Source organism: Erythrolamprus reginae, chromosome 1 (assembly GCF_031021105.1).
Source record: "Erythrolamprus reginae isolate rEryReg1 chromosome 1, rEryReg1.hap1, whole genome shotgun sequence".
Classification (NCBI taxonomy): Eukaryota; Metazoa; Chordata; class Lepidosauria; order Squamata; family Dipsadidae; genus Erythrolamprus; species Erythrolamprus reginae.
This window is the reverse complement of record NC_091950.1, coordinates 253,061,906-253,133,994: the sequence shown is the minus strand read 5'-3', so window position 1 is coordinate 253,133,994 and position 72,089 is coordinate 253,061,906. Positions and strand designations below refer to the sequence as shown.

At 39.9% G+C, this 72,089-nt stretch overlaps 1 protein-coding gene across 2 annotated transcripts; it reads right to left on the bottom strand.

The window, feature by feature from the left end:
- Positions 1–15,578: 15,578 nt before the first annotated feature.
- WDR35 (WD repeat domain 35) lies at positions 15,579–54,790 on the bottom strand. Of its 2 annotated transcripts, XM_070732847.1 has the most exons (28): positions 54,668–54,777; positions 51,898–52,015; positions 50,211–50,282; positions 44,260–44,352; positions 43,502–43,630; positions 42,490–42,620; positions 41,710–41,875; positions 40,730–40,875; positions 39,671–39,796; positions 39,119–39,304; positions 38,622–38,654; positions 36,695–36,755; positions 34,339–34,483; positions 33,814–33,883; positions 33,533–33,586; positions 32,788–32,897; positions 32,253–32,463; positions 31,438–31,518; positions 31,204–31,340; positions 29,681–29,884; positions 28,673–28,819; positions 28,186–28,318; positions 27,171–27,281; positions 24,356–24,520; positions 23,078–23,218; positions 21,942–22,098; positions 20,125–20,365; positions 15,579–17,271 (listed from the first exon to the last, which is right to left on the bottom strand). In XM_070732847.1, exons 1-28 carry the CDS (start codon positions 54,689–54,691, stop codon positions 17,121–17,123), a joined length of 3,543 nt encoding a protein of 1,180 aa, XP_070588948.1. In that variant the 5' UTR covers positions 54,692–54,777; the 3' UTR covers positions 15,579–17,120. The 2 variants fall into 2 exon arrangements, with proteins under 2 accessions (XP_070588948.1, XP_070588947.1); XM_070732846.1 differs by lacking the exon at positions 38,622–38,654 and having other exon boundaries at positions 54,668–54,790.
- Positions 54,791–72,089: the final 17,299 nt, after the last annotated feature.

Here is a 72,089-nt window from a genome sequence, read left to right as displayed (position 1 = left end):
TTCAGACAAATGACAAAGTAGCAACAATGGTTGCATGTGTGCTCCCATTCCTGTAGCAAAGGTAAGCAAAACCAGTAAGTGAATGGGAATGTGTGTGTGCAACGCTTTTGCACATGCGCAGAATGTCTGTGATGACGTCCAAGTGAGTGGGTGGAGTCGCCACTACTATTGGTTCATTCGAACTGGGCCAAACTAGTAGAAACCCACCGTTGAATAAAACATGGGGCATGGGGGACTTGAGATATACCTTCTCCCTAGACCTATACAATTTATGCATGGTATGTTTGTGTGTATGTTTGGTTTTTAATAAGGGTTTTTAGTAATTTAAATATTAGATTTGTTATATGCTGTTTTTATTATTGTTGTCAGCTGCCCCGAGTCTACGGAGAGGGGCGGCATAAAAATCAAACAAACAAACAAACAAACAAACAAACAAATAAATAAATAAATAAATAAATAAATAAATAAATAAAAATAATGGTTATAATAAGCCAATTAACATTAGATATCAATGCAAACCCTATTTATCCTTTTTTTTTAAAAAAAAAATGGGACACATTCTTTCTCTCTTAGATACAATTTTCTTTTAATGATAGCAATGTATCTGTGGCTATTATATTACTAGCTCTGTTTTTAAGATATATCTAAATATTTCAAAACAATGGACCTCGTGCTATAAATATCGACACTCATCAGAATAGTATTGCATTATTCATGTATTTTTCCTTTTTTTACCCTATCTCTTCCATAGCCTCAAAATGACTCAGAAGACATGTGAAGAGAGTTTTTCGTCTATGCAGTGCAAAATGTTCAGTAGTGTTGATATGAAAAGGGAGGGAAGGCTAGAGAAAGAGACGAATTATTTATATGGAACGACATAATGTAAGACTCATCTTCAAATCTCAGTCATGGTGCAAAGATCCCTCTAATGGGTTTTAAAGGATTTGCGCCTTAGTGTTCTCCTTTGACGTGTCTCCAGTCCGCTAAGGAGGCAACCTACTCTCAAGTTTAGTTACTCCATGTTTGAGTAGTGTTCTCCCTCTTCTGACCCAATTCTTGCTGTATGAATGATCTAGCATAACCTTCTTAACCATGTAGTTAGGATTAGGATCTGCCAAGCTCCAAATATGTTGCTACTACAGCTTGTTGAGCTCAAGACCCATGTGGGCACAGTTCTCCACAATCACTTGATGTTGGGCTTGCAGGAGAGGTGGGTTATCTGGTTTCTGCAGAGGCTTCAGCCTAGGCAAGACTTGACAGTGCTTTCTAAGGGATTACTGGACCTCTCCAGCAGCCTCATCGGCTTGTTGTCTTTTGAAAACGTCCTGCACTTATTGGGGAAAAAATAGTATTGTTTTGAAAGAACAGCAGACCTCTGCTTAAAAAAGCAACTGCTGAGTCAAGTATTGAAGGAATGTATGTTAATATAACTGAAAGAGCTCATATAAGTGATGTTATCAAATAGAGTTCATCAGAGCAAATTCCTTCTGGAAGTTGTCTTGACACTGAAACTCCAGGAATAAAATATATTTTGCCCATTTCCCCATAATATTTCAAAGGATTTGTGAATAAAAACAAATTCTTTTCTTTTCTTCTTTTCTTCTTTTCTTTCTTTCTTTCTTTCTTTCTTTCTTTCTTTCTCTCTCTCTCTCTCCCTCCCTCTCCCTCCCTCCCTCTTTCCTTCCTGCCTTCCTTCCTGCCTGCCTTCCTGCCTTCCTTCTTTCCTTCTTTCCTTCTTTCCTTCCTTCCTTCTTTCTCTCTCTCTCTCTCCCTCTTTCCCTCCCTCCCTCCCTCTTTCTTTCTTTTTTCTTTCTTTCTTTCTCCTCCCTCCCTTCCTCTTTTCCTTCTTTTCTTTTCATATAACTAATCAGATAAACTAATATCTGTTATTTATAACTATACCTATATACTTAGCTCTCCTCTCTCCACCCAATCCACCCTACTCTCTCTCATATAATGCAAAAGCTGAGAGAAACATTTTTTTTTCTGCTTCATTTCTCATCAGTTCCTCTAAGGAAGTTCTCTGCTTGAAATTATTTGAGTAAGGGTGGTACTAAAATCGATGGTTTACAATCTAAGTAATGGGAAGCACTGATTTAGTTCCATAATGTATATACTGAATCAGCAGCAACTAAGCAAACCTATGTGACCATAAAAGGATAGATAAAAATATACCATAACTCAGAGAGAGAGAGAGAAAAGACAGAGAAAATATGGAACAGAAACCTAAAGAAATGTACATCAAGTTATCCTAGTCTTGTAAAGGGGCAGAGCAAACAGCCTTGAAGAAGAGGAAGAAGAGCTTCTACTTCACATAACAGGTACTTGAGCCCAGGCAGAGAAACCAATTTGAGTAAACGTCTCAGACAGGCCCCTCTCTATTTCCCATGGAAGATAACATAAGGAATGGGCAGTGAAAGTCTACCAAATTTTTACTACTACATTGTGGGCATGGCTTATGCAGGATGCCCTGCATTTTCTTTCAACATCTTTCAGTGCAAATTGGAGCTCTATTTTCGCTACCCTACTGTGTGTCCCCCCCCCATCTGAACAGCAGCCCACCCCTGGGAATGGGGAAACACATTCAGATTTGCCAGTTTGTTTACTATAGTTATAGCAAGAAAGTAGTCCTGACCTACATACTTTGGTCTATTTAGTTGGTCTGAGAGATCCTCAGATTATCTGTTTACCGGAACATTAAGATAACAAAGTGCTCAGAATTATGAAATTAAGCACAATGCTGAATTCCGATATTGAAGTCTCTTGGCATGAAGGTCTCAGTTGATGCCTCTTTTTGGGTGGGAAAAAAGTGACCTATGCCCATTTTTCACACTTACAACTGTTGCAGCACATCCACATGGTCATGTGATCAAAATCCAAATGCTTGGCAACTGACTGATATTTAGGATGGCTGCAGTATCCCGGGATCATGTGATCATCTTTTGCGATCTTTCGACAAGCAAAGTCAATGGGGAAGCCAGATTTGCTTAACAACTGTGTTACTAACTAATAATTGCAGTGATTCACTTAAACAACTGTTGCAGGAATGGTGGTAAAACGGGGCAAAACTCACTTAACAAATGTCTCACTTAGCAACAAATTTTGGAAGACTACGTGTAGCCATTTTTGACACACTTCTTTTAACTTCATTGGACTTTTACTGATAAGACTAGTCTCATTCTCTTGTTGTTGCAAAGAAGCATAAGGGTTGAACTTTGGTGAGTGAAATATTCATAGGATGTTTATTTTATTTATTTATTTTATTTGTCAAACATGTACAAGATAACAGGTGTAAGTGTAAATGTGGACATGAGCACATGAAATGAGTACAAATAAATGGGGACAGTAGGACAGGGATGGTAGGCACACTGGTGTGCTTATGCACGCCCTTTACAGACTTGTTAGCATGTTAGCTTTGCATGAAGCCTCCTTGAAATATTTTCATTCCTTTGAATATTATTATTATTATTATTATTATTATTATTATTATTAATTAGATTTGTATGCCGCTCCTCTCCGAAGACTCGGAGTGGCTCACAACAATAAAGCACAGTACAAATCCAATTATTAAAAACAATTTAAAACCCTTAATATAAAAACAATCATACATCCCAGACATACCATACATAAAACAAAAATGGTCCAGTGGAATCAATTTTCCCATACCTGACGGCAGAGGTGGGTTTTAAGGCGTTTGCGAAAGGCAAGGAGGGTGGGGGCAATCCTGATCTCCGGGGGGAGTTGATTCCAGAGGGTCGGGGCCACCACAGAGAAGGCTCTTCCCCTGGGTCCCACCAGATGACATTGTTTCGTCGATGGGATCTGGAGAAGGTCAACTCTGTGGGACCTAATCGGTCGCTGGGATTCATGCGGCAGAAGGCGGTCCTGAAGATATTCTGGTCCGATGCCATGAAGGGCTTTATAGGTCATAATATTAAAATGTTCTTCCTTAAAGGATGAGTCCCATACCCCAGAAGGCTCGGCGCTTCCTTGGCTTTCCTTATTTGTACGTGTGTCCAAGAAAAGTGACAGGTTTAATGGTTCCAGCAGGAGTAAGCAAGCAAACACATCAGAACAGCATCCGAAGAAACCAGCTTGAAAATTATCTCCTGATTGACTTCCAACAGAGTCTCACACTCAATCCTCACCCAAATGCCTTCTAAATGGCATGTGAGGCAGTGATGGGTTCTGAATCCCATTGCTACCAGTTTGTGCATGTGTGTGTGTTTGAGACGCTTCTGCGCATGTGCAAAAGTGTCTGGGGTGGGTGGGCGGAGCCTCCCATCTCCACCGCTACCAGTTCATAGAACTGTACCATGCTGGTAGCAACACACCACTGCTGTAATGGTGGAGAAAACAAAACAAAACAAAGGAAGATGAGTTGTCAACATTGATACACATACATTAGGATGTGGCATCTCCACAAATGGAAAGAAAACAGGGAGTGAAAAAAACAAAAAATGATTGAAACCACGATATTGTACATTTTCAACCAGGAGCAAAAAAGTGAAATCAAGTGGAAATGCAGTATACAGAGAATAGAGCAGTTATACGAAAAGGATGGAAGAATTAATAGAAATGAAATAGAGAGGTGCCTTGGACAACAAAATTGGTTACAAATCAATGCAATAAACACACACTTAAGTAAAAGGGAAAATAAAGAAATATTTATTAGACAAGAAACAAATTTAGAGAAGATATTAAGGGAAAAGAGTAAGAATATAAAAGCACAAACAGGTAATATATATAGAGAATTATTAAAAGCAGAAGAACAAGTAGCAAAAGGATTGACGAGATATTGGCAGGATGAATTAGAAATTGATGAATGAGATATGGAAGGCATAATTGAAAATATTAAAAGAATTAAAAACACAAGAATAGGAGAGATGAAAAGAAAAATACTACATAAATGGTATTATACACCAGTACAATTAGCACGTTTTCAAACAACGAAGAAAGGAAATTGTTAGCATGGGTGTAAGGAAAAAGGGGTATTTATGCATATGTTTTGGGAATGTAATAAAGTTCAAAAATTTTGGAAACAAATACAAATGGAAGTGAATAAAATTACAAATGGTAATTGGAAAATAACTAAGGAAGCAGCATTATTGATAAAAAATAGTGAGGTAAAAGAATATGAAGAAATCAAAATTGCAGCGATAGAAAGTGCCCAGGCAACAATAGTGCTTGGGTGGAAAGATGACAATAAATGGAGGATAAAAAATTGGTGCAGATACATGGTGGACCACATTCACTATGAAATTATGGAAATTAGACTACATAATTACAATGAAGAGAAATTAGCAGCAACAATTGAGGCGGTGGGAGAAGGTCAAAAATTATATATTAACAACATCAGTAAGCGATGCAAATGTAAGAAATAAAATCCAATCACTTTATAAAGAATGAACAATGTAACCCAGAGATGAAGCAAATGAAGGATACAAAATTGAATCTTCCCTGGTGAAGGGAATTTTTCTTTTTCTTTTTGGTGATGGCACATTTATGCTTATGTTTTGTCTTTTGTAAAATTCTTAAAAAATCAATAAAATTATATATATATTTTTTTAAAAGTGGAAATGCAGTGGTTTTATGTGTGCCTGCAATGACACATTAAAAAGGGCTGTCATGGAAAAGCATCCCAAATGTTTCTGAAGGTGCAGAGACACCATGTAATGAATTTTTATGAATGCAGGGATTTCTTCGGAGGGGAAAATGATGGCGGAAGAATGCAACCAGCGGGGCACTCACTGGCAGAATCAAAGAGTCACTTGGAAAGCCGCCATGATTTCGTTATTGGATTTGGCAAGAAGAATATGTCTTTGGCAATATGTCTTTTTACTCTCTGTTGTCAATAGTTTAGAAGCATCCCATTTCTTGTCCCAGTTTTGCAGTTGTGGACAACATTTTAAAAGGAAGTTGAGAAACAATATAATATTATGATATCTCATTCCGTTTTCTCTAGCAAGCCATTAGAGCTTGCATTTTATGCCAGGGTAAAGGTATTGTATAAATGTCTGGCTGATATACAACAGTAAGATAACATGGGCAATTGATCAAAATCCACCTCAGCAGGAATCAGCATCGTCCTGATCTTGGCTGATCTAGCAATTCCAAAGCTGTTGACTAAACTAAGAAATGTACCATATTTCTCAGAGTATAAGATGCATCTTAGATTTGAGGGAGGAAAATAGGGGGGGAAATCTATCTACCAGGTATTCATCTGGTTAACGTTCTTAGTCTGTTCAGCTTCAGTACATTATTTTATCCCTGGTCAGGGCTGAAAAGCCTTTTTCAGAGGGAGTAGCAATGAAAACAAGGCTGCAAAGTATAAGGGCTGGAAAATACCTTCTTTGGAGGGAGCATGAATAAAAAAATCCTGCAAGCTGGGAAGCAAGCATCTTATTAGGGCTAAAAAACCCTTTTTCAGAATGAGTAGCAATGAAAATGAGCCTACAAGCTGGGAAGATGGTTAGCACCTTGTTAGGGCTGGAATAAAAAGTTTAGAAAAAGCTACCTTAGGAGTATACGACGCTCCCAAATTTTCAGCCTATTTTAAGGGTGAAAAAGATGTGTCCTGAACTCTGTAAAATATAGTAGTTTAATACAAGCCAAACTGTTTTTGAAATGCTATCAAGAAAATGGCTGGATTAGATGTTGATCTTGATTTAAAGGTTTTTTTGCCTTTATCTTTTACCAGATGAAAATTGGGATGAGGAAACTAATCCCACATGAAAATAATGTAGAAGACATCATCTCCAGCAATGTCAGCTGGGAAGACCATCAAAGGGGAGCAAGAATGAAGAAAATACTGTTGTTCCATCACACACTCAGTAAGGGAGGTATGCTTTTGTACACGATGTCACATGGATGATACAGCGGAGGAGCAGCTTGGAGATGCAATGGTGTGTTGCAGCCTTTAACATTTGGATGAAAAAAGTGAGAACCTGTGGAAGCTGATGGCTGTATCCTACCAAATGCTATAGTACTTCTACCGGTAGTTTAAGAAAGGCAAATGTTATTCTCTTTTCCTATTAAAAGGAGCACTAAAAAACCCAAAAACATCAACAACAGTAAGGAAAACTGGACCAGAAAGAAAATCCTTATTGCAGACTACAAGCATCAGATATGGATTCACACCATTGGAGTGGGGCAATCAGCTGGAGAATTAACCAGAATTAACCAGAATTATTGTTGTGAGCCGCCCCGAGTCTTCGGAGAGGGGCGGCATACAAATCTAATTATTGTTGTTGTTGTTGTTATTATTATTATTATTATTATTATTATTATTATTATTATTATTAATAACCTCTTTTAATCTCAGTGCAGTTTTAAGACAACACTTGTCACTGCTTGGACAACAGGTAGTAAATCCACTGCAGTTTAATCAAGTTTTTGTGACTCATGTCCTGATAACGTCAGGACTGTTGTAATATCCTGTTTGTAGAATGACCTTCCAAAATTCCATATAATCTCTGTGTCGAATTTCACTTGTTCCTGGTTTGCTTTGAAGCCCACTTTAAAGGGCACACAATAGTGTGTGTAATAGTGTGTACACACAATAGGATATAAACTTTAGGATCAAGTTAGTTGCAGCTGCCGTGCAGTCTGTCCTGTATTCTTAGAATCAAGCAGGCATGTTTTACAAGCCTCACCAAGGATATTTGATATCTCTTAATTCTGTCTTTCCTGCGGTGGGGATCATAGCTTGTTGTTGTCATTGTATTCCTGTAAATTGCCATAAGTCATTAATGGAGCTGCATACAAATACAGAGCTTTTTTTTAGCTATTCATGATTTGACAATGTGGATATACTGATTTTATTGACATGCTGCTTAGATAGTATTACAGAATTTCAGAAACTTCATATTTGACCCCTCACATATTTAGAGATACCTAAAGACGTTTTTCTCAATTCCAGTTAGTGATGCATTATTTCCCTTTAATTGGATTTAAAATGCTTTCCAAGTTATTTTCATTTTATTGGGTTATACTTATGCAAAGCACTGAAAACAAACTGAGATAACTGATATAAATAATGAAGTTATTATTGACATATGTGCTTTAATGATTTCATTATTGATTTGTCTGCTTTATATTTTTAAAAGTATTTGGTTGCATTGAGTTCATTATGTAGCTGTTTGGACCTTTTGGGATAATACAGTTTTTGATTATATATTATTTCTGTAATGAATTCAGATATTAACCAGAGATAGTAAAATACTCAGGCAATAACAAAAACAATAAAATCTTCCAGATGGCAGGGATGTTCTTTCTGTTATTAAGTCTTTGACTTAAGAAAACTCAAGAAAGCTAGGTTTGTGTGAACAAAACACCATTCCTTTTTAAATGTGTGGGAATTTTTGATAGCATTGCAAATGCTTTTGATGTGTTCAGGAGTTATACATTTATTATACCAGATTCCTCAATCATGTTTGACTTTGGTGGTCAACCAAATATTTAGTCACCTGCTCTTCCCCAAATGATATTGACCTTGGGCATGAGTTGTGTTATGAATAAACCATGACTCAAGAGATGAAGCTTTTTTGAGTTGATACTAAATCTGTGAGCTAAGTGGTTTGGCAACATTTCTGGGGGACAGAGAGGTGGGGAGAGGGAGAGAGAAAGAGGGAGGGAAAGAGAAAGATGGAGAGAGGGAGAGAGACAGAGAGAAAGAGGAAGGGAAAGAAAGAAAGAAAGAAAGGGCAAAATGGAGAGAGAAGGAGGGAGGAAGAGAGAGGGAGGGGGGAGGGAGGGAGGGAGAGAGGGAGGGAGAGACTTCTTATATTTTAGAGATAGACACATTCAGTACTGTTCACATTTTCCCACAGGAAGCATTTTTATTTTCCCCAGAGAGATGAAATATTTGCCTTCAACGATATATTCTCTAGTGCAATTCAAACTTTGATTTCAGATAGATTAAAAATAATGTGCAATTTCTAAGTTAATCTTTGTCTCATTGCAGAAATGGAATTGTAACTAGGCCAAGTGCTTTGTTGATTGTTTGGCAAGATCTCTGAATTTTGGAGTGCGCAGCCAAATTACACCTAGATGCAGCACTTTCCACATTTCCAGAAATATCTGCTGCAACTCTAGCGAGAGAAAATTAGCTTTCTGAAAAGCTGACTTTCATCCCCCTCCGGTGAAGCAGGAATGGAACCCCTCCCCTTTAATTCCTATTGCTAAATTAGAATCTACTTCCATCAGACTGAAAATCAACTTCATAAGGAGCGGCAGTTACCTTTTCCTTCAAATTTCTACGTTTCTCATCACTGGCTCAAGGTTGACTCAGCCTTCTATCCTTCCGAGGTGGGTAAAATGGGGACCCAGATTGCGGGGGAAATATGCTGGCTCTGTTAAAAAGTGCTATTGCTAACATGTTGTAAGCCGCCCTGAGTCTAAGGAGAAGGGCGGCATAAAAATTGAATGAATGAATGAATGAATGGATGGATGGCTGAATGAATGAATGAATAAATGAATAAATGAATGAATGAATGAATGAATAAATAAATAGATAAATAACATTTAATACATTCTAGTTGACTTGAACATGATGCAGTATTGCATAGATTATAGGCAGTTACTTTTAAAGGATGGTTTCACTGGTTTTCCCAAACATTTGACGTGTTGTATGATCCTTGTTCCTTTCCCCATTCTTTGATTCATTGAAGTCTACTACAGTGTCCTTATAGCAAGGATAAGACTACGGAAGACTGTTGGGGATTGTATGGCTGGGCAGATAGGGCCCAAGGACAGTGGAGTTGGAGCCATGATAAAAACTGTGAATTGCTGGTCCTTCTCACTCTGATTTTTTCCATCCCTTCTTTCCATTCATTCCTCCTCACTGCCTCAGAGTTCCTCTTTTTTTTTTAAGCATTAAAGTTTTGGATTTTTTTATTCCCCTTACCTCACCTTCTTCCTTTGGCAGCGACTGTCCTCCTCCTCCTCCTCTTCTTCCTCCTCCTCCCACCCAAACTCCGAGCTTTTTTTCCTTTCCTAATGGGTTTGCACACATTATTTGCTTTTACATTGATTCCTATGGGGAAAATTGCTTCTACTTACAAACTTTTCTATTTAAGAACCTGGTCACGGAACAAATTAAGTTCTTAAGTAGAGGTACCACTATCAGTGTTCCCTCTAACTTTTTTTGGGGGTGGGTGGAAAAATATAGTGTCTGAGCGGTAGTCCCTTCGGGACTGGGCGGCACAGAAATAATAAATAAACAAACAAACAAACAAACAACTTAACAAACAAATAAAAAACCCACCCTGTTTTGCCTCAGAGAATTTCAAAATAAAATACTGTACTGTGTGTCTATAACAGTGAGCTCATAATAGGGCAACTCTATCAATATCAAAATGCCACTTAAATAGTTGAGCTAGTTTCAAACTAGATTTTGATTTTCTTTCTCTCTTCCTTACTCCCATTCTTTTTCTTTCTCTTTTCCTTCCTCTCTTTTTTCTATCTGTTTCTCTCTCTTCCTCTCTCCTTCTCTCTCTCCTTCCCTCTCACTCTTTCCCTCTCGGCTTCTGGGCAGGTTTGGAAAACTCTGAGTTGATGATGATTTTTAAGTGAGCGATTGCTCACTGCTCAGCTTAGAGGGAACTACCGTGTTTCCCCGAAAGTAAGACAGTGTCTTACTTTCTTTTTATCCCCAAAAGCCCCACTATGTCTTACTTTCGGGGTATGTCTTATATTGGGAAAAAAATCGTCAAATTTTTTGTTTTAACCATAAAATTAACATTTATTTACAACCTGAACAGTATTGTATTCACCACAAAACAGCAGATGATACCCCAGTATGCCAGTGTGTATGTTTTACTGATGTATGATTAATACTGTGTGCATTACTGTATTTTAAGCAGGAGGCGGCAGTGACAAGTGCAGGGGACGGCGCGGTGACGTATGGAGAGGGGGACGGCGCGGTGATGTATGGAGAGGGGGGCGGCGCGGAAGTGGGCAGGAGGTGGCGCTCATTAAGATCAGAGGGAGGTGGCAGACGCGGCGACGTATGGAGAGGGGGACGGTGCGGATGTGGGCAGGAGGCGGCGCGCAGCTAGATGAGAGGGAGGCGGCAATATCCCCGTGTTTCCCCGAAAGTAAGACATATGTCTTACTTTCGGGGTATGGCTTATATTAGCCGACCCCCCTGAAACCCCCGATACGTCTTACAATCGGGGGTGTCTTACTATCGGGGAAACAGGGTATGACCACTATATTCCGTATTTTCCCTTCCTGACTTATTCCCTTTACTCATGGAACCTAGGATTGCTCTTGCAAATAAAAAATGTGATATCCATCTGATACTCAGAGAAGAGACCGCCATTGATATTCTTTTCATGCTGGCATTGAAATTGAATGAAACCATAAATCCAGTTGCCTTTGTAAAAGGAAATGAGAAGGGGGTATATTTTCTCTGTTCATTTTGGTTGTTTGTGTAAACAACCGCTTTTCTCCATAGGTAGCCGTAACCCAGACTCAACATTACCCTGGCTCCACAGTTATGTATGTTCTATATCAGGTTGCTTTTGTGCTGATTCCATTATCAAAACTCTTAGCATCTCAAAGCGGTAACATAATACTACACAAATCATATTGATCATATTTAGTAAATAATAGCGTAATGAAATCATAATCACATGAATGCACCGATTTAGTTTACACAATTTCTTCTAAAAGGAAACATCAGGAAGAGGAATAATGATGTAAAATAGCTTTCTGGTTGATCAAATGCTCATTGTGAAGATCAAATTTGCTCCATAAATTGTTTGCATTGAGCTACTGCTATTTCAACACTGGGAGACTCAATCTAAGTGGATATCCAATAGTTCACAGTCCATTTACAATAAAATCATTATATAGTAACAATTGAAGTGAGATTTTATATTGTTTATTGGCAGGTTTGTTTAAAATTCCTGACACAGATGTGTTGACTGTAAACTGAATATTGGAGAACTACATATTTAATAAAGTGGCCTTAGGTCATTGCTTTAAGTTAGCAGAGACAGTCCAATTAATAAGCTCCAAATCTATGTATCCTTTCTGGGTTTTGGATGCATGATATAAGTTCTTAAACTAAAGTCGAATTCAACTTCTGTTAAGGATAATAATCTATTAAGGATTCAATATTTAACAAGTGCCTGTAATGGTGTGTGGGAAAGGGCTGAGATGGGGCAAATGGGTGCTGCGTAGGGCAGCGATTTTCAACTTTTTTTGAGCCACAGGACATTTTTTACATTTACAAAATCCTGGGGCACACCACCAACCAAAATGACGCAAAATGACACTCTAAGACTCTCTCGTCTCTTTTTCCATCCCTGTCTCATCCCCCCCTTGTGTGTGTGTGTGTGTATACACATTCTTGAACCATTTCCAAAAACAGGTGAGGGTTGGGATTTTTAAAATTTTTTATTATTATTATTTTTTTAATTATTCGGGTGCTTTTTACCATATGCTTTAAATCTTCGGAGTCTTCGGAGAGGGGCGGCATACAAATCTAAATAAACTAAACTAAACTAAATCAAGAGTCACTTCTCTCTCTCTTTTGTTTCTCCCTCTTTCCTCTCATTCTCTGCCTCATTTTCTAGTTTCTTTTTTCTCTCCCCTTTTTGCTCTCATTTCTCTCTTGCTTTATTTCTCTTTCTGTTTCTCTCTTTCTTTCTTTCTCTCTCTTACTTTCTCTCTCTCTCTTGCTTTCTCTCTCTCTCTCTCTCTTTGTGTGTCTCACTCTTTCTCTCTCTCTCTCTTGGTCTTTATCTCTTGCTATCTCTCTTTCTCTCTAGTACACCACGCCGGCAACAGCGACATCGGGCAGTAGCCGCGGGGCGGCAGTGGGGCAGTCGCTGTGAGCGGGAGCTCCAGGGCGGGGGCACTGATGGCGGCGGCTGGACGTGTTGCTGGATGCCGTACATGCTGGTGCTGCACTGGGTATGGGCGTGGGGCTGGCACCTCTGCCCTGGCCCAGCAAGCGGACCAGTGCCAGCCCCACAGCACCAGCATGTACTGCGTCCAGCAACATGTCCAGCCGCCGCCGCCGATGCCTCCGCCCGGGAGCTCCCGCTCGCAGCTGACCGCCCTGCTGCCACCCCACGGCTACTGCCCGATGCCACTGTTGCCAGCATGGTGTACGCTGTTGCCGACCACTCACAGCCTCTGCCTTGCGGCTACTGCCTAGTGCCGCTGCTGTCGGCACCCTCCCACTCCTGCAGCCAGCGCCCTCCCATCGGGTTCCAAAGCTCACCTGCCGCTGCCGCCAGGGAAGCTCCAGCCGGGCGGGGTGCTGCAGCTGCCGGAAAATTTGGAAGGCACGAAGAAGGAAGCCCAGCTTCTGGTCTCATAAATTTTTGCTCTTCGCGTCCTCAGCAAAAAGTTGCAAGACTGGAACCTGAGCTTCCTTCTTTGCGGCACATTTGACCATGTCTCGCGGCACACTAGTGTGCCGTGGCACACTGGTTGAAAAACACTGGCCTAGGGAATGGTCAGAGAAGAGACAGCATAGCCTGCAGCTGTATAATGGACAAATTGGAGGTGCAAGAGGGACCATCCCAAATTTCTTGGATTCTAAGGGTAAAGGTGGGAAAACGTACAGACTTGTAAGTTCCTGTTAACGTAACTTACAATACAGTAGAGTTAGCTTTTGTGGTCCCAGTTCCTATGTGCTCTCTCTGTAAGGGTGATAGTGGCTATATTTTGGCTGCTTATTTCTGTGTGCATCTGTGCATCTGCATATATTTAGCTGTTTCCCTGCGAGCCAACCAGTAACATCTTAATTTTAGGAAGCAAGCCAATTTGAAGATAGCATATGACAAAATGATGCCATAAATTTAGTTGTTTCTCTTCTGTCATGAACTAGAAGAAAAACAAATTAAGAGACAGAGGTTGTCAGTATCTTATTTCCTGCTGATGCAGCCTTTTAATTGGTAAGTTACTGACCTCTGAGAAATGGAAGTATGTAATGAAATACGGACACTGTAAATTAAGTGTGTTGCTTAGGTAGTGTGGATTGTAATTATGGGGACATAAATATTCTTCAGCCATTCCTTTGCAAGAGTAGATGCAAGCCACCTGAAACCATTGTATGTCATGGAATTAACTACTGAGGAGTGACATATGCTTGAATTTTGGTTGTTTTAACACTATGTATTTGCCAAGTTATCAAAGGTAAATGCTGCCTTCATTTATTTCCTTGACAAAAAAAGAAAACATGTTCGTTAATGCTCCTATTTAAATTATATGTTTATATCAATTTTAAAAATCCACACTTGAAAAATATAGGTAGAGTGCGGTCCTTCTTAAGTATTCCAATTTTCTCTTATGTCTTGAGTACTATTGAGTAACAAGGGCTTTGAAGCTTCTAACTTCTATCATCAGTCCCAATATTGTCCTTCTGCTGTTATGATCAGAGAAAAAGACATCTAGACTGGATCCCCTCTACGAGATCACTCTCCAGTGATTGATAGATCTTTTGATCCACCATAAAGTGTCTAATATATGATCCCAATTACCAAAGGCCTGCAGCAGCTTATTTATCAAATATTAAAACTAGTACAATACAGTGGTCATGACTTGTATAAAAATATCATTGTTCTTTCATCTTCTTCTCTCTACAATCCCATTTTAGGTTCCTAAGCTTTCCATTCAGCTTTGAAGGACCTTGCTCATCTTAAAAGTTAACCACTAATGCACAGTAGCTAAATTGATTTCTTTTTGGTTTTCATTAAAAGAAATTCCCAATCGTTGAGTAATTTCTGTCCCCAGCATCAGGAGCTTATTCCTACCATGTCTGCAGTACAGTGCTGCGTTGTAAATCCCATCGCTTCTGCTTTGCATGCAGAAGCTTCCGGGGCAGGTGGGCGGAGCCTCACACCACTGCTGCTACTTGTTCGTACAACTGTACCATACCGGTAGTAACCCATCGCTGCTACAATATAGAAACATAGAAGATTGATGGCAGAAAAAGACCTCATGGTCCATCTAGTCTGCCCTTGTACTATTTCCTGTATTTTATCTTAGCATGGATATGTTTATCCCAGGCATGTTTAAATTCAGTTACTGTGGATTTACCAACCACGTCTGCTGGAAGTTTGTTCCAAGCATCTACTACTCTTTTAGTAAAATAATATTTTCTCATGTTGCTTTTAATCTTTCCCCCAACTAACCTGATTGTGTCCCCTTGTTCTTGTGTTCACTTTCTTATTAAAAACACTTCCCTCCTGAACCTTATTTAACCCTTTAACATATTTAAATGTTTTGATCATGTCCCCACTTTCCCTTCTGTCCTCCAGACTATACAGATTGAGTTCATTAAGTCTTTCCTGATAAGATGAGAGAGGTCTGTAATTGACATCATACAGGATGTACCTAACTATGTATTTCCACAAAGTTTATACCACAAACACTAATGTTATTAATGTAGAAATTATGCTAGGACTGCTGTAGACTATTAGAAAGTTGGGTTTGAATAGTAATTGATTTTCAGTGGTTATATATTGCTCAACAATGTGTAATCTGGAGTAATTTATATAGTGGAAGACACACACAGGAATTCTTATCTTCCATTAATACATTCACTGATTGTATTGATGATTGATTTATGTTTAATTTATTGAAAAAATGAACTTGAAATGAACAAGAACCATAAAATGAACATACAAACAGAATAGGAAATTCAGAATATATATGGAAATTATTTTAATGATTAAATAAATTATTTCCTGGATAATATATGAAATATATTTTATGTAATAAACTATATATTCGGCCATACCACTTTTTATTTTTATTTATGCATTTTATTATTTAGTTTTCTACATTTACAGTTGTTTTTTCTTCATGGAAAAATATATTGATTTCTTTGAAGAGTATATTTCAATAATATTACAGAAAAGTAAGGTAGGTTATATAAACATTGCTTAAAAAGAGAATCAATCTTTTCTCATATAATGCAATAAACATGAACAAAATTCTGAAGCAAGTGGTTATGTACAAATGTATCATCTTTTCCATGTAAGAAATGTGTTTCTATTAAACATTCGAGTTATCAAGAATTTAAGCCAGCTTTTATACAACACTTCTGTTAGCTTCACTTTTTTACTCCAGTAGTTAATGTTGCAAAATTCTTTGCTGCTTTTGGAGATAACCTTATGAAAAAATTGCAAAGTGTTGAAGGAAGGTCAGGGCAGGAAAAAGAGAGCAAAGGGGCTAATAGGCTTTAAATATTCTAAATCAAGCATTTCCTCTTGTTACAGATCTATCCCAGCCTTTTCCCAGCAGGGGCTATGCCTTGAATTTGACCGAGAACCCTGTATGTAAAATGTAAGCAATTTCAGAGGGCTTGGACTTCTGCCATCAATGCCTAAACAACTGATCAGAGACTTTAATATTTGATAGTGCTTCAAGCATTGGCAATAACCAACCCATGCATTTTATTTGGGTCACATACCCATATTTAAAAATTGTAGACTAAATTGTGATATCTTTTTAGTGAAGAGCTGAAGAAGTAGCAGATCTATATTTATTTTATACACATATTATTTTGCATTTCAGTGAAAAAATTGATCATGACTTTTGCTGTTCAGTCAAGACTATTAACGGTAGTCCTTCCCCACTAAAATTCGTCTCTACCTTTCCCGCAATCTTTAAAAAAAGTGCTCCACTTATAGAATATGACTCATGCAAAGAAAGATTGCAAAGGCAAAGCCTTGCAAAGAATAAATCAAGAAAGCAAATATTTGTTTACAGTATATCAAATTCTTATTTTCACTTTAAAAAAACCAACCTTCCCTGGTTGGCTATTTTAAAGCTGGATTCAATCTAGTTTTTTTATAAGAATAGATGGGTTTAATTGCTCTTTGTGGATGATTCTTCTTCTTTGTAACTCCTTTCAGCATTTCAGACCACGTATATTACTAATTAATTCATAAAGACATATCAGGATCCATTTCTTTTTCCTTCTTCCTTTCTCCCTGTAGTTGTCTCTTTGCTTCCCAAAGTTTAGGTCACCTGGGACAACTTTTGAGGATGTAACAAAAGCTATTCTGAGGGGAATCTCTCCATTCCAGTCCCACCAAGAGCAAATACTTGTATTAATGGACACAGATAGTTGCTTTCACCTGCATAATTTAATAGGCCACCGAACTGTGGCAGAGTGGGCAGAAGTTATAGTTGCTGATTTCTTGAGCTTGGACACAGTGCTTGCATTTATTGCACATCCAAAACTGATATTCTGTGATGGTCCTTCCTGTAGCAACACATGTTGGAAACTTTCCTTCTCTATAAAATACAAGGAAGAAAAACAGTATTACAAGATGTCAATGTTAATAGAATAATTTATTTATTTATTTGATTTGTATGCTGCTCCTCCATTCAAATTTAAGATTTACAAGCATGGATTACAAACATTTCGTCAGTATATAACACATATGACTGGTTTAAACAGATATGACTGGTTTTAAAAAAAGCTTGAATTGCAATACAATGATTTTTAAAATAATTGCAATGTCAAGGTAAGACTAATGCCCTCAAAATGAGTATTATTCATAGATTAATTTATCTTCTGAGAAGAATTCCCATTTATATATGTGACAAGTATTTCCAGGAAACAAATTCCTTGTTTAGAAAATCACTATGGAGTTCTTTGATTCTGAGAATATCTTTACACAAAGTGCAATTACCAATGAATAAGGATTTGGTTTTCCAAATCTGGAGCTGTATCATATGTTTACCTACCATCAAGCATTAAATAATGGAAGGGAACAATTAGTGTTAGTTTTCTGAATAGGGCAATGTACATAACCCTTTTTTTGGATGTTTTGGGGGAAATTAGTGGACTGTATAAATGTGATTGTGGGACAAAAGCTAAAATTTTCAGATGATGATGTTTTTTTGAACTGCATAGCTAGTACTTGAAATTTAACAACTGGACAACTTAAATGGACTCTCCATGCCCTTACAATGGCCAGATGGCCAACATTACAGTTTTGGAAAAGTAAATATATGACAACAAAATGGTGGATGAAATTACCCAAATGGCAGTAAAGGGAGATATTGTGGTTATGGGTGATTTCAACATGCCTGATATTGACTGGAATATTCCCAGTGCCCTTACATGCAAAAGTAAGAATATAGTAGAGGCCTTTACAGGAGCAGCTCTGGCACAGCTGGTTAAGACACCGACTAGAGGGGAGAATATTCTAGATTTAGTCTTTACGACTGGGAATTGGGTTTCAGAGGTTAAGGTGGGAGAAAATTTAGGTTGCAGTGACCATCTATGTTTGTGGTTTGATGTAAAAACTGATTGTGAGCAATCCTATACTGCAACCAAAGTATTGGATTTCAGAAAAACAAATTTTAAGGCAATGGGGGAATATTTAAATAATGAATTAAAGGGGAGGGATAAAATGGCAGGAGCGAGCACCCAGTGGACTGTATTAAAAAAGGCATCTTAAAAGCCACTGGACTGTATGTAAAGCAAATAACTAAAGGTAAAAGGAAGAAGAAACCGCTATGGTTTAGCAATGACGTAAGGGCTATAGTCAATGAAAAAAAGGCTGCCTATAGGAGGTATAAAGAGTCTGGAAGTATAGCTGATAGAGAGGTGTATAAAATGAGACAGAAGGAGGTGAAACAGATAATATATGCTGCTAAAGCCTCAAAAGAGGAATAAATTGCCAAATCTGTAAAGAAGGGGGATAAAACCTTCTTCAGATATATTAGTGATAGGAAGAAGAAAAACTGCAGCATCACGAAGCTTAGTACCGGGAATAATAGATGCATTGATGGGAATAAGGAGATTGCTGACCATTTCAATAGCTACTTCTGTTCAGTTTTCTCAAAAGACACCTTGCAATATAATACTATAGATGGATATAGCATTGCTTCCAGCTGTACGGATTCAGCTCCAGTGATCTTAGAAGCCGATGTCTTAGAAGAACTTGAACGATTAAAGATAAGAACTCAGATTTGTCATTGCTACTCCCCTGACTGATTTGTTTAACCAATCTCTGTTAACAGGAGATGTTCATGAGGATTGGAGAATGGTCAGTGTTGTGCCTATCCACAAGAAGGGCAGTAGAGAAGTAGCTGGTAACTACAGGCCAGTTAGCTTGACATCAGTTATAGTTAAAATTATGGAGACTCTACTCAAAAAGAGGATAAATCAGCACCTAAAAAACCATAACTTATTGGACCCAAATCAGCATGGCTTTACTGAAGGCAAAGCGATTACTAAGGGAAACCCCAACTGTGAAGGTTGTAAATGCAAGGCCTGGGTCTCAAAGTTACTTTTTCATCCATGTCATAACTGTGAATGGTCGTTAAATGAGGACCAACCTTACTGAGTACAGTAAGACTTGCCAATTATCTCTTGGACTTCAGCCAGCTGTTAAGATAGTGTATTAACAGTTGGGGGTTTGAACAGAATAACATCTGCCTTTCTTTTGCTTTTTATGCTCCTAAGAAGTTATTAGGAGACTTTGCGTTAATTACTAAATAAAACAAATAAATAAAAATAAATAAATAACCGATTAGGTCCCACAGAGTGGGCCTTCTCCGGGTCCCGTCAACTAAACAATGTCGGTTGGCGGGCCCCAGGGGAAGAGCCTTCTCTGTGGCGGCCCCGGCCCTCTGGAACCAACTCCCCCTGGAGATTAGAACTGCCCCTACTCACCTTGCCTTTCGTAAGCTCCTTAAGACCCACCTGTGTCGTCAGGCATGGGGGAACTGAGACATTTCCTCCGGGCATATACAATTTATGCATGGTATGTGTGTATGTATGTGTGTTTAGAAAATGGGTTTTTTAAAATGTTTTTAGTAGAAATTTAGATTTCTTGTAAATTGTTTTTTCACTTTGTTGTGAGCCGTCCCGAGTCTGCGGAGAGGGGTGGCATACAAATCTAAATAAATAAATAAAATAAATAAATAAATAAATAAATAAATAAATTCTGGGGCAGAACATCTCCTTTCTCCTATGTTTTCCTCCCTTAATCCAATAGACTTTGGGAACAGATAGAACTGCTGCGGGAAAGGGAATAAGTATCACCTACAATATTTTTTTCTGCTGCACCAATGATTTCCATCAAACTCAGGATATTGTATTGTAATTATAAGAAAGAGCACAATACTTACTCTTCAATAAGACCATCCACGTCTGACTTTTTGCTATCTTTAGGATAGTGTTTTGTGAATATTTGCAGGGCAAGTTCTTCATATTGCTGCTTCTGGTCTGAATTAAGATTTTCTAAAGATTCCAGTTTAACAAAGGCTTTTGAACAGGTACCGAATGCTCTGTTAGCACACGCACAAAGAGCCAATAGGGAATAGATTTCTACTGCAGGAATAATGTCTTCGTAATCCCGCAAGTGAAGAGCTGTAAATGTAGAAAGCAGTAGATTCAGAACATATCCCCCTATTAAATTAAATAAGCAGTTTTTTTACATAAGTAATCCTAAATTAATGTATTGAAATCATTAGTTGACAGGCAACTTGTGATCCACAGTATGAAGTGGCTTAAGACAAGCAACAGGAAGATCTGCATAGAAGAGAATTCTTAAGATCTATACTAAATCCCCAAACTGGAAGTAATATGTTCAAAATGCGGAATACAATAGTTGACTACTTAAGTAAGTGTTGGTATTCTGTCTGGGTCACTCCAGAAGCCAATACCAACCCAAAAAGAGAAGCCAAACACACTGGTAAAAGGCAAAGGCAGTTTATATAATTCAAGGAAAACACAGGTAACAGAAAATGTCCTTACAAACAGGGAAAACACTGGAACTTCAAAAATATACACGAAGGCAATAGTCCATGAAGCAATACCAGATTCTTGCTGCCAAGACGAAGCTGTAGATAGCAAACATACGCCTCCCACGAGTCTTCCAGACTGCTAGGCCACAAGCCAAGATCAGAGACGGTGAGAATCAAAACAATTGATAACACTCCACATGGCTTCAAGGCCTTGCCTGCCTTTTAAACCCTGCTGATGAGGACCACACCCAAACCCAGCTGTTTCTAATTCAATGGTGATAATATTTCTTTAACTGCTCCTTTTGTTGCTCTGAACATCTCTGTCTCATGTTAATGACAGCTTGTGCGTCATCACCTAATGACTCCAAGCTACTGGCTGGGGAGAGCCCCCCCCCCGGGGCTCTCATGCTGTTCTCCTTCATCCCATTCCTGACTCTCCTCTCCCCCGTCCGACTGTTCAGCCCCCTCCTCTGCGCTGTCATCCTCCTCCGGGCATGGAGCCAGCAGAGACGCAGCCGGTCCCTGAGCAGCCTCAGGCTGAACCACAACAGTTGGTGAACCTTTTTTTGCTTAGGTGCCAAAAGGCCGCATGCCCATGCCCACACCCATAATGCAATGCCCTCCTCCTGTGCATACATGCACAAACCCCCCCCACTGCCCCTCCCCCCACATGCCCAAAGGGCTCACTGAAGCCTCCAGAGCCTGTAGGGGGGAAAACTGGATTCCAGCTGATTTTCGGCAGTGGGGAGGTCATTTTCACTTTCCCCAGGCTTCAGGAAAGCCTCCTGGGGAGGCCACCAGGGGAGGATGAAAAACAGCCCAATTGGAAGTTTGTTTCTGAACTTCCGGTAGGCCCGGTGGGTCTTTTTTTTTTGCCATCCGCATGCTTTGGAGCCTTTCCTGAAGGCTGGGGAAGGTAATACAACTTCCCCCTCCCCTCTGTAAGGCCGAAAATCAGCTGGCTAGTGCGCACATACATGGTGGAGCTGACATAGGACAATGCCTCATGTACCCTCAGATATGGTTCCAATACCCATAAAAGATTCAGGCTAGGAGGTTTAGATTTTTAGTGATTTTAGTAGGGTTTCTTTTGAGGAAAGAATTTCTCAATAGGGATATTGAAAACATTTGTTTAAAGATTGGCTATGTAATGCAAAAATTGCCCCGTGAATATGAAATGAAAAAAGGCAGCATCCTACCTGTTCTCATTGCTGTATCCACATAACCTTCATATAGCTGCCTTTGGGCAAGTATGAAAAAATGGTAAGCCTCAGCTCCTCGCCAAGCATTATCGATCAGGCGACTATCTGTGGAAAGAACATCTTCTTCTAGCAAGCCAGCTAGGGCTGAAGTAGCCTGGCATAAGATATAATAAAAGAAAGTAAACAAGTGATAGCATGCCTATTATTTACATTATGTTAGTGTGCATTTCATGCACTGTTATAATGCAATTCATGATATATAAAAAAGTTAAGTTGTATGGCAGTGAAGTGTAAACAGGAAAAGCTTTTAAAGGGAAGTAAGCCCATGTTTACTTCTTAAATTATTAAAAACCAAATATAGTTAGCAAAATCAATAGCATTTAGACTTATATACCACTTCACAGTGCTTTATAGCTCTCTCTAAGCAGTTTACAGAGTCAGCATATTGCTCCCAACAAGCTGGGTCCTCATTTTACCGACCTGGGAAGGATGGAAGGCTAAGTCAACTTTGAGCCTGGTGAGAATCAAACTGTCAAACTGCTAGCAGTCAGCAGAAGTAACCTGCACTGTAACTACTGTACCACCTCAGCTCTTTACTTGGATAATGGTCCAATGCACAGAATGTATTCATTTTAGAAGCAGGAGACCACTATATATACAATCAAATGTCAATAAAAGGGACCAACAAGCTGTTTCATCCGAGATTTTCCTCCTACTAATTAAATTTTTTCTTAAGGGAGAAGTGTCATTGGAAATTCCGTGATTATCTTTTCTTTTATGGAAGATGTAAATGAAGGAAGTGGCTTCTGCAAAATGGTGAGCATGCAGTAAGTGTTTTGATTATGCATCAATTATCACAAGCATGCAAAAAAGAAACAGAGCATGATCTATAATGTTATGTCCACCATCTTGCAGATGCTAAATTCTCACTCCAAAATGCTTAGGGTGAGGAATCTATCCTATTTTGAATTAATGCAGTTGTAAAACCATTTTTCCAAAGGGTGTTTTAAATATCTTTGGATAATATTGATAGGAAATATAAGTTGTCATGTATTGGAAATACTTTGCAATTCTATTCTGATAGGCCTTCCTTGCAGTCACACCCAAGATGTTGAAGCCTTCTGAGATTTTACCTCTGAAGTTTTTCCTTTGACTTTTTCTTTCTGTGAATTTTTTATTTGTTCATGGTATTGTTCAACAAGCAAAGCCGACATGACATATAGCTTTTTAACCCGTAAAGGTTTGGTTCTCTTTTTAGTCTCTTCATCTGCAATCTTGAAAAAGGCAAACATGACAAGTTAATTTTTTTTTCTAATTACAGTGCAATATACACAACTAAGACCATAAAACTATTTTGCACAATAAATACATACATATCTTACTCAGACATTTGTGAAAAAATGAGAGTATGAAAAGCTGTTTTCCCCTTAACAATTTTCTCTCGTCTGGAAGCAAAGGATATCTTAATAAAAGTCTTTTATTTTGCATTCTTCTTAAATTGAATATGGCCCATAACAAACACTGTGGCAGAATGGAAAAATAGGCATAATACGGATCTTTTTGGAGGGAGTGAAAAATATCTGCACTTTTTTTTAAAGTTAGGAACCAAATATTACTTTGTATGTGAAAAGTAAATTGAAACATAGACATTAACCTTAAAGGTATCTTCATAAGCCTTCATCCAAAAACTATTATAAAACCCCACACATGGTTAGTCTTTATGCTCATGGCTTGGAATCTCAGAAGAATATAGGAAAAAACAAGCTGTAAAAGCAGGTCAGATCCTGAAGATGAAACTCAAATACTTTGGCCACCTAATGAGAAGGAAGGACTCATGGGAGATGAGCCTAATGCTGGAAACAATTGAGGGCAAAAGAAGAAGGAGATGGCAACGAATGAGGTGTCTGGATGGAGTCATTGAAGCAGTTGGCAGGAGTTTAAATGGACTCCAGGGAATGGTACAGAACAGGAAGGCCTGGAGGAACGTTATCCATGGGGTCATGATGGGTCAGATACAACTTCGCAACTAACTACAAAAAAGCAGCTTCTAGTTCAATACAACTATTGCTGAACAAAATTATAGATACTAATGATGTGCACCAAACCTCCTTTAAGCCTGTAAAGTCTTTAATAGATAAAATACGTAGTATGATAAGAGAAATGTGTATATTTACTGTATTACTAGTAATAGAAACATCATTGGCAAAATGAAAAATCTACCATGAATAAAAATGATCAATTTCTTAAATAGTTAGCATTAAGCTATGCTCCGTAATACACCACTAGATTTTGGATCTGTCAAAACCTGCCCTAAACCTTCTGCAGCAGAAAAAAAGAATCTATTCCAACAGGTAAACATCAGTTTACTCCATCTCTCCTTTTTTTGTCCAGATATCTCTCAATGAAGGTACCTTGAACATAAGTTTTGCAGAATCAAAGAAATAATTGGCTTTACGATATAGTTCAACGGCATCAAGAGGTTTATTCTTTTCCAATAACTGAGACGCATATCTAGCAAGAAGAGAACCAATCTCTTTCATGTTGTGTTCCTTAGCTAGTTCAACAGCTTTACTCCACTAGAAGAAAAAAAGCAACAACCATTAATCAATTCAAATCTAAATTTAGGTACAAGTCTTAAATAAATGCACTCTCTTGTCAGAGAAAGTAATCTAGGGGACTTTAAGATTACTAGGCCATGGGTACATTTCATTTTGTAGAGATATATTGGGGCTGCAACTTTGTGGAACAGTTCTCAAGAGTTGTGGGAAAGTAGGGCTAAATAAACATAGTATTATGTTTAAATGTTAAAGTAGAAAATCTATAGTAATAGTGCTTAGAATTATATTAACAGTACTGTACAGCCTTCTCTAAACAGTTTACAGTCAGCCTATTGCCCCCAACAATCTGGATCCTCATTTTACCCACCTCAGAAAACTAGAAGGCTGAGTCAACTTATAAGATTTAAAAGTTATCGTTACGTCCTTTTACATGGCTTCTTAAGATAACTAGATATTATGGAATTACAAGATTTACTAAACAGTATTTTAAATGGAAAATTTGCCTTTTGTGATAAAGTGATAGTTTAAGTAGGTAATCCTCAATTTAACAACCATTGGGAGTTATATCAGCCCTAAAAAGGGTGTTTTGCAGATTGTAAAGCATTTCCTGCCATCATAAAATGTCTGACAGACACACAGTCACATCATCACATTTTGGGTATTTGGCAGCTGGCTCACATTTATGATTGGAGTCCCATAGTCACATGACTATAAAGATTTTTGCTGGTTTCTGATGAAAAAATGCCCAACTGAGAGAATGGATTCAGACTGAATGCGTGATTTGCTTAACAACATAGAAACATAAAAGATTGATGGCAGAAAAAGACCTCATGGTCCATCTAGTCTGCCCTTATACTATTTCTTGTATTTTATCTTAGGATGGATATATGTTTATCCCAGGCATGTTTAAATTCATTTACTGTGGATGCTGCGGCAACCAAAACTCTGAAGACTAGTAAATCCCCCTAGTTCAGCACCATCATGATTTTGAACAATCGCTGAGTGAATGGCCATAACCCAAGGATCACTTGCACATGAATTAATTTGTGTATCTTAACAGAACATTTAGTAAATGCTGGTAGAAGGAAAGTGTTATCAGAAAGAGGGTAAAAGGTCATGTATAACAGCAGCCTGCTTCTCTCCCTTGTGTTATGTGAGAATCAGAATTTGGCAAGCTAGGAAAAACATAGCTGTAAGATAAAAGCAGCGACTGTGAGCTGAATCACAATAAAACAAGAGGAGAACAGTGGGTATACTAAACTTAAGGAAAACAAACCCAGAACGAAAGTGTGCACATTGTGTGTGTCTCTGTGTGTGAGTGACCAGTACAAAAGAAATACATTAAAATGGTCTAGGCATATAGCGGGAATGAATGAAGATTGAATTGCAAAATAAATATACAGAGGAGAGAATGACTTGAAAGGAAATGAAAAACCAACAAGGCTACGGTTGGATAAAGTAATTGAGATTCTTAAAAGGAGAGAAATGAGCTGCTTGAAGAAAATAAGTTTAATAATAATAAAATGCCCACGAGAATCAATATATACTTGTGTTGCTACTGCATTAATCTGTTTCCTAACTCACAATGTAATTCCAGCTCCAGCTGTAATCTCCATTTAAAAAAACATTTCTCTATTCATCTACCATTATAGTACTTGCTGTAGTACCTACTTTTGAAGGTAGTAGTTTGTCATACAGGGAAGCAGGGATATAGATGATACAATGATTAAATTTCAACTGCTCTGTCATTTAGTGAGAGTTTTTAGGAGGTGAAATTGGTTCTTTAAATATATTGCCCCTTAGCATTCCCCACCAAATTGGGGAGGGGGGAGAGCCCACGTTTAGGGTTATTTAGACAGAAAAATGGGTCCTTTTTCCTTTATATTCTTCCAACCTCCACATTGGTGGATTAAATATTTTGTTCCTATTGATTCAAAATGCGTTTTTGAGGCTGCAAATGGGATGGAGGCAGGAGGTTGCATATCCATGGATTACCTCCCATAGTTCAGCACCATCGTGATTTTGAACAATCGCTGAGTGAATGGCCATAACCCAAAGATCACTTGTACATGAATTAATTTAATAGAACATTTAGTAAATGCTGGAAGAAAAAATGTGTCATCAGAAAGAGAGGAAAAGGTCATGCATAACAACAGCCTGCTGCAGTATTCTGCCCCCCACCCCGCCCTCAAAAACATATTTTAAACAAGCAGCCAAACTGTGTGAGACAGGAGATACCTAGATTGGATCTCCTTTATGCTTCTAAAATTAATTGTGCAAGAGCTTTTGAATGGAACCATGAAAGAAGATAATTTTCTCCCAGTGTTAAGTGTTTGAAAAATAGATGGAGTGTATGTTTGATATTTGGGGATTCGCCCATGAAAAGAATCTTAAAAGCTTCACAAACTGGTCCCTGTGTCCCCCCAAACATGCTTTTAGACAGTAAGAGAATGATTATATATTTCTCATGTCATTTCTGATTTGGCCATTAGAGACTCAGAATATGAAGAGTCATAAATACATAGGTTGTTATATTATCTTATACAGTATTTGCAATCTCTTATCTGCCAGTTGAAGCTGCAAGAGAAGCTATATTGAAATCAACCATTAAATTAATATGGACATGCTCCCCCAAACAATGTCTCCTATATTATGCTTATATTTTTACCTGGTTGAGATTTACACAGACATCTACTGCATCCTTTGGTCTGTTACATTTCAGAAAGGAAGCTACAGCTTGTTCACACATTCCCACAGTAACAAACTTATGGCTTATATCCTAAAAGATATGGAATAGTATTATTACATTCTAGAAGAGAAGCAGCATGATATCAAAACTCCTTAATTTCTAACAAAGTGAATGTGGCAGGTGCCAGCAACTCATTTGGGATGAGAGGTATAAAAAATGTGGTATTTTAGTAATCAAGATTATTTAGGGGAATTATTACCGTAGTTTATTCTTTATTTTTTTATATACTTATAGAAGTATATTAAGTTAACGTAAAATATCAAGTTTTATAAATTGAAAGTGTAACCTGTGCTGCTTTTGCTTTATTAAGTAAAGATAATCATTTCACAATCACAACCCCTTTAGCTAATTAGATCTTAAAAATGTGTTAAGAGTATGACTGATGTTATTTTTGTTCTAGAGGTCATATATGAAAAAAATCATTTTTAAGTTTTATTGGCTGGCATTGTATTTTTTATTAGATTTCCCTTTCAACATGAGGGACAACCTAGTTTTTAAACTTTCCATTTATGTCTTCAGTATTGTTCCCCTAAGTAGAATCAGGTCACTGGTAGTAGAAGTAAGGATTTATTTTTTCAGATAAAAACTTGCTCAAATCAATAAAATACAAAATAGTCATAAGCATGTGTAACTAGAAACAAGTCTCCTAAAACTTAGCAATAGCACTGAGACTTATATACCGCTTTACAGACCTCGCTAAACAGTTTAAGAGTCAGTATATTTGCCCCAACAATCTGAGTCTTCATTTTATCAACCTTGGAATGGTGAAAGGCTGAGCCAACCTTGAGGTGCTCAGGATCGAACTCCTGGTTGTGGGCAGAATTAGCGTGCAATACTGAATTCTAACCACTGAGCCATTATGGCTCTTAATCGATTTTAATCAAGATAAGCAGCTTAATGTAACTAATCCGAAGAAGCTGATTTTTATACTCACTGGGAGCAACTTGTTGTTTTCTGGAAGGGAGTTAGCCAAATTTTCTAGTGCTTGATAGTCTTCCAACATATAATAACATTCAGCTAAACGCTCATGGTTTCTGCCTTGTACAAAGTAGGGAACTGCATTTGCCCTACAATGGTGGAAAAAATGGGAAATAGCTGATGATTTGTGAATATTGTTAAAAATGTAATGAATATTCAGGGTGTAATCAAGCAAAGGCATGATTGAGGGGGGGAAATGTTCAGTTATTTATAATTCTTTAACAGAATTTTAACAGATTTTTGTATTAGTATCATTTTATACTTCAGTTTCTCAAAATAATATTTCTCTATTTTCCTGCAAACAATTTCTTTAATTAAAATTACAATCAGAGAAATACATAGTACTGTTCCATTTTCATCCTTTACTCTGAAAAATCAAAAAAAATGCTCTATCAAAGTCAGTCACAATCATAATTGGTTACAATTGGAAGTTACAAGCATACCATTTCTGTCTATCTGCGAAGTACTCTCCAATTTCATTGTGTGCCTGTTCAAGAAGGCTGTCGTCTCCATGGCCTGAGCCTGTTTGCAACAGCTGCACTACTCGAAACCCATTGCCTAGTTTCATTCGCAGGTCAACTGCAAGATCTCTGTAAATGTGACAAATAGGCAACTTTAGCCAAACAAAAACAATGCTATGTATGCTTAGTTGTAGAAGTTAGGGCATCAGACTAGAAACCAGGAAACCATGAATTCTAGTCCCACCTTAGGCACAAAGCTTGTTGGGTGACCTTGGGCCAGTCACTTTCTCTCAGCCCTAGGAAGGAGGCAAGGGCAAACAACTTCTGAAAAACCTTGGCGAGAAAATTTCAGCGATTTGTCTAGGCAGTTTCCAAAGATCAGACATGACTGAATGGGGAAAATAGGGTAGCAAATGAAGACAGTATTGTTTCAATGGACAATCAAGATCTCATCTCCTTGGATTTGGCATCATTTGCACTGACAGTAAATCAGCTTTAGAAATGATTGGATTATGGTTAGAAATGCTCTGTATTTTGTAAAGCTATGTCAAAGTTATACAAAATATTCAGCTTTCAGCAACAAATATGATAATCAATTTAGGGATGGGGCAAATGACAAAGGCAGTGTTTGTGTTGTTGTAGCACAACCCCACCTGTTCTGTACATGAGTCAAAATGTCACATACATGTACAAAAGAGCTGAAGGGAGAAACTACACGAAGTTGCTTTTGTTATTCAGACATTTCTGGACACCTCTGAAAACAATTTTATGTCAAGCAAAAAATTTGAATACTGCAAATTTAAATTGGCCACTTTGACCTGCTTCATGTCCTTGTTAGTCTTTCTAAGGAGTCCAGGTTGGGAAATCTAATTTATGTATGCACTCACACTTTAAAATTAGTCAGTTTAAAAACATGTCTTCCCTTCATCAAATGCTATTATATACTTGCAATTTTTTTTGTTCTTAATTAAATTTATCTAGGGCAATTACCTTCTATCCATGTCCAAATACATTCTTTCAGCTTCTTCAAATTTTCCAAAATAAACTGCCACTTCAGCTTGCCTAAGTGCTTCACTCTGGAGATTGTGAAGGCGTTTTACAAACTTAATACCCTGGTAATTTTTATAACGTACAAAAGCTTGCTCAGCAGTGTGAAGATCAAGTTTCTGGAGAGCTGTTTCAGCCAGTAGACGCCTGTATAAAGTACACATATTTTATATCTATAAAGATATCATCTTTATTTGGAATACAGATAGTCCTTGACTTATGAGCATATCTTCAGTGACTGTTCAAAGTTATGAAGGTGCCGAACAAAAAGATGTATGAACCGGTTCCCAAGCTTATGGCCATTACAATGCTCCATTGTCATGTGATTAATATCAGGGCAGTTGGCAATGCAGTCACACTTACAACCATTTGGTAAATGCCCCGTTGGTCATCTTTTGCAGTCTTCTCTGTTGGCTTCCACGGGAAGTCAATAAAAAAGCTGACAGGAAAGAGTACAAGCTGTTGCCACTTTCTAAAAGGATCCCTCCTATCTTTAGGGACGAGCTGAAAAAGCTCTGTGCTGAAATCCAAGAGGATTTTGGCATCAGGCATTTCACCCAGCCTTCTGAATCAAGAGTACTGAAAACCAAGAAGGATTTTCAGCCATGGAGGATTTTCAATCCCAGATACAGCGGCTTCAGAAGTGACTGGCATGGTGGCTTACTGATGAAGATTCTGAGCCTCCCACTTGGGAGATTGAGCTCAATCCTAGGTAGTGAAGGATGTTCTTCTAGGGGGTGAAAACATATCTGCTGTGAACTCCACATAGGCATCAGGAAGGGCATTTTTAGTCCCAATTTTCACTTCTGCACTTTGTACCCTTTCTTTTGTTTGTTCTCTTTTTCTTTTTAAGTAGGATAATTTAAATTACTGGGGAGAAAAACTCTTCCTGACCATTATAGAATAATGGATAGTTATTATAAAATTATAAAATAACTATCCATGGTTTCAGGGGTGGGTTCTTACTTAACTCGCTGCTGGTTTGCTTCCTCCCATGCCGCGGGGGTGCACCTTGTTGCTGTGCGCATGCACACGCAGTGCCCCCCTCCAAATTAAATAAATCTTTTTTAAAAGCCAAAAACAAGATGGCAACTGCATGCACAGTGCCAGAAACTCAGTTTCTGCATATGCTCAAAAGAAAAAGAATTTTTTTTAAAAAATTAACAAAATGGCAGCGCACATAGACTGGCATCAACCAAACTGGGTTGGTGACATTATTATGATGTCACCAGCGTGTCGCTACCATTTTGGGCGAACCAATCCGAACCAGAGGAACCCACCCCTGAATGGTTTAAGGAGGAATAAAAAACCCTGAAAAATTTTCCATAATTTCTCTATGTCCAATATTCTCTGCCAGTAATGTTTATTCATGGAATGTAATAGGAATTACTGCAAGCTACTATTATGAATCATTATTCTAATAATACGTAAACACTGTAGGGAAAAAAATGGAAATAGATTTTTACCAAAGCCTTGGATGTGAATTTTCTTCAATGAACTGAGAAGATTCTGCAATCCCTGCCTCTTTAACAATTGCCTGAGCATCTCGTAGCGATCTAATATCAAAATGTATTACGCAGTCCTTATTAGGGTGTTCAGGATTCTATTTAAATAGAAAAAAAAATCTCTTACTCATTTCCAATCAAGCTATTTTTTGCATGTGGCATTTTCTTTGATTAAAATATATATTTTTTACTTACCTTTAATATTTCATCCAATAAGACAGATTTTATTTCTAAATCTTCAAAGTTGCAAATATACCCAGAAGTTTGAATGGGCTCCTTGGAATATATAAAGGTAATTAATGTTATAAGAAAAACTTAAATGCATTTTGGAAGTGCTACACAGTCTCTTTGAATCCTGCTTAAAATATTTTTACTTATACAATTATAGTTTCTACACCTGCAATTAGAATGCTCAAGGGGTTGAACACCATAGATTCAACCCCTTTCCCAAAATATTTGAAACTTTCAAATCAGTGACTAAGGAAGAACTATGAGAATAAAAAGTATCGATTAAAATAAATATGACTGTAATTGTTCTGAAGGGTAAACAAATATGACTTCAAAGATAATTCAAACAATTGGAAGATATTCAATTGGCGATATGCAAAAGATGTGAAGACAAGTTAATTATTTCTTATCACATGGTTAGGGTAAAAAAAAAACCTCAGAGAAATAACTTTTATACTTTACTTGTAACTTTCTAAAATGATAACTGACCTTTAAAGATAAACCCTGCTAAACCAAATACTGCTATTGTTCAGTACTTTTATGCTCAATAAATGAATGTTTAATTCATTTATCACTTTATAAATGGTCAGATGGAGGGGCAAGGAAGGCGTGATAGTGGCAAAACTCAAAAGCAGAACAACTTCTTGAAAATGATTATTCAGGGAACTTTTAGTCCATTGAAATGACATTCATCATTTATTTTATTTCTTAAATTCAAAAATGCAGTGATGATAGCAATCACACTTAAATTAATATTTTTTCATTATTGTTAGTTACTCTACCTCAGGATCCAGGTTTCTAAACACATACATCCTTGTTTTCTCCATCATGGCAAACAAATCTGGATTATCTTTGGCCCATTTCATATCCCAGACATCTCTGCGTTCCAATTTGAGTTGTTCACCAACTCCTTGGCATCCTGAACCATCTGTTACTCGTGTATCCAAGTCAAAGAAAGTCAGCAATCCTAACATGTCTATGATAGCTAGACGACTACAAACATGACAAAGCAGAGGAGAAAAAAATACTTTTGATTAATATATCAGTGTTAAATTAAAAACAAACATTTTCTCTGTACACCTCTTCAACAAAAAAAAAATTAAACTGAAGGTTGTTCTGTAATACAAATATAGAGAATAGGAATATTTGCTTAAACACAATTTGACATTCCCATCATAGTTGTTCTTTACCTGTTTTAAAATCTTGTTTATAGTATAGTACCTTATATATAATCCTTCAAGACCTGTTTAGCCAGTTTATAAGAACTGTAACTAAAAAATTGAGAATCAGTTTAATAACTAACCTTTCTTTTCTTACCTAGACTTGCAATTCAAAGACATTTGGTAGGGTCGACAGTTTAGGATATATTTTCGAATTAAACCAACATTGGGCAGCCTGTAACTCTGAATGACGCCAGATTCTCTTCCCTAGGCAAAAATAAATAGTGAGACACTATGAAGCAAAATGGTTCCCCATTAAAGACACTTATCATGTAATTCAATAAACCTTTGCTGCATTTCAAAAAGGCTTTTGTCTGTAAATTTATCTATATACAAATAATGTGTAAAATTCTCAATGTATCTGGTTGCGTTTTACTTTTATGTAAAATGTTATAATCTCCGCTGGGGTTAGGCTGAAACACTTAGCCCTTAATTTTCAAATAGATTAATTAATTAGGGGTGTCAAACTAGCAGCCCATGGGCCATATGCCTCATGTGCAGACAACGCCCACCCCAGCTCCACAAAGGCAAAAACATTGGGATAAATTGCAATATGTCGGGTGACATGATCGAGTTTGACACCCGTGAATTAGAATATTGTTAAAATATCAGGTACTATACTCTGTAGGCGTCTTGTTGCAGATCACCTTTCATTATAATTTTTCCCTATTCCTAGTACAATTCTGTTTGGTAATAGGCAACATATAAATTAAAATCCATCATGGTTAGATACACTATTTAATTTTAAACTAATTTTACTCTTCTCAACTGCTTTAAGAACTGTTGAAAAGCAAAGAAAAAATATTGTAAAATAAAGCAAACATTACTTCGCTGTTACTTACAATAATCAATGTCTTATCCGATGCAGTTATTGCACAAATAGGATCCCTTGTTCCCTAAAACCATATAAACAACAGTGTAATAGCCAAAATGTAACTTATTTCTCTAGAAAAAGTTGCAAAGCAAGCTAGGGTAGGTGAAACATTAAGAAATGTTGCTGGGCTATAACACAGAACATGTTTTATTTTAAATAAAAAGGTGATATAATCTTTAACATGGAAATAGTAAACCATAAACAAACTTAGCACCTGGAATTCAGCTACTATTTAAAAGGGGAACTTACTTGTAGGACCTTAGCATAGTCAAGAGCTCCATCACCTGCTCCAGAAGGACTATCATCCACATGGTAAATCCTGAAAGAAACCAAGCAAATATTGCACTGAAGTTTACATTAAGAAAGTGTACAACAAATTGGGAGAACTTATTCAAATAAAAAAGTATTCCAATTGTCTATTTCAATAAATTAAATTCCATGGCTGATGACTCCTGACATCAGCATACTTTCATTTTACAAAACAGGTCTATTTACAAGTAACACATTATTTCAACTGTATTTGCAATTACTCATAAAACAGCCATTTTAATTATTTTTAGATAAACACTCCTTTAAATTGCTTTTTATCTTTTGGTGACTGTATCAACACAGTCATGCAAGTTTTTGCATCAATGTGGGGTTGATTTTCTACATCCTTCTCCTAGAAAGAATTTTTTCTCCTGCAAAGATTATTAATCAAATCATAAAATCACCATAAGTGGCAAGGTATACAGCACAGGTAAAAGAGGTTAAAAAAACCCACAATGGACAAACCTTTCCTTGCCTTCTTTTCTGGTCCGTGCTACCTGATTAATTTCCATTGCTGTGAGCTTCTTGTCTACACGGTATTGCCAGATATAAAATGCTTCCTTTGAAGCTGCTATGACCTGGGTTTTAGTCATTGTAACAAACAGAGGGGCTATTATAAAATTGAAACAAAAACACAATTTAAAGAATCACCGTACAAAGGAGATGGGCAGAATACATATATAATAATAAATAAAATAAATAATAATTAGAACAGGGCCATCAACATTTGGATGCAAATTCATCTAGTATCAGATGTGAACAATGAACAGTAACATTGAATAGCTTTTTGCAAAATTGTGTCTTAATTAAACATATTAAGCAGCATAAGTTCTTTTAAAAAGCATAAATATTTTGGTAGTCTAAGGCAGGGGTCTCCAACCGCCGGTCCGCGGACCGGGACCGGGCCGTTGGGGGTTTTCAGCCGGTCCGCGGCGCCAGGGCCCCCTCGGCCTTTCCGCGCTGCCCACCGCCCGCCCGATTTGCCCCCTCTGCTCCTCTGCCACCTCCTGCCTTTCACCGCAGCTCCTCCCGCACCCGGAACGCACGCCCTGCCCGCCTCACATTTGCCGAGAGGACTTTCGCCCCGGGCTCTCAGCAAGGGGGCTGCATGAGAGGCGGGGCCGGCGGAAGGTGATATTCAATGTCGGGGGCGCACGGGCGGTTTTGCGCGCGCTCCCTATCTCCCTGCTAGCCCACTCGGAATACTGTATTCAAAATAAGAAAAGCCTTTGCCGGCAAAGGCTTTTCTTATTTTGAATACGTATTCCGAGTGGGCTAGCAGGGAGATAGGGAGCGCGCGCAAAACCGCCCATGCGCCCCCGACATTGAATATCACCTTCCGCCGGCCCCGCCTCTCATGCAAACCCCCTTGCTGAGAGCCCGGGGCGAAAGTCCTCTCGGCAAATATGAGGCGGGCAGGGCGTGCGCGCGTCACCGCTGAGAACGGAGAGAGAACGAGAGTGAGTGAAAGCAACAGACAGCAAGATAGAGAGAAAGTGAGAAAGAGAGAGTGAGAGAAAGGGGGGGAGAGAAAGAGATAGCAAGAGAGAGAGAACAAGAGAGAGAAAGAGCGTGAGAAACAAAACAAGAGAGAAAGAGTGAGAGAGAGAGAAAGCAAAAGAGACAGAAAGAAAACAAGAGAGAGAAAGTGAGAAGAAGAGAGAGAAAGAGGGGGAGAGAGAGAGAAAGAGAGAGGGGGGAGAGAGAGAAAGAGAGGGAGAAAGAGAGGGAAAGGGGGGAGAGATAGCAAGAGAGGGAGAGAGAAAGAGAGAGGGAAAGGGGGAGAGAGGGGGGAGAGAAAGAGGAGATAAAGGAAGAGGAGAGAGAGAAAGGAAGAGAAAGAAAGAAAGAGGGATAGAAAGAGAGAGAGAGTGAGAGATGCTCAGTGAGCCTTTCTTTGAAGTTGCCTTTCTTTCTTTCTTTCTTTCTCTTTCTTTCTTTCTTTCTTGCTCTTTTTCTTTCTCTCTTTTACCTTTCCTTCCTCTATTTCTTTTCTTTCTCCTTCCTACCTTCTTCCCTCCCTCCCTCCAGTCCTTCCTCTCTTACTCTCCCCTTTCATAAGTTTCCTTCCTTCCTTCCTCTGTTCCTGTCCCTTCCCTCTTTCTTTCCTTCTTTCTTTCTTCCTTCCTTCCTTCCTTTCCTCCCTTCCTTTCCTCCCTCCATTTCTTGCTTTCCTTTTCCTTCCTCCCTTCTTTCCTCCCTCATTCCCTTCTTTCACTCCTTCCTCTCTTACTCTCCCCTTTCACACCTTTCTTTGCTTCTTTGCACCCTTCTTCTGTTCCTGTACCTTCCCTCTTTCCTTCCTTCCTTCCCACCCTCCGTCCATTCATTCACCCATTCCTCTCTTGATCGCCCCTTTTACGGCGCCGCTGACAGCTAGCTCCCCCCCCCCACCGGGCCATGGAAAACTGGTCTAGCTGAAAGCCGGTCCCTGGTGCAAAAAAGGTTGGGGACCTCTGGTCTAAGGACTGAGTTGTAGTTTAGAAGAATTATTTGTAATTTCGTCTTATCCATCAATTCACAAGATTAGTGAGGTAAATTATATTAGTTATACAAAAGGCTGTCTCTCAGCCACAGACCTACATTGACAGTAAGAATGTAATATTGCCCATTATTATTATTATTCTATGCTGAATATCATATGCTGTGTCAATTTAGGAACTGGGTCTAGGGAAATATACTTAAAAACAATTCAGAAAAGCCTAAGTAAAACAACTTGTAACTTGCAACAAAAAGTCTATCCAATAACTAGTATTAATGAGGACAGCAGACTGAGAATAATCTTCAAACAAACATATACAGATATCTTTAAATAGCTTACCAATATCTATATATTTTGGATCCAAGGGTGTGCCAATGGAATTACAAAGCACAAGTACATACTAGAGAAAAATAAAAACAGATGCAATTATCACAAGAGAAATCCAACACTCTACAATATAAGCCAAGATACCATAGGGATTACATAAAGATCAAAGTGAACAATTTATTATTTGAAAATATAATCATATTTTTAATGTTTAATGAATCTTTTAATTCATTGGAGAAGAAAAAGGAGCAATACCTATACTTTATTAGTAGTATATAAAAGGCTAATCAACTTAAAAAATAACAATAGAATTTAAGATTCCTTTTCATAAAATGAAGCATAAAGTATTATGTAAACAGTGCTAACAGCCTCTTCCTTTGTATTACAATATATATTATATATTCTTGCACAATTCAAAGCTCCCCCCCCCCAATATTATCATTCATAATCAAAAGAAGTACAAAATCTCAAGTGAGAAAAATGAAATCTCATAAAACATGACAATCTTATGAAGTGGAGGCTTTTGCAAGACTGTATTAATTACAGGGTTTCCCCACAAGAGGCCTCTAGCTCTTTCTTCCACCCCATTGTTCCTCATGGTTCAGTTTATTCTGGACAGAGTTAACATCCGTTTACCACCTTGAACAAGTCACCAAGGTCTTGATCTTCAACTTATTTAGTCTTGCTGATCCTTTAAGTCTCTCCAAATGTGCACGGAACCCAATTCTGGCCTCCTACTAGGGTTATTTGCCTATTTTTGGAGTTAGTGCAGGCTTGGTTTAGCCATTAGTGTTTTGTTTCATGGTGGCTGTGTTCTAGCTGCAACAGTATTACTGCCGACCTCCAAGCTAAGCACCAAGCATCAGCACGAACTCCCAAGCTGAACTTCAAGTACTGCTGCTACTTAACATGGCTCTTGATCCAGCAGCTTTCCGTTTAAGTCCTTGTAAGTCTTGCAGCAACAGGTGTCAATGTTGCTCAGGTCTTGCCGATGTCATCTCTACTTCCTTTGTTTTTCCCATTCTCCTCTTCGTATAAACCTCTCCTCAGTTACCTCTCCTTTTTTCTCTCAAGAGTCCGCATGAGATAATTATGAATATCTTTAGCGGAGGCCCTTCAATTTTTATTGACTTTACCAGAAATAAAGAGGGTAGTAGTCAAACCAAATGAGCTATTCTGTATCTTTTGGCCACTAGGCAAAATTATTCTATTCTTATTTATTTGTATCCTGCCTTTATTATTTTTACAAGTAACTCAAGATGGCAAATCTATGCAACACACCGTTCTCCTACTTACCCCACAGCAACAACCCTGTGAGGTGAGTTGGGCTTAGTTACTTGCCCAAGGTCACCCAAGCTGGTTTTCACGGCTAAGGTGGGAGTAGAATTCATGGTCTAAAAACCACGTCTTTCTGGTTTTTATGTTACTTTCTACTTTGCTTCTCGTTTGTTTTATTATATTTTATTATTTAGAATATTTGTCATGCAACAGTGTAAGAGTATCTGTACTGAAGAATTAAAATAAAACAAACATAAAATAAACAGAGAACTAAAGACAGTTGTGCAGATATATACATGAGGATTAAGCATCATTTCGACCCATTTCATCCTATGTGAGTAGATAAGTCATTTTTCTCATCTAGCAACATATGTGAATCAAGAAAAGACAATTCCAGAAATTATAATGAACTGAGGTCTGATTTATACTAATTGCATCATTAGGAAGGGGCCTTGCCTTCTCTTTCTGCTCAAGATCCCCATGGACAATTAGTGGGCTACTGTGTGACACAGAATGCTGGACTCGATGGGATTTGGCCTGATTCAGCATGGCTCTTCTTACGTTCTTATGTTCATCAAAAGAAAATGCTATTTTGATAGATGTATTATCATATAACAATCACTCTATCAATTAAGGCAACATTTATAAAGAATTGTTTTACCATTCCACCAACGGATTCTGTTTCATCCTCCTCCTTTGTAAGCATTAAGAGATATGAGAATAATGTTTTTCCCCCAGAAGACAAAGCAGTAGCAGTTACAGCTAAGTATAGCAGAACATTCTTGCCTGAATCATTTGGATTTCTGAAATAGATGCTCCTGCATGTGGTAAAAATTTACAAATTTCTAAAATGCCGTCATGTACAGAAGAAATGGACTTGTACTTTGTTGAAATCAAAGGTAGTACAGGCAACAGAACAATTTGCCTAGAGAGTAGTACACTCTTTGCTGGAGAAATTGGGGCAGGATGGGCATCTATCAAGAGATGGTTTAGGGGATTTCTATACTAAGCAGAGGATTAGACTAGGTAATCTATAGTATCCTTTCATGTTCTTAAGTACTAGAAATAATATAGGATTTCATGTTAAGAATTTAATTATAGCTCAAGAAAGAATAACAGTTGGATTTACAGATAAGGGTATAAAATAAGAAGTAATACCTGTAGTTGATTTTCATCAGCTTTAGTGGCCAGAATGCAGAAGTCTCCGCAGGTTGTTATGGAGATTAAACTCTTGACATATTTCAAATACTTTTCATTGTTTTTTATATCCCAGAAGACAACACAATATTCTGCACGGTCAGGTCGGGTATATGCATACACTACTGTGTTAGTGCAATAACCCCACTGCCAACAAAATAATAATAATAATATTCCTCAATCACATTGTAATACAGTATGGAGAAATGTATTTATAAAGTGATGAAACTTTCCCATACCAGTAATTATTCCCATTTAAAATGTTGAGTGCGTCACATAATTATTGTTTGTGAGAATGGCATAGGATCTTGAAAAACCTCTCCTCCAAAAAGCTGATATTTTGGATCACAATTCCAATAATTGGAATAGAATGTATAACAATAAAAATAATCAGAACTAGTAAACTATAATATACCAAATATCCACCCAAAAATGTATTAAGCAATACAGTAGCAAGCAGGTGCTCAATTAAAACCTCTTCAGGATATGATAATATTTTAACATGTTCTTTACCTTGTAGTCTGGTCGAATATTTGCAAAATAAATACACTGATCAACAGCTAATGCTATTTTTAAACCGCCTCCTTCCCAAGATAAAGCTGATACTTGTTTCCCTGGAATCTTTAATGTACGCAAATGCTGAAATGACATCAACCATAAATTAGCTGCATTACTATTAGAAGTATTTTGAAAATGCAAATCAATAGCATTCTTGACATTACTGAAAGAGGTTAAATGAGCTAAGAAAAATCTTGAGAAATATATTTTTACTATTCTATTTTTATTAGTCCTTAAATTTTCAAAAATTATATCTCCTGATGATATTACATATTTATCTGAACAAATTATTTGAATGTTGACTACTTCCAATTTGATCCTTAATTTGCTGAATACTAATGTAAAAAAAAAGATCTTAACAGGTTTGAAAAAATGCAAAGAAACAAAAATATCTCAATCAATATCACTTACATTGGGCTTAGGTAAGGACACCACAATGTTCTATTTAACTATTGTAAACAAAATATTCGAAATCCTAATGTTAGAGGATCTAAGTCATTCACAATATATTCACAATCACTATAACTGAATTATAAATCAAATTCTTTCTGCGCATTCATTCATTCCACCTATAAGGATAAGTATGTTATATAAGCAGGCAGGTAGATTCAGAATAGCCTCCACCTTTACCTTACAGTACTGCTAATCTTCACAGCACACTTTACAGTATAAACTTTTGATTTTTTTGACTTTTGGAAAACATTGTCCTACTTGTTTTTTGCTAAATTTGAACATCAGTCACTTGAATATTAAAAGGATTTCCCCATTCATGGTTATGTGTATATAGGTTACAAAAGACAGTCTGTAAGTCTTTTTGACTGGTTATCACAAATGTTACAGAGGAAAATTGGTAGTGTGGCAACTTAAGTTTCAGAGATATTTCTCTGCCTTTACCGTTTCTGTCACTTCTCACTTTCACGGAGCCCAGTTTGAACATTTTGATTTTTCAATTATCAATATTTGGTTTTTCTATTTTACATTGAATTTAGAAATAGGAAAATCCATAATTTTTACCTCACCAAAGGGAGAATAGAACTGCACAACATTTATATCTTTATCTTGCACAGGTATCTTCTGGACGCCTGCAATAGCTAGCACATTGCCACAGTGGTTCCACTGGATGCTCACAACACTCAGGGACGCATCAATTAAGACAGGATCTAATTGTTGTTTTAAATAAATAAACAAATACTGATATAAAGGGCACATACAAATATATTAATGGAAAGATATTTATTACAATATTTATCCCTTGAATGGAATATGGAAATGGAATGGAATATTCTTTCTGGCCAGATGTGATTGGACACACAAGGAATTTGTCTCTAGGGCATAATCTCTAAGTGCACATACAAACAGCCAAATGACAAGACATAGATAATAAATTATAAGACATAATAATAAATCAAAAGATACAAACAAGGGATAAATCATAAAATACCAATAGGAAAAGATAGTAGGAAAGATGAGAAAATGAGGATAGCAATAGCATTTAGACTTATATACTGCTTCACAGTGCTTTACAGCCCTCTCTAAGTGGTTTACAAAGCCAGAATTCCCCCTCCCCCCCCAACAATCTGGGTCCTCATTTTACCAACCTCAGGAGGATGGAAAGCTGAGTCAACCCTGAGCCAATAAGAATGGAAATGCCAAACTGCTGGCAGTCAGCAGAATTAGCCTGCAATACTGCATTCTAATCACTGTGCTACTAGCAATACAGGATAACAGCAATGCAGCCTTACTACAGGAGGGAATTTCTTTAAGCATAAAACAGTGCTCTGGGAGTTAGGTGTTTAGCAGAATGTTGGCATGGGGAAAAATATTTTTGTGCCAAATTGTTTTGGCATCCAATGGCCTATAGCGACACCCTGGGGGGAGAAATTAAAAACTGTTTATGCCAAGAATGTGAAGGGTCTTTGGATATTTTTTCAGCCCTCTTTAGGCAACTGAATTTATGGTACTTCTTTAGAACTCTTAGCACAAGGTTTGCTTACTTTGATCATTCTCATGTCTCATTATTTGGCATCTTCCATTGTCAAAACAAATGGCAAGGCAAGGGCAATCTGGTTCTACATAGCCCTCTGTCCCTGGGTACCAATGGATTCCTGCAATGCTGAATGCTCCAGTTACATTCACCAAACAGTTCATTTTCATTTTCATCTATAATAGTAATTCAATATACACAGATAAATATATATTTTCACAAATCTAATTACTCTATGATTGGCTGAGTTTGTTTAACTAACACTTAATTTAACTAACAAACATTTAGCTGAGCTTACTCACAAGTATGTGAAGAAACCTGAACCACATAACAATACAATCAACTTAATATTAATATGTAAATAACTATTATTTATTTGTTTATTTGTCTGTTTGTCTTCTATGTCACCCTTCTCAACCGACTCAAGGCGGCGATGTTCTTTTACAAAGTGAATTAAATAACTTTCTTTTAATGTAAGATTTTTTTACAATCGATGCATTATAAGAAATAACTAGTTTACAAGTCAAGATGATGTCCCTTAAATCAACTTCACAAATAGCCTAATTTTCAGCACTGTGTTGTGCTATATTAAATAGTACAATTTTTCTACTTTAAATCCCTGTGATGATTAGAAAAATCTTTTAAAACTCTGCTATTGCAGAATTAAAAAACAGGATTTCATATTCTGTCATTGTAGATTGGGCTGGAATGCTTAGAAAAACATTTCTAACAACTGGATACTAAAATATCCAAAAGGTGACTACTTAGTAGAATATATTTCTAAACTTACCATAAAAGTCCCATTTTTGTCATAAATGTGTATTTCTCCATTGGCCATTCCAAAGAGTAGAGTTCTCCCATCTGGAGACCATGCAACATGGTGAAGCTGTACTTTTAAATCCTTTCCCCAAATACGATTCCCTTTTAAAGGAAAATAAGTTTAATGCATTTCATAACTAGAACAAAATATTCAAAACCGAAAATATGAAAATATGAAAAATGAAAATTTACAAAGAATTTTTATCTCTTAAACAGAAATGAAGGCTTTATTTCTTTTTTCTCAGTGCCTCCCTTTATCATTTCAAAATTATTCTTATACATTCTTGAATATATAGACTTGGGTCCAAATATATGATTCTTACTGTTCATAAAACTATCCTTCATACTTCAGTTTCCTTTTTGTGCTGTGTTGTTACATACCATTCTGTTCCAGAAGATCATCTCGCTCAGTAGTAGATGTTTAAAAAAACATAAGAATTATGGAAGACAGGAAGGTTCCAGCCTTGGAACACAACTCTGTGTTCTAAATTAGGAGATTAACTGAATTGGGACATTAACTGCTTTAAGAATATATGTCAAAAACGGAAATGGAATTGTAATAAAATCATATTATTTTAGCTTTCTTATTTTCCTGATATTGTACATCCTCATTGACATAAATATATGCCTACATCCTCATTGACATAAATATATGCCTACATTGACATAAATATATGCCTACATTGACATAAATATATGCCTATCTATATTCAAATAAAGCTAATTAGGTTATTTAGAAATGATATCCATGCACTAGGAAATAAAAATCTAAATTTGAAACTTAATTTCAAATGTTTCCTTTAATATGGAAACAAATGATGAAGTAAAATATATAGAAAATTCCTTTTCTATGGTTAGATATTGCCAGTGAATCTAAGTTATTGAAAAATAGTGGCATATTCTTTTTGGAGAGGAATCACTATAAGAATGGTTAAACCTTAAAAAAAAACTTGAATATCTTATTAATATAAGTAGTATTGTACCGTCCACAGAACCAACAATTACAGCACCATCTTCATATATGATGCAAATTTTCTGCCCATCAGCATTCCATCTCATGCTTCTAACCACAGATTTATTTCTATTGTTGATCATCTCCTCATACCAAGCACCTAAAGTCAAAGGGGAAAAGAAATAATCCACATCTACTATACTGTACTCCTATTTTTCATCTGAACTGTTCTTATTTAAAGTAATCAAAAAGGAATTATTTGCACACTCAGTAGCTATTGTGGCACTTCCATGAAGTCACTGTGAAGGGCATCCCAACCCTGAGAGATGGAACTGGAGATGCCAAAGAAGGAGCCCTTAAAAACTGCTCTTCCATTCTCCTTCCTTAGGAAAAGGAAGTTTTGATGTGTATAATAACATGCACTTTGTTTGTTTTTCAGGTTTTCTTAAAAAGCTCATGCAGCTCTAGATTTTATCTGGGTGTTTGTAGTTTTTCACTCTTTGCTCCTCATATATAGAGGCTGGGAAACTGAAGAAAAATTCTAGTATCAATATTACATTAGGCCAAAGTAATATATTTACTTGGCGAGAAGAATGTCAGCATGATATTAATTTAAAAATAAATCTCTTAGACTAAATTGCCATATTAATTTTTTTGGGAATAAATAAATATATAGAATCTTTAAGCTTACAACTAAAGAGCCAAAGGCATAACTGTAGAAAGCTCGGAGCTAACTAGGAAATGAAATGCTACAAATATATAATAGCCATTCTCCAGCAACTCACCTACCTTTATACAGCATCCACACTATAATAAGCCCATGCTCATCACTACTAGTTAACTTTTGATATTGTTCATTCCAAGTCACTACTTGAACAGCACCTATAAAATTGGACAATGATACTGTGGAATCACAATAGTAACAAGAAGATTATTTGAGGAAAAAAATGCTTTCTATTAAAAATAAGCATCATATACAAAGATTGATTCAGACCCAATTTACAACTTAGGGACTCTCCTGGACTCACAATTCCTGCTTGATGAGCAGGTGGCAGTTGTGGGTAGGAGAGTCTTTTCATAGCTTTGTGCACCAGCCTTAGACTTTTCTGTTTCAGAACTTCCTGTGCTCAGTCACTGAAGCCCTAGTTCATCTCTCATCTGATTTACTGCAATATGCTTTACATTGGGATAACTTTCAAATGAATTCATAAATTTCAATTAATACAAAGCATGGCACCACTAGCAGTCTTTGAAGTCCCTTGAATGACCATGCTACACCATTGCTTCGTGAGCTATACTGGCTGCGAGTTTGCTTCTTGGGTCAGTTCAAGCTGTTAGTTATGACCTTTAAAGTCCTCCATGATATGGAGTAAGATTACCTGATGAACTGTCTTATCCCACTCAGACAAGCTTGCTCCATTCGTACCAGCAAAGGAGGCCTGCTGAGGATCCTGTTAGCCAAGGAGCCATGAGAAGAACCTTTTCTGCTATAGTGCTAACTCTCTGGAATGTCCTGCCTCCAGCATGAGTTCTGCCCCCACCATTCTATCCTTCCACAAGAGCAAAACCTGGCCTGGGAACCCAATAGGGCAGTGATAGCGAACCTTTTTTCCCTCGGGTGCCAATAGTTTGTGCACGTGCACTATAGCACATGTGCGAGGGCCCACACCTATAATTCAATGCCTGGGGAGGGTGAAAACAGCCTCCCCCGCCCCCTGGAGGCCAAAAACGGATGCTTTCCAAACAACTAGTGAGCCCGGTAGGCGCGTTTTTCATCCTCCCCAGGCTCCAGTGGCATGCCTGGAGAAGGCAAAAATGCCCTCCCCCATCCCTCTGGAGGCCCTCTGGAAGCCGAAAACACCCTCCCAGAGACTCCGTGCAATCTGAAAATAAGCTGACTGACACACACATGTTCATTGGAGCTGATCTAGGGCAATGGCTCGTGTGCCGGCAAATATGGCTCCACATGCCACTTGTGGCACGCGTGCCATAGGTTTGCCATCACTGCAATAGGGGATACCACATTGGAAGTGGCTGCTGGACTGCTTTTCCTGCCTCGAAATTCTTCCTCTCCCTCTGCCCATCTTTTAATTCATATAGACTGGACTAGACTAGATTAGACTAGAATTCTTTACTGGTCAAGTGTGATTGGATACACAAGGAATTTGTCTTTGGTGTTCTCAGTGTACATAAAAGAAAAGATACATTTGTCAAGAATCATGAGGTACAACACAATTATTATTTTATATTATTTGATTATCCTTATTGTTTCATTGCTTTGCTATTGTTATGTTTACATTTTTAATACTTTTCCCCAATTTTATTGTTGTAAGCCCCTCAGAGTAGCCCTAGAGCAAGATGGGTGGCAAAAAAATTTAACAAAAAAAAATTACATTCATTATAACAGGATTGTGAACTGTATGTGTGAGTATGTTTATAAAAATATCTGAATAATCTAAGTTCTCTAGGAGTTGGGCGGCATATAAATTAAATTAATAAATAATAAATAATAATTTAATAGAATCAAATTTTGGGAACTAGAAATTTCCTTCCATTAACAAAAATCTCCAGTGCCTTAAAGAAATTTACATAAATGTCACTCACCTGTTCCTAACATCAGTTGAGCTATCTATATAATAAGGCTAAATCAAAACAAGAATTGGATATTCCAAATTTTTTTTTGTACACACAAGGAATTTGTCTTAGGTGTGTATGCTCTCAGTATACATAAGAGGAGTAAAATACATTCACCAAGGATAAAAAGATACAGCACTTAGTGATAGTCAAGGTTACTAATAATCAATCAAATTGTATTAAGAAACAAATAAAAACAATAAAGGATACCAGCAATATGGTTATAATAAGTGGGAAGAGATAGATACTATTAAGGAATAGAAAAATAATAGTAATATAGTCTTAGTAAATTATTTAACATGACGGTGTTGTGGGAATTAGTTGTAATAGCATTTGGGAAAAAAACTGTCTTTGTGTCTAGTTGCTTTGCTGTGCAGTGCCCTACAGCGGCATTTTCACCTTCAGAAATTACAGTAATTTTTCTGGATCAGTTATTTAAAGTCTCTACAATGAAGACTGTTTGCAGGATAGTGTAAACTACAAACCAGGAAACCAGTAACGTTTAGGATATTACAGAACAATGTATGTTCTAAACATCCTACCTTACTTGACAACATCAAGCTTCAATAGCACGCAGCGTCTTATACTTTCTGAAGATTTTCCAGCTGGTCAGAATGAATTTGAAGCACAAACATTTCATAACTTGTACACATGCCTCCAAATGATATGCTTTCCTCTGCTTCAGCAATCCCAGAGCAACTGTGAGTATCTGCTGCTCCTGAAATGGCTTGCTAAATTCCAACCACCAATGTATTTTGTCGTTTAAGGAAAGTATAGTGATTTTTGAAACAACTACCTTCTTCCATCTCTTGACATGCCCCGTTTCAAAATCTTGCGCTTACTGTTGTCAACAGGGTAATTTCTGATACTTCCTTTTCACATGAAGAGTTGTGCTATCTGGGTATAGCTGGGCTTCCCACATTGTCGAATACCAGAGGCTTCAGAAGGCTATTTCTACAATCAATATCTCAGCTAGCATTAGTGGGGCTTTGGAAAGGCAAAGATTTCCTTGTATTTTCCCAGTCCTCTTAGAGCAACAGTTCTCAACCTGTGGGTTGCGACCCCTTTGTTTTCAGCTTTTTTGGGGGTAATTTTTTAATTTAAAAAATTGGCACTGCGCATGCATGCACGCACAAAGTGCACGTGCGCCCACGCAGCGCAGGAGGAAGCGAACCGGCAACGAGATTAGTTAGAACCCAACCCTGAGTTTCCTAATAATTTTATTATTTTATGGTTGGGGGCACCGTTCCCTGTAGGCTGCGCACGTGAGCGCGCGCGCACCCCAAAATACCGGGTCGCGCGCCCTTTTCCATGGGCGCGCAGTCCCCATTTTCCATGGCCGCGCAGTCCCGCGGGGGGGGGGGGGGCGGGGAGGCGCCGGCAGCAGAAGGGAAGGGAGCCGCAGTCGCCCCTGCCTTCCCATGTTGCTTCCGGCCCCCTCGGCCTTTCGTCACTGCCCCCTGCCCGATCCGCCCCCTCTGCTCCGCCGCCGCCTACCTTTGGGCGCGGCTCCTCCGCACCTGGAACGCACGCCTTGCCCGTCTCAGTCCCTTTGCTGAGAGCACTTTCATCCCGGGCTCTCAGCAAGGGGGTTGCAGGAGAGGTGGGGCAGGTTGCGCACGCTCCCTATCTCCATACCAGGCCACTCGGAACATTCAAAATAAGAAAAACTTTCGCCAGCGAAGGCTTTTCTTATTTTGAATGTTCTGAGTGGCCTGGTATGGAGATACGGAGCGTGCGCAACCGCGCGCGTGCCCCCGACATTGAATATCACCTTCGCCGGCCTCTGCTGAGAGAACGCCTGCCGGCGAAGGCTTTTCTTATTTTGAATGTTCCGAGTGGCCTGGTATGGAGATAGGGAGCGCGCGCAACGGCGCGCGCCCCCCCGACATTGAATATTACCAGCCTCCGCTGAGAAGAATGGAGAGAGAACGAGAGTGAGTGAGAGCAACCGACAGCAAGATAGAGAGAAAGTGAGAAAGAGAGAGAGAGAGAAAGGGGGGAGAGAAAGAGATAGCAAGAGAGAGAACAAGAGAGAGAAAGAGTGTGAGAAAGAAAACAAGAAAGAGTGAGAGAGAGAGAGAAAGCAAGAGAGGGAGAAAGTGAGAAAAAGAAAGAGACCAAGAGGGGGAAAGAGAGAGAAAGAGAAAGAAAGAGAGAGATGAGAGAGGAAGGAAGAGAGTGAGCGAGAGAGACAGTGAAAGCAAGAGAGAGAGAGAAGAGTGGAAGGAAGAGGTAGAGAGAAATGATAGAAAAAAAGGGAGAAAAGAGAAATGAGAAAATGATTGAGGCAGAGAATGACAGGAGAGAGAAACAGAGAGAGAAGTGACTTGATTTAAAGCATATGGTAAAAGCACTTAAATAATAACAGAGAAAAAAAACCCAGCCCTCACCTGTTTTTATTAATACAGTGATCCCTCGATTAGCACGGTCTCGATTAGCGCGAAACGCTGCAACGCGGTTTTTCAAAAAATATTAATTAAAAAAATAAAATATTAAAAAATAAAAAATAAGTCCACGCTAGTTCTCTCTCTCTTTCTCTCCCTGTTGCCGGCGTGGTATATGAGAGAGAAAGAGAGAGGCAGAGGTCGGGCGCATTACCGGGAGGTGGAGGCGGCGTGGGGACGCTGGGTGCCGGGGACACCGAGGAGGGGGTGGACGTGGCCTCTCAGCTGCAGAGGCGGAGGCAACGGCGGAGTCCGGCGCTGGGGCCATGTGGGGCCGCTCATCCAGGGGGGCGTGGACTGGCAAGTCGCCCTCCTTTCTCTTTCTTTCTCTCTCTTATACCACACCGGTAATAGGGAGAGAAAGAGAGAGAGCGGAGGGCACCTTGCCGGTCCACGCCCCCCTAGATGAGCGGCTCCGCATGGCCCCAGCGCTGCCCAGGCAAAGGGGAAACCCCAAGATCGCTTGCCAGTTGCCCTATTGCAGCGAAGGAGGCGAAGCAAGGCTCCAAGCTGCAATACGGCAAGCGGCAAGTGATCTTGGGGTTTCCCCTTTGCCTGGGCGGCGGGAAGACCAAGGGAAGGTTCCTTCAGCCGCCCAACACCTGATCCGCTCCGCAGCGCGGCAACGGGGAAACCCCATCTTCGGCTCCGCGCTGCGGAGCAGATCAGCTGTTGGGCGGCTGAAGGAACCTTCCCTTGGTCTTCCCCGCCGCCCACACGCAAACTCCACCATCTGCGCATGTGCGGCCATGAAAAAAATGGTGCACATGCGCAGATGGTGGTTTTTACTTCCGCACCACTATAACACGGAAATCGATTAGCGCGGGAGGTCTTGGAACGTAACCCCCGCGCTAATCGAGAGATCACTGTAGTTATGTTTTTGGTTTTGCTGGTTGATTTAGTTTTAATAGTAATGGATTTTGTTTTTTTAATTATTAATTTCTTTTAATAAAAGGGATTTTTTTCTTATTTATTTATTTATTTATTTATTTATTTATTTATTTATTTATTTATTTATTTATTTATTTATTATATGCCGCCCAGTCCCAAAGGGACTGTCGCTCAGACACTATACTTTTCTGCCCACACCGAAAAAAAATTAGAGGGTACATTGGTTGGGGGTCACCACAACACGAGGAACTATATTAAAGGGTCATAGCATTAGGAAGTTTGAGAGCCACTGTTTTAGAGGAACTTGAAGGTAATTGTATCAAATGTGCAATCAGTTTCTTACTGTTAACATTTTTGTTCTGATTATTCTTGCATACTGTGTAAATATATTCTGAACTACACACAGGCCATTTTGAAGTTGCAAGGAGGAAATTTTCAGTATACAATGAGAGCTGAGGTACAGGCATATTTCTACTTTATATCCTTGTCCATCTGTCTGTCTGTCTGTCTCTATCCATCCATCCATCCTTCTCTATCTCCCCCCCCCTCTCTAAAATAACCCTGAAAGCAATTTGTTCTTTTATATATAGCAATTGATATTTCCATATTATTATTTTATTTCTAAGCATGCCAGTTAAAAATTATATCCCAGGAAATTCATTGGAATTTATCTAGTAGAAACAGGAAGTTCATCTCTAAAACTATATCATTTTCTGAACAAATTCGTGAAAAAGCCATTTTATTTTACTGAACTGTAATAACTCTTACCTGTGTGGCCCTCAAGGGTCTGATTCATTGAGAGATTGCTAGGTGCAGCAAGTCCTTTTAATTTAGCTTCATCTAAAAAACAACAACAACCTCTTGTAAGACATGAATCCTAAATAAACTAGCATTTATAATTTTTAATAGCTTACTTTTTCCCCTGATGGTGCCCCCTTTCGATTAATCATATTTAATCTTTGTACGCCCTGCAGAACCTGATGAGGGGGAAATAGGAATTCCCAATGAAATGAATTTTCTCTTTTGCTCATTAAAAAGAAGTTGAAATTCTAAATCCAACTTTTCTTTGTATTTTTTAAACAGGATTTTTATTATCTAACTGTAGGAGAAGGAGTGTTAGAACTTGGGAGTAGAGTTAAAAGAGGGATCAGCCTAGAATCCCTATACAGTATAGCCACAAATGGACTAAATCCAGCCTCCCTTGAATTCCTTTATCTAACTCCAACCAGGTACTAAACATTTTAGCAATAAATCAATTTAAACAGATGTTTACATGTGGACATTTCATTTATGTATTTATTTTAATCAACTGATGACAAGCCATCAATATACATTGCGACTTTACATAATGGGAGGGGGAAAGATTTTCCTGATTTTAAATTCTTTGATTGAACATTTCACATTAGTACTTATAAAGTACAAAAGAGAAGATGAAGAAGAATAAAAAATATAATACAAATTAATAAACCACAAATTTTAAAACTTTGCAGAAGCTATAATTTGGTAATATATAATTAATTAATTGTAAACTTGAATTAAAGGTGAATATCACGAAACAGCACAATATAAATTACTAAATGGAATTATAAACTAAGTTCATTCCATATTACTAAAATATTCTGATAATTATACCTGAAATCCTGCCTAACACCAAAGAATTCTAAAAAGTGCCCACAACAATTAAGACCTAGAAAATAGCATATTCCTCGTTATCAATTATATTAAGATCTTTTTAGACTTTGCATGAAAAAAACCTCAAAACACCTTTTCTGTAACTTAGAAAAGATATATCTTTTATTCATACCTTTGATATTGAATGCTTCCTGCTTGGGGCTCTCATCATTGAGGAAATTTTGCATACAAGTAGTCCTCAGTTAACAATGGGAATAGGGACTGGAATTTCTGCCACTTAGTGACGTGGTCATCATAGTTTTGGTCTTCCAATGACCAAAATCAGTGGGGAAGCCAATAGGAAGTTGCAAATCCCATGTGATTTGCAAGGAGACAGGAAATGGCTACTGGCGGGTGGAGGGTGGTGTGTGAAGATGAGCAGGTGGTTGGCTAGGCATAGTTTTGGTGTGTGTGTGTTGCTAGGTGAATGAGATTGTGTGAAGGTGCAATTAGGCCCAGAACTACGGTGTCCCCCATGCATGGCCAGGATGGAGGCAGGTGAAGATGATCATTTGCTGGAGGAGGTGGTAGGAATGGCAAGTGTGTGTCATTCCAAATGCAATTTCAATTGTTCAGGTTAGCTACTGTAATTAGGCCCAGAGCTAATTGGGTCTAATAATACCAAAATATTGGAAGATTACACTATAAGAGAGACAGTGGGATTGTCCTAGAGCAAATATGTGAGCAATGCATGGAAAGAACAAGATGGACAAGTTACAACACAAAAAAAATCAATGTACGCTCTAAATTGTCAATAAATTTATATTGATAAAATGTCATTTACCTGTTTTTATTTCTAACTTTAAAACTTTCAGTAGACCATCTTCACCTCCACATGCTATATAACCTTGGTCTTTACTCCAACAAATAGATCTAAGTCTAACATTACCAGGAATTGTAATCTGAAATAAATACATTTTTAAAATAAAATGAAAGCAATAACAACTGGACTCTAATTGTAAATTGTTCCAGCAATGAATTTAACTCATATCAAAGCTGGAACATACAGTATTTTTAAGGTATAAAAATGATTTACGGAATATATATACTGTATACAAATAACAAGCCTGCCACAATTATTGGTTGCTGATCAATTTCTGGTCACAATTCAAAGTGTTGGTTATGACCTAGAAAGCCCTTCATCGGACCAGAATATCTCCGGGACTGCCTTCTGCTGCATGAATCCCAGCGACCGGTTAGGTCCCACAGAGTTGGCCTTCTCCGGGTCCCGTCGACTAAACAATGTCGTTTGGCGGGACCCAGGAGAAGAGCCTTCTCTGTGGTGGCCCCGACCCTCTGGAACCAGCTCCCCCTGGAGATTAGAACTGCCCCCACCCTCCTTGCCTTTCGTAAAGTTCTTAAGACCCATCTCTGCCGTCAGGCATGGGGGAACTGAGACATCTCCCCCGGGCCTATACATTTTATTCAAGGTATGTTTGTGTGTATGTTTGCTTTTAATAATGGGGTTTTTAGTGTTTTTTAAATTATTAGATTTGTTCTTATATTGTCTTTGTTATTGTTGTGAGCCGCCCCGAGTCTACGGAGAGGGGCGGCATACAAATTTAATTAATAATAATAATAATAATAATAATAATAATAATAATAATAATAATAATAATAATAAACAATTTCCAGAGGTCCTATGCTTTTCAACTATGCAACTCTTTCATGCAGCATATCTAAAACTAGAAATATTTGACAATAAATAATTTTTACATCAACATCAAGTTTCTTGACTGGCAAGGAAATAAGGTATGGCAGTTTTGAAAATGTCTGCAAAATCAAATCAATATTTTAACATTTCTCAGTTTTAATTTCTAATATAGAAAAATATTGATAGATTTAACCCACATAAACCAGATCTTTTTATGTACCTAATCATTTTTAAGAATGAGATCAAATTGTCTGGGAATGGTTTCTATATGGAATAACGTATTCCAATAACAACAATAACAATTATAAAAATTAATAACATTCCATATTATGCCCTATAATATTGTATAATAATATTATATCAATGAACTAATCAGAACAGAGCTGGAAGGGACCTTAGAGGTTTTCTAATCCAACCCCTTGCTCAAGCAGGAGACCCTACATCCATGATGGCAAACCTATGGCAGGCATGCCAGAGGTGGCACGTGGAGCTATATCTGTGGGTATGTGAGCCATTAACCTAGCTCAGCTCCAGCACACATGTAGCTTATTTTTCCACATCCCCTCCCAGGAGTCTCCACGTGGCCTATTTTGTATGTCACATAAATAGAGGGCTCACGTGGAGGCTCTGGGAGGGCGTTTTTGGCCTCCAGAGGGCCTTCGGGGGGGGGGGGGTCTTTACATCCTCCCTATGCTCCAAGATAGCCTCTGGAGCCTGGAGAGGATGAATACCAGGCCCATCGGAAATTGGGAAATGGGCCCACCAGAAGTCAGGAAATGGCCTGTTTCTGGCTTCCGGAAGGCCTCAGGGAGGGGGTGGCATTTTCATCCTCCCCAGGCTCCAAGAAAGCTTCTGGAGCCTGGGGAGGGCGAATACTATGTCCACCGAAAAAGTTGAGAAATGGGCTGTTTCTGGCCTCTGGAGGCTTCAGGTGTGGGGAAGGGGGTGCGCACATGAGGGGAACACAGGGTGTTTCATGTGCATGCCTGGGAGTGGGGAAGCACGGGGAGCATTGGATTATGGGTATGGGCATGTCCGGCGCACTAGCACACACACCACATACAAGGACATACAACTTATTTTTATAATGTGGTGACCAGAACTGGATGCAGTATTCCAGGTATGATCTTACTAAGGATTTATAAAGTGGTACTAATTCACTGGGATTAAAACTAAACTTTTAAAAATGCAAAATGACAATTACAGGTTAAAGAGGACACAGAATTCTATAACATTTGGGAGAATTGGTATAAATGGTTAGAACAGATCCAAAAAATCGATACAAAAAATAATATTAAATAGGACAGGATGGGTGATGAAAGATGGTAGGGATAGGAAGAAAATCGAAGTTAAGCACATAATAGATTTACAATAGCAATACATAATGCTGTAATATACATATGCAAATATATATATATATTTATTGGTCTTGAATATATGTATAGTCTGTATTTTGTATTTGTATTTTTGCATGTGGTATATTTATCTTTTTAAATTCAATAAAAAATACTAAAAAATAAATAAATAAAACAAAACTTTTAATACGTTTCAGGCAATTTAGAGATAAAACAACAGCAACAAAACCAAGTCAAAACTAGAAAGAAATCGTTCAGAAAAAATTATTTTCAGGGAGAAATTCTGAACGCATCCCATTGGGCCAAAGGTAAGCAAAGTTGGCTCTTCTATGATATGTGGACTTCAATTCCCAGAATGCCTGAACTAGCATGGTTGGCCCAGGAATTCTGGGAGTTGAAGTCCACAAGTCATAGAAGAGCCAACTTTGCCTAGCCCTGCATTGGGCCCTTCGGATTTTAGACGGCTCACTTTTCCTGCAAAAAAAGAGGATGGCGGGAGGGAGGGAGAGAGGACGAAGAAACCACAGAAAAAGTACCGATCCCACCTTCTTGCTCAAGTAGACAAACATCCCGTCCGCTTTTAACGCTCTTCGGCGCTGCGCCGCCTGGTCCTCGGCGCCAGCGGGATAGGCACTTCAACTGGCCGGAGCTGCTGTTTCCATGACAACAATGGGCGCCGGGGGTGCGGCCGCCGTGGCAACCGACCCATAAACCGGAAACACAATATAATATATCGAGAGGCGAATCGCAACACTTCCGGGTTAAGGGAAATGGGAGGCCTGCTCCTTTTGAATCGTTAGTGGCCTTCTCAACCACTAGCAGGGGTCTCCAACCTTGGCAACTATAAGACTTGTGGACTTCAACTCCCAGAATCCCTCAGCCAGCAAAGCTGGCTGAGGGATTCTGGGACTTGAAGTCCACAAGACTTAAAGTTGTCAAGGTTGAAGACCCCCTGTTCTCCGCTAGGGAAATGGAAAGAGCGGGCTTTTCGGTGTCTTGTTTAATCCTTTTCTTAGAAGCTAAACGCTTCTGAACTACAACGCAAAGAGAAGCGCCGAAATAAAAAAAGATCGGAATCCTTCAAATAGTCTTCGTTGCCAGCGAATTGGGCAGGATTGATAAATATTACGTTTTCTATATCACCCGACTCCCGATGTTTTTTTCTGCGGTAGCAGCTCTCAGTCTAAATGTATTTTTGGACTCATTTTTTAAAAATATGGGTATCTTATAAAAAAAAGGCTGAGGCAGGAATTCGATAGCCCATAATAAATTGGTATCCATAGCGGTCCTTTCTTTGACCATCCCGAATTTGGAGGAACCGCGCTTTGATTAGGGAAAGTGTATTCTTGGTTTGAACCAACAACAGGAAAAGTGTGTGTGTGGGATACTGTGTACAATGCAAAAAAAGGATGTTGAGACTAGAAAAAGTGCAGAGAAGAGCAACAAAAATGATTAGGGGACTGAAGGTTAAAACCTGAAGAACGGTTGCAGGAACAGGGACACACCATGTGTGGGCATATACTTCCCAGTACAGTACTGTATTTGTTTCTAAGGGGTTTGTCATCTGTATACCAAGTTTGGTTAAAACTGCTGGAGGTGTTCCAGAGTTCGACATGAAGTTGTTATTTATTTTTTTATTTTACGCTATAAAATGATTTATTTTATGCTATAAAACAGTGGTCCCCAACGTTTTTTCCACCAGGGACCAGTTTCAGCAAGACAATTTTTCTATGGCCCAGTGGGGGCGGAAAGGGGCGTGGTTGGGGGCGGGATTAAGCATGGGGGTGCTGGTCCTCCCCGCCCCTCTTTCCCGCCATCGTCCTGTGGCCGGCAGAACCTGCCTCCCAAGCCCTCTTGCCCAGCGGGAGCTAAGCGCTGGAGAGAGGGGGTCAGGCTGGCCCTCCTGCCTCCCCCCAGCCAAAAACGCAAAAGTGCCCCACGGCAGAAGCCAAAAGAGGCTTGAGCCTCTCGGTCCTTCCCGCCCCTCTGTCCTGTCCATCGTCCTGTGGCCGGCAGAACCGGCCTCCCGAGGCCTCTTGCCCGGCGGGGGGCGAAGCGCTGGAGGGAGGGGGTGGTGGCATGAGTGCCGGCAGTTGCTGACTCCACGGACCGGTGCAACATGCCCCGCGGCCTGGTACTGGTCCGCGGCCCGGTGGTTGGGGAACCCTGCTATAAAATAATAACAAATCCATTGATGTCAATGTGGCTCTCAAAATGTCTAATATATTTATATTTATTTATTTATTATTTTGTCCAATACACAATGAGAGTTTTAGTGTGTGTGTGTGTGTATATATATATACACACACACACACACATATACATATATACACAGAGAGAGAGAGAGAGAGTAAAATACATGATGAAGGTTATAGAGGAGATACTCGTAGTAAAATATATCTATGAAAGAATAGAAAAGAAGATATAGTAATAGAACATATCAATGAAAGAATAGAAGAAGAGATATAGGAATAGAAGAAAGGTATAGGAGATATAGGAGAGACTATAGGACAGGGGATGGAAGGCACTCTAGTGCACTTGTACTCGCCCCTTACTGACCTGACTTAGGAATCTGGATAGGTCAACCATGGATAATCTAAGGGTAAAGTGTTGGGGGTTTGGGGATGACACTATGGAGTCCGGTAATGAGTTCCACGCTTCGACAACTCGGTTACTGAAGTCATATTTTTTATAGAAGCATCAGACATTTTGCTCCCTTACCATATATGATAAATCATTTAATTTTTGAATGCTTACAATTATCAAATATGCAGAAAATTAGATTAAATGGGATTAGAAAAGAAGCAGCCCAAAAAGTGTATTAGCGAATAGCTTTTTAGATTCATATAAGAAATTTGAGTAACTTTTTGTCCAGATGTCAAATGTAAAGGAGGCAGCATTGGATGGATTATGAATACCGAACTTTAAAAATATGAATCATTGTAATGTATTTCAAGATTGATAGTATGTTATTTTGCATATGTGATTGGAGCGAAAAATAAAAAAATTCTTTGCCAAACAAAATTAATGCAGAAAATTGAGTTTATTGCTCTACCAAGAAACATAGGTTTATCTAGGTCTTTAACCCAGTTGTAATGGCAGATTGCACTCACTTGTAAACTGGTACGCTGCACACGCATCCTCTTCATTCGGGTGTGCCCGTGTGCGCACCTGTGTGCATGTCCCTCACGTGAGTTTGCTTCCGTGCATCCGCAGGAAGCAAAAACGCACCAACATCTCACAAAGGCACGCTCATGTGCATGCGATTCAAAATTGCACATGCATCCCCTCATAAGAGTTTTGCTTCTGCACATGTGCAGAAAGCAAACAAAGCCAAAAAAATAATCAAGAAAAAAGATGGTGTCACCCAATGGAGTGGCACCAGAGCAATTGCACACAAATTGCCTACTGCACTGGTAGGAACCCACCACTGCCCAGTTGTACCTAACTAAAGCATGGACATGCTGGCATCATTTTGCTTTTAACTTTTTCTCAGCTTAGTGAGATCTTAAATTTGCCTTAGCTGTATTTCCCTTTAATCTGACACTGCCCAAGGTCAGACACTATGAAAAAATGATCATTATCAGTATCTTGGAGGAAAATCAAATGATTGCAGTAGCTGGGAAGTAGTGTGAGGCGGAATATGGATTGGCAATGGGAAGCAAATTTCATGCCTCCATGGCTTTGTGCTGACCTAAGGAAAAATAGGTAGCACTATAATTAGGACATCCAGCCAGTGTAGTACTTCAGGAATCAGGCTAGAAACTGAAAACTATGAGCTCTAGTTGTGCCTTAGGCACATACTAGTTTAGCTGGTTGACCTTGGGCAGTCACTTTTTCAGTCTGGGGAATTAGGCAGTGCCAATCCATTTATAAAAATCTTTGGCAAGAAAATTGCAGTGATTTGTCCAGGCCGTCCAGGAGAGAGAAGGACAAAAACAAAACCTATAGTCTTGGATTATCTCTGGCGGGCCCGGGATAGAGGTTTATCCTCTATCCTAGTGCTTTTTGACCTCAGTGGCTTTCGATACCATTGACTATGGTATCCTTCTGCACTGGTTGGAGGGGTTAGGAATGGGAGGCTGGTGGTTTTACAGTGGTTCTCCTCTTACCTCTCTGGTCAGTCACAGTTGGTGCTAGCAGTGAGTCAGAGGTCGACTCCTAGGTTCCTCCCTTGTGGGTCCTCTTCCCCGCTGTTTAATATCTACATGAAAACGCTGGGTGGGATCATCAGAGGGCACGGGGTGATTTACCATCAGTATGCTGATGATACTCAGCTATACATCACCCTGTGTCCACTCCATGAAGCAGTGGAAGTAATGTGCTGGTGTCTGGAGGCTGTGATGGTTGGGATGGGTGTTAACAGACTCAGACTCAACCCTGACAAGATGTGGCTTTGGGTTCTGCCTCCCAAGAACACTTCCATTTGTCCATCCATTACTAGTGGGGAGGGGGACTTTTAACCCCCTCCAGAGAGAGTCCACAACTTGGGCGTCCCCCTCAATCCACAGCTGACCTTGGACAATCATCTTTCAGCTGTGATGAGGGGGACATTTGACGAGGTTTGCCCGATGCACTAGTTGTAGCCAGTAATGGGCAGCCAAATTTTTTACTGTCACGCTGTGGGTGTGGCTTAATGGTCATGTGACTGGGTAGGAGTGGCTTGCCAGCCATGTGACCAGGTGAGAGTAGCTTGAACGATCATCATCGTTCAAGTGAACTGTTAAATCCTCAACTTACAACCTCACCAGTGTAGCTCGCTGGGGTGACAATTTACTTTGTGTTTCCCTGCGCTCTACTTTCTGGGTCATCCCCTGCCTCAGGCTGGGTAGCTAGGTGAAGAGGTGCCGCCAGAAGCATAAATGCTACCAGCGCCGCTTCCACCCACGCCTTCTGCTTGCACCTCAGGTGGGAGGTGACCACGTGATGCTGGAGGGGAGCTGGGTAGGAGAGAGGGAAGTTTCTCCAAGGCCAGGAAGTAGGAAAGAGGAAAAAAGCAAGGAGCACAGACGCAGCAGCAACAGCCGGGAAAAAAAGGAGAGCCGAGCCGAGATCAGTAATCCAGGAAGTGACAGTCGCCGATCAGATGGAGCTGCGCACGCATCTTCATTTCCGCCAGTGGAACTGTGTTCTACCCCATCCTGTCTGCTGCCCACCCCTGGTTGCAGCCCTATTTGAACAGGGATTATCTACTCACAGTTGCTCATCTACTCACCTCGAGATTCGACTACTGCAATGGCTACCTTTGAAGAATATTCAGAAACTACCTATTGTGCAAAACGCAACTGCGCGAGCGGTCACGGGCCTTCCTAGACATACCCATGTTTCTCCAACACTCTGCGGTCTGCATTGGCTGCCAATTGGTTTCCGAGAGACTGAGGACACCCAATAAATGCTCTTTTAAAGCAACTGCAGAAACATAAGCACATACTTTGCTTATTTTATGAAGAACCATAATGATGTTGATTTTAAAAAAAATCTTCCTGTCTACCTTTCTCCAAGTATATCAGCTAATGTTTCCATTAAACCTAGAGCAAAAACTCATTAACAGCTAATGTCCTGCAACATCATTAAATCATTTCATCTAAAAAGAATCATGGGCTCATTGAAAATTGTCTATTAGGCAGGGTTGGGAGAACAAGTACCGAAAGATATTGTGGCTTCAGAAATCCAAAGGCACACTATGATAAATCTTTTCCATTCTTTGAATTCATTACAGAAAAAGAAATAAGTCCACTTATTTCTTTTTCTTAAACAGTCTTTTGAATTATCCAAATAGGTGTTTAAGATCTATAGTAGTGGTGGGTTGCTACTGGTTCGCCAGGTCATTTGCAAAACGGTAGTGGTGGCGGTGGGAGGCTCCTCCTACCCTCCCAGACCTAATCAAAAACACTCTGTGCATGTGCAGTGACCCATAGGGATGCTGTGATTTAGGGTCCTAAATCACTTTTTCAGTGCCATTGTAATTTTGAACAGCCATTAAACAAACTGTTGTGTAAGTCAAAGACTACCTGTATATGCCTGACCAAAGACAGCAAAAAACAGGAATTTTGAGCAGCTGGTATGGGGAAAATCTATTCATAAGATTTTATTCAAACCCTGTTGGTAATTAAATATTCTCCACAGATGACACCATAAAGCAATACTGTTGTTTCTACATTAATCTAACTGGCGTATAAATCAACAATATATTTTGAAATTCTGATTAGTCTCTACTTATAATTTATTGAGTTCCAGCTGCTGCGAGCATCTCATAAGTAATTGCTATGTTTTGTTTTTGGTTTTGGTGACATCCTATTGGACTGTTACCAATTTCAGCAGCAGTTTATTAACGGATTTGTGTCTAACTTTCACTGCTTTCATTCTGAACAAACAAACAATCCCATATAAACCATTTTCTTCTTCTCTTCGCAGAACCATATTTCATCTGATCTTAGAGTGGTCATAATATAAGAGTCACTGAATCCCTGGCTTTATAGTTCATGCCGATTCTTGGAAACAAGCGAAGGAAAATGTGACAACAATCGTAACTTTTATATATGTTTTTTTTAAAAAAGCAATGCCATAACTTTTAAGGAGAGAAACACAGAACTGGGTATAACTGCAGGACAAATGAAATCCCAGTAATCCACCGAAATGAGCCTCAATATCCTAAAACGAGCTTCAGTGGTTCAGTGGTTAGAGTGCAGTCCTGCAAGCTACTTCTGCTGATCACCGGCCAGCAGTTTGGTAGATCAAATCTCAGTAGGCTCAAAGTTGACTCAGCCTTCCATCCTTCCAAGGTTGGTAAAATGGGGACACAGATTGTTGGGGGCAATATATGCTGACTCTTTAAACTGCTTAGAGAGGACTGTAAAGCACTGTGAAGTGGTATATAAGCAGTGAAGGGCTACCAAATTTTTTACTATCACACTGTGGACTTGGCTTATGCAGGACAATCTGCATTTTCTTTCAACATCTTTCATTGCAAATTGGGTGCACTGGGGTGGAGCTCCATTTTTGCTACCCCACTGCATTGCCCCCCATCCAGGCAGTAGCCCACCCCTGTATATAAGTCTAAATGCTATTGCTATTGCAATTTTGCCCTTTCCTGAAATTATTGGTGAAAGAAATTGTGCAAATAAACTCGTCGCAAATGTGTGCCTTCATAGCAAGATATGTACAGTGATCCCTCGATTTTTGCGGGTTCAAACTTCGCGAAACGCTATACTGTACCACGGTTTTTCAAAAAATATTAATTAAAAAATACTCCGCAGGTTTTTTTTCTATACCACGGTTTTTCCCACCCGATGACGTCATACGTCATCACCAAGAGTCACTTCTCTCTCTCTTTCTCTTTCTTTCCTGTCATTCTCTGCTTCAATCATTTTCTCATTTCTCTTTTTTCTCCCTTTTTCTATCATTTTTTTCTCTCTCTCTACCTTCCACTCTCCCCCCTCTTGCTCTCTCTCTCTTTCTCCCTCTCCCTCTCTGTGAGAACGCCTGCCCCCACCTCTCCTGCAGCCCCCTCGCTGATAGCTGGGACGAAAGTGCTCTCAGCTAAGGGACTGTGAGAGGGGCGAGGCAGGCATTCTGAAAGCGCTCAGAGCGGCTACCGGCCGAATGAGGAGGATGAGAAGCCGTAGCCGCCAGCGCTGCTGCAGGAGGACCCGTGTCCGAAGAAAGCCGGTGAGAGGGGTGGATCGGGCAGGCGGGGCGGTAGCGGCGAGGGGGCCAGAGGCACTGGGGGGGGCGGGGGCAGCCGACATTCAAAGCAATCTTTGCCGGACTCCGCACTTTCGTCGCTCCCTGCCCTAATTTCAAGCCCGGCTCCTTGCGCTACCTTGAAAAAGGGTGCGTGGGGGTAGTTTTTGGCTGTCCATAGCCAAAAATGGTGTTTTTACTTCCGCACCGCTACTTCGCAGAAAATTGACTTTCGCGGGAGGTCTTGGAACGTAACCCCGCGAAAATCGAGGGAACACTGTACATCTCTTGTATAGTTACAATGGGTCAATCTTGGTTGCTCAGCCAAAAGTCCTGTTTCCTGTTCTTTTTCCTTTTAATTATTATTAATATTATATTGCTGGTCTTTGACCTTAAATAAAATTTTTATTATTATTATTAAACTCTACTATGTTAAAAAAAGGAGAGCCAGATTTTATTTATTTTATTAATCAAATTTTATTTATTAATCAAATATGTAACCACTCATCTTACTGAAGACAATTCAATAGATAGAAAGTATAAAGACAGCAAATGCAAATATAAAAATCACAGTAGTAAATATCCTAAAACTCAAAAATACAGCCACAAATAAACGGAGAATGTAAATGGCCCCTTCAACAGTGGAACTATCTAAACATGTCTTTGGTTGAATTGTTTAAGCCACCACATTCAAAACTAGGAAACTGTGAGTTCTAGTCCCACCTTAGGCAAAAAGCATGTTAAGTGAGCTTAGGCCAGTCAGTTCCTTCAGTCCTAGAGAAAAGAAATAGCAAACCACTTGTTTTAAAAAACAAACTACAATTGTGGCATTGCATAATCTAAAATAATTAGAATAATTCATGTGGGTTATTAAAACTTGGGGATGTTTATAAATTTGCATAAATATATAGATCTGTGAAAAATGACTCATCATAGAAGTGATGACTGGGGAGGGGTAACTAAATTCCAAGTTCAAATCTTACCACTGAAGCCTGAAGCTCCAATCTAATATCCTAAAATAGGCTAGTTGAAGACACAATTTAAAAAGTCAGGAGCATCTGTATTTTCCCCATATCTTTGGAGTAAGAACAAGATATCAATATTAATACCTGTAATAACATTAAACTTTCCTTATAAAGTTCACATTTCACAGAGAAGTTTAGAATCCATTACATCTAAATTTCTTTTTTTTAATATGAATAATAGTTTTGTTCAAGGTAGAATATTGAAATAACTTCCGACATACAGACTGGGATAATAAAATCTGAAACAATTTGTTTGGTTCTTTTACTGTTTATGCATAAGCTGTCAATAGGCGATCCAAGTTCAAGAAACATAATTTGCAGATGTATTACGCCCGCAGCAAAACTCTGCAGTCATGATGCAGATAAAACGCCACACTGTGTTGTTTGCTATGCTTTACTTTTTGTATTCCTTTCTCGTTTAACACTGCTTAAAAAGAACGGATTTGAGAAAAATGATTCTTTAATAGTTTGGCAGCTGTCAGGATAGTCCAACTGAGCACTTTTACACTCTGACAATTTTATACTACATCAAACAGAGGAATAAAAAAAAAATTCAGTAACCTTGCTTCTCAGAATGAGAGATCAAAATGAGAAATAATGAAAATCATTGAAAAAATTAGAAGCCTGACTACTGGGATGCCTAGACTCACTACTACTGTTGTGATTCCGTCTGAGGCCCCTCAGGGAACGGCTGATCCTGCAGGCTTCCTGCTCAGAGGGGGAGGATGAAGAACAGGAGGTTCAGGCAGACGGGGAGGAGGAATCTCAGGCTGAGGGAGAGGGAGGACAGCCAGAGTCCCCCGAGAGGGAGCTCTCCCCAGCAAGCAGCCTGGATTCCTTAGATGAAAATGCACAAGCAATAATCGATCTCCGGCAGAGAAGAGCAACACAACGAAGGGGACAATTAGCCAGGTACTTTCAGCACTAAAGAGGCAACAGCTGGGTTTGGGTGTGGTGCTCTCTGGAAAGGCTGAAAAGGCAGACCCACCCTTCCTGGCTTGTGGAGTATTATCTTTGGGAGTCCTGGGACCTGGCTGTGATCTTTGGCGTCTTGGAATTCTGGTTTGTGACTTTGAATACTGAAACCTTGGGGGGAAAAGGTGTGGGTCTTATTCTCTACAGTGGTGGGTGTGCCAGCAAGAAGTCTGCTGTATTGTCTGGCCATTAGGACTCTGCTGTGAAGTCTCATAGCCTGCCTGTTGGGAAGAACAGGTTTTTCTCTGTGTTTATTTTTCAAACTATAAAGTGCTTTTGCTTTTACCTGCGTGTCTGGCTGCTTTTTCCAGTTGGTGTTGAAGTCTGGGGGCACCCAGACAGAACAACTACTGGTGTATCTAGAACCATGTTTTACATCTTTGGGCAAAAAAATCCAAGCACAAAAAAAATGCAAACCCAACAAATTAAATACTTAGCACCATTCAACAACCACCACTTCAAATACTACTTCAACAACCACAAGGACTTACCAACTCAACCACCTACATCTCCATTATAGTCAAAAACACCATTGAGTGTGTTGTGGTTAGCTCTGGCCCAGCTCCTGCCCCAAGGACTGTGGATGTGGGGGAGACATCCACATGCTGCAGGCCTGTTTTTCCCACGGTGGAATCTGCTGATGAAGGCTCCTCTGACCAAGAAGACATGAGTGACAGGGAAGAGGAGAGTGTGGCAGACAGCTCAGAAGGAGATCAATTATCTAGCTCCTCCTTGGATTCAGAACAAGAGTTAATGATACAGCCACGCATGCGGAGAGCGATGCATAGGCAACAACAACTGAGAGATTATTATCAAAGAAAATGAGGCCACCTGTGGTTGGGTGGGGCTGTGGTATTTATTTATTTATTTATTACTTAGATTTGTATGCCGCCCCTCTCCGAAGACTCGGGGCGGCTCACAACATGTAAAAACAAATCATAAGCAATCAGACAAATTTAAAATATTTAAATATTTAAAAAACCCCATATGCTAACAGTCACACACACAGACATACCATGCATAAATTAAACGTGCCCAGGGGGAGATGTTTCAGTTCCCCCATGCCTGACGGCAAAGGTGGGTTTTAAGGAGTTTACGGAAGGCAGGAAGAGTAGGGGCAGTTCTAATCTCCGGGGGGAGTTGGTTCCAGAGGGCCGGGGCCGCCACAGAGAAGGCTCTTCCCCTGGGGCCCGCCAACCGACATTGTTTAGTTGACGGGACCCGGAGAAGGCCCACTCTGTGGGACCTAATCGGTCGCTGGGATTCGTGCGGCAGGAGGCGGTCTCGGAGATATTCTGGTCCGATGCCATGAAGGGCTTTAAAGGTCATAACCAACACTTTGAATTGTGACCGGAAATTGATCGGCAACCAATGCAGACTGCGGAGTGATGGTGAAACATGGGCATACCTAGGTAGGCCCATGACTGCTCTCGCAGCTGCATTTTGCACGATCTGAAGTTTCCGAACACTTTTCAAAGGTAGCCCCATGTAGAGAGCATTACAGTAGTCGAACCTCGAGGTGATGAGGGCATGAGTGACTGTGAGCAATGAGTCCCGGTCCAGATAGGGCCGCAACTGGTGCACCAGGCGAACCTGGGCAAACGCCCCCCTCGCCACAGCTGAAAGATGTTGTTCTAATGTGAGCTGTGGATCGAGGAGGACGCCCAAGTTGCGGACCCTCTCTGAGGGGGTCAATAATTCCCCCCCCCAGGGTGATGGACGGACAGATGGGATTGTCCTTGGGAGGCAGAACCCACAGCCACTCCGTCTTATCCGGGTTGAGCTTGAGTCTGTTGACACCCATCCAGGCCCCAACAGCCTCCAGGCACCGGCACATCACTTCCACCGCTTCGTTGACTGGGCATGGGGTGGAGATGTAAAGCTGGGTATCATCCGCATATTGATGATACCTCACCCCATGTCCTTGGATGATCTCGCCCAGCGGTTTCATGTAGATGTTGAATAGCAGGGGGGAGAGGACCGACCCCTGAGGCACCCCACAAGGGAGAAACCTAGGAGTCGACCTCTGGCCCCCCACTAACACCGACTGCGACCGGCCAGAGAGGTAGGAGGAGAACCACTGAAGGACAGTGCCTCCCACTCCCAACCCCTCCAGCCGGTGCAGAAGGATACCATGGTCGATGGTATCGAAAGCCGCTGAGAGGTCAAGGAGCACCAGGACAGATGATAAACCCCTGTCCCGGGCCCGCCAGAGATCATCCATCAACGCGACCAAAGCGGTTTCCGTGCTGTAACCGGCCCTGAAACCCGACTGCTGGGGACCTAGATAATCGGCTTCTTCCAAGGACCGCTGGAGCTGGAGTGCCACCACCTTCTCGACAACCTTCCCCATAAAGGGAAGGTTGGAGACTGGACGATAGTTGTTAAGTACGGCTGGGTCCAGGGAGGGCTTCTTGAGGAGGGGGCGCACAAGCGCTTCTTTATAGAGTGATGGAAAAACTCCCCTCCCCAAGGAAGCGTTGGTAATCTCCTGGGCCCAGCTCCGTGTCACCTCCCTGCTGGCCGAAACCAACCAGGAGGGACACGGATCCAGTAAACAGGTGGCGGAACTCACAGCTCCAATGGCCTTGTCCACTTCATCAGGTGTCACCAGATCAAACTCTTCCCAGACAGGTGGACAAGTACGTGCCCCAGTCACCTCGACTGACTCGTTGTCAGTCGACTCTGTTTTACAATTGGAGTCGAGGTCGGCCCGAATCCGAGCGACTTTATCAGCGAAAAACGTGTTAAAGTCCTCGGCACTACTCTGCAAGGGCTCCCCAACTCCCCCCTGATTAAGAAGGGAGCGGGTCACCCTAAACAGAGCGGCCGGGCGGGATTCCGCTGATGCAATCAAGGCGGCATGGTACGCGCATCTTGCCGCCTTGAGCGCCACTTTGTACGTCTTAATAAAAGCTCTTACAAGTGTTCGATCAGATTCAGACCTACTCTTCCTCCATCGCTTCTCTAGACGTCTCTTCTGGCGTTTCAACTCCCGGAGCTCCTCGTTGAACCATGGAGCTCTACGGGGTCTAGCGCCACGGAGAGGTCGCAAAGGCGCAATCCGGTCAAGAGCCTCTGCTGCAGCCTCGTTCCAGGCTTTCGCAAGAGACTCTGCCGAACTGTGGACAAGTGCCTCTGGAATAACCCCAAGCGCCGTCTGAAAGCCCTCTGGGTCCATCAGGCGTCTGGGGCGGAACATCTTAATTGGTTCCGCCTCCCTGCGGGGAAGGATTGGAGCCAGGAAGTCAAGCCGTAGTAGAAAATGGTCTGACCATGACAAAGGCACTGCTTCTAAGCCCCTTAGTCTCAGACCATTACTCAATTGCTCGGAAAGGAATACCATGTCGGGTGCGTGCCCCCCTTCATGAGTCGGACCCTGTACTACTTGAGTCAGGTCCATGGCTGTCATGGTGGCCATGAACTCCTGTGCCAGCCCAGAGGTTTCGCTGAGTGACGGCAGGTTGAAGTCCCCCAAGACAATAAGTCTTGGGAACTCCACCGCCAACCCGGCTACCTCCTCGAGTAGCACAGGCAGGGCTTTTGACACGCAGCTGGGAGGCAGGTACGTGAGAAATAAGCCCACCTGAACCCCTAAGTCCAACTTCATCAAGAGTGACTCGCAACCCGCAATTTCCGGAGCAATGAGTCCACGTAGGCAAAGGCTCTCCCTGGCTATAATAGCCACTCCTCCCCCCCTTCCCTGGGGTCGAGGTTGATGCCATATCTGAAACCCAGCTGGGCAGATTTCAGAGAGAGGAACACCTCCCTCTGGGCCCAGCCAGGTTTCAGTAATACATGCCAGGTCGGCCTCCTCATCCAGGATCAGATCCCGGATGAGGAGAGCTTTATTTACCACCGACCTGGCATTAAGCAGCAGCAACCTGAGCCCAGGGCCAGAGTTACACTCATCACCAGTACCCAAGATTGGGCTCACGGAGCCAGAACAAGGGATCGTTATTAAGCAACGATCCCTCGTTCCCCTGGAACGGCTAACTCCGTGGCCCCCGCCATATCTGCCTCTCCCCAGCAACACAGGGATATTCTGACCCTCTGTCTCCCCAGAGATTAGTGCCCCCTCCCCTCCCGCCTCTCCGGCGTCAGGTGGGCAAAGTCTATCATTCATACTGCTTCCATTTATCACATTCATACCATAATCCCACCCGCCCCAACCATTGCATTCATACCAATCATTCGTCCCATATTTACCCCAATCATCCATTAATTACAAAACCCCCTAGTGATATTAAAATGAATTAAATTAGTAATAATTAAAATACTAATAATATATATCACAATATAAAATAGGAATAAAAAGTTCATAGATTAATAGTTAATAATATAAAATCAGAGCTTAGCTATTAATTAAAGTTGGTAAAGTGCAAAGTTCTAAAGTGCTAAAAATATAGGAATAATTAAAAATCAACTATCCATCAAGCCAGCAATACTGACACCAGTTCTTAAAGGTGAGTTCTGGGGGGGAAAAGAATTGATCAGGGGAAAAATGTTGTTGAGGGAGAAATCTTGGCATATTGTTGTTAAGTTTTTGGTGCCAGCCACTGCCACTGGCTGGCACTCTCAGGTCTTTCTCTGGGTTCTCAGTCACTTCCTCTCCTCTGCTCTTACAATGCTTCCAGGTCTCCAGACCCTCTGCAGTCTTATGAGGTCTTAATAGAAACTCCATGTGGGCTCAGTGGGGCGAGCTTCAGGCACAGCCTCAGTCTCAGTTCCTCTTTCCTCCTTCCTCTTTCTTTCCTCTTTCTTTCCTCTCCTTCCTCCCACTAGTTCATTTCTCCATAGTCCCTCCGGCGCCGGGTGCTCCCACCATACAGCTCCTTGGCGTCTCGGGTCTATGCAGTGGGGGGAGGGCAATTTCAGACGTCGCCCCTCTTTCTCCCCTCTCTCCTTTCCTCTCGGTGCACGCTCTCTCCTCCCGTCAGCTGTCCTTCCTTGCACACTCGAGACCCCTCCAGGGGACCATCAGCTTCAGGAGACCTCCTCCAAAAAAGACTTCCCCCGGAGTCTGGGTCGTCCAAGCCAGTTGTTTCTTGGTTTGCTCCCTCTCCCTCTCCCTGGCCGTCACGGTCCTCCACTCTTCCCTTCTCCGACTCACCCGACTCACTCTCGGCAGCGCGGCTCAGTTGTAAATAGTTGTAAATAGTTGTAAATAGCGGCCGCCATTCCTCCGTGTCTCCGCCAACCCGACTCCAGGCGTGTTCGTGGCCAAACTGCTCGCCACCGCCACGAACACCGCCGAATCTAGGATTTCTGGAAACGGGGACACTTCGCCTCCCCAGAACTTCAAAGCAGTTGCTGACTCAACGGGGGGGTTCCTATATTTTCTTTGATGTTTAGCCGTAGTCCGGTGGAGCTATATTCCACCCTCCTCCTCCCACCGGAACCGGAAATTTTAATTAGTGAGGCTGCTATAAATAGCAGCCTGTGGGTTTGGCCATTGTGGAGGATTATCTGATCATTGTGTTTCCTGCCTGCCTTGCTGACTTAGACCTTTGTGTGCTGATTTTTCCCCGCTTTGAAACTAAACGAGAGCAAAGTGTGTTTCACTTTGTGAAATAAGAAGGACTGTGAATTGCCTCATAGCTGCAAGCTAAGTATCACAGAACTGATAAGGGACTTGTACAAATTACAAGTTTGTTTGGAGACAAGTGCTCTTTGCTATACCAAAAGAGGGCTTAGGTTAAGTGAATTTTCCTTATAAAGAACATTGTTTTGAATTTTCAAACGTGTGTGTGTCTGAAATTTGTACTTGTGAATTTTTGGGAGGAGTCTACTAGAGAGCCCGACAGAACAGAGTGCAAGCAAAAACATCACAATGCAAGCCTATTTGGACTAGAAGAAAATGACGAGCCTGACATCAACATAGTATGCTACATCATCATCAGCCATCATACACAACTATTACCCCGATGAAGTCATTGAAGTTTCCAGAGGTGGCCCTGAGCACAAGAATAACGATGGCCCGATGCTCCCCCCAGCCGATTCTGCAGAGTGGTTTGTAAAAATGAGTCCAGCAAATAGAAATGTATCCATTACCAGAAATAATACCAATCACAGCAAACTTAGATCTAGACTGGATCTATCTCTATTACAATGCATCCGCTCCCATGAACTCAAAAGTTGATTGGATCTAGGTGAAACAAACTTATACATAGACTACCATGCCGACCACATCCAAAAAACCCACAAAAATCCACAATCCATCCCACAACATCCAACCCACCATCCCCCAACAACAAAACAACATCCCAAACACCACTAACCAAGACTAGGTAAGCACACCCCATACTTCCTCAATCCAATCCAATACTAATTTCAAATGCAAACTAATCAATGCAAGAAGTGTAGTTAACAAAATGCCCAAATTCCTCCGTCTCCTAAACACTGACATCTTCAGCAGTATTTTTGTCTGCAAAACATTTAGATTTTAATTGGATTTGTATGCTGCCCCTCTGAGGACTCGGGGTGGCTCACAGAATATACAGAAAACAAATTTGGTTTCAGGAAAAAATTATCCTGCAATCTACAGCTTCTGCACTGCAAAAAACATATGGAACTAAAAACTAGACCAGGGCAAAACAATAAACGCAATTTATATAGGCTTCTGTAAAGCCTTTGACTCAGTGGTTCATGATAATTTTCTTCTGAAACTTAAATCCTATGACATCGTTGGACCCCTACATGACTGGATAACTGTGTTCCTGTCAAACAGACAACAAGTGGTCTAAATAGGGAGAGCCCTATCTAATCCTGTTCCTGTTAACAGCGGTGTACCCCAAGGCAGCATACTAGGACCAACACTCTTTATACTCTATATAAATGACCTTTATGATCACATTACAAGCGACTGCGTTCTCTTTGCTGATGATGTAAAACTCTTCAACACCACTGACAACACTGGTACTCTCCAAAAAAGACCTTAACTCTGTGTCAGAATGGTCACACATCTGGCAACTCCAAATCTCAACCAACAAATGCTCTGTCCTACGCATTAGCAAAAAGAATCAGAACACCAAATACAAGCTGAATAAACAAAACCTTCATGACCCTCACTCTGTCAAAGATCTTGGAATACTCATATCAAATGACCTAAGTGCCAAAGCCCGCTGCAACTACATTGCCAAAAAGCCTTAACCTAATCTTACGTAGCTTCTTCTCCGGTAATATAACACTACTAATCAGAGAATACAAAACCTTCGCCAGACCAATCCTTGAATACAGCTCATCTGTATGGAAATCACACCATATATTGGACATGGTTAGAGAATGTCTGGCAGTGATGAATTGGGGCTGGGGCAGACTTTTTGGTCCCAATTCTCCAGGTTTTTAGGACTTGGGATTTGTATTTATTCGTTAACAAGATGCATTAATTCTATTTGCTGCTCAATGCACTTTTTAAAGAACTAGGTGTTATTGACTGTGTACATGGTTTCACCCTGGTCCAGCATTTGAGCGGGAGAATGCTTAAATGCTATTGGTTGAAGCATCTGACAGCTGCTGGCTAGTTGTCAGACTGCATGTTGCTGGTTGTACAGAGAAGTTGCCTAGTAAAGAAGTGTTCCTTGAGTCTGTTTGCTGTTGTTATTCCCACAACTCAACACTAAAGAAAATAGAACGTTTGCTCTTCCTTCAAATTTCATGCATGCTATTTGAATATAAAGATTCAAATAGCTAAAACAAACAAACAAAAAGATCTGCAAAAGCCTTTTCCCTCAGCCAGCAGAAATGCAGCCTTTCCTTTTAATGGAAATCAAAATCACTCTGCAAAGAGGCATTATCAGTGAAATGGCTTGAGGGAGCTGAAATTGCCATGAAAGAATTGCCCAGTTTTAACTGGAAAGACTCATATCCTTCTCAACTGTCCTGATGTTTTGGCAGATAATGGTACCACTTCCATTGCTAAGAGGTGCTGAGATGTGTCTTCTCTAAAACCACATTTTTACTGTCACTCATCATTGATTTTAAATAACTCCCCACCACCACCACAATTGCAATGAACATTAGGTGCTTGGTTGAACCCATGAAGGATGTTCCCCAGCAGAGGAGAAACAAAACACTGGAAGGAGCAAGATGTGAGTTTTTCCTCTAAATATTGTAGTAAGGGAAGTACTGAAATAATTAGGTTTTTTGGGCTTTTTTCCCCACTTTAAATTAACAGAAAACTAAATCACATTCTCAGAAAGGATTTTCAAATTCTGTAATGAAACTGAAAATAACATGAGAAGCTACTGCAACATCATGAAAAGGAATTTAATCTTCCTTGGCC

Excerpts from the sequence above, each read along its gene's own strand:
- WDR35 (XM_070732847.1), bottom strand. The coding sequence starts at position 54,691 with ATGTTTGTCTACTTGAGCAAGAAG. Across the intron at positions 52,016-54,667 it reads TTGTCTACTTGAGCAAGAAG|ATTACAATTCCTGGTAATGT; the intron begins GTGGGATCGGTA and ends TATTTATTTCAG. Across the intron at positions 39,305-39,670 it reads ATATTCGACCAGACTACAAG|TGGGGTTATTGCACTAACAC; the intron begins GTAAAGAACATG and ends TTTTGTTGGCAG.